The sequence below is a fragment of the Pseudocercospora fijiensis genome (genome assembly GCF_000340215.1).
Source record: "Pseudocercospora fijiensis CIRAD86 unplaced genomic scaffold MYCFIscaffold_4, whole genome shotgun sequence".
Taxonomy (NCBI): Eukaryota; Fungi; Ascomycota; class Dothideomycetes; order Mycosphaerellales; family Mycosphaerellaceae; genus Pseudocercospora; species Pseudocercospora fijiensis.
In genome coordinates, this window is record NW_006921535.1 from 13,257 (window position 1) to 85,345 (window position 72,089).

Here is a 72,089-nt window from a genome sequence, read left to right on the forward strand (position 1 = left end):
GGTAACCTATAGGACCTAACGCCTAGGATACGCGTACTTACTAGTCGTTCTATAGAGGCCTACTTAAGGAGATCTATATTACTATCTACTCTCTATATATAGGGCCTATACGAGTATACCTACGCCTTACTCGGCTTCCTCGGCGTCGCTACTCTTAACTAGTACTATAGACGAGGCGCTAGCCGCTAGCTTAACGCGCTTAGTATAAGCTAATATATCGTCGGCTAGGCGAGGATATAGAGCGACTAGTAGAGTAAGAGATCGCTTAGTTAAGTAACGAGCGCGTAGGGTTAGCTCGTCTATAGCGCTAGTATCTCCGATAGAGTCGCTAGAGTTAGGGCGAATAGGAGAGCCGGCCTAACTGCCTAGTAAGTATAGCTATATACCTATATAGTTAGGTTCGTAGTTAGATAGCGTTCTAAGGGAGAGAGTAGTAACTCTATAGTTACTATTATTATTATAATTATCGAAGGGACTAGTAAAACTCCGAAATCTTTAAATAAGGGGCGCGAGAGTAGGAGCGTAGTAGCCGATATTTTATACGGCCTAAGTAAAATCGGCGTCGCAGTTAGGAGTACGCCGCTAAACGTACTTAAGATATACTATAAAGGGTATTAGCAATTCGACCGGTAACGGAGGTAATAACTACTATACTAGACGGCGAAATAGATAATAACGTATAGTACGACTTACTATACTAATTAGGAATAATAGTAGAGTCGTATTAATCTATAGCGAGGGCCTCGGTAGCGAAATAGTAAAGGTACTATATAAGTCGAATTAGACGGATATCCTCGGTAATATCGTCGTAATATAGATATTACGCTATAGTATACTTAAGATACTCGTAGTCGCATCCTCCCGTATAGTTTAGGTTACGCTTATCGGCCTAAAAGAAGTTATCTAGCGCGGGCTACTAGCAGTCGACGATAGTAGCGACTTCTCCCGCTATTATACCGCTAAGTAATAGGTAAAAGATAGCTTCGACTAGGACGAGATTCTTATAAATTAGGTTAGAGATATAGCCCTACGTAGTATCTAATATCTAGTAGCGAATACTATAGGACTTACGTATATAAGCGTCGGCTATACGCTATCTAATATTAGTATTAGCATATTTACGGAATCGGGTTATAGGGGGCGTACCGGTAGTACTATAGGCTCGTATAATCTCGTCTAACTAGATATAGTAGATCTCTTTATCTATAAGCCGGTCGGGCGGTAAGACTACTATAGTAAGCCGCTCCTAAATATCGAGATAGAAGGTCTACTAGTAGCGCGAGTCGATAGTATCGACGAGGCTTAATTTAAATACTATAATAGCGTAAGTCTATCCTACGCGAGTATAACGATTAACAATCGAGTTCTTTTTACTAAAGTCGACGATATCTATAATATACTATACGTATATACCGTAATATAGATTAATAGACTCCGTATTAGTACGCGAGGATAGGATAATAGCCTAGGTTCGGAGATTATTATTAAAGGCATCCTCGGCGGTAGCGCGCTCGGTATACGTTATACCGGTATAGATAGTAGAGTATCGGATTTAATATAACTCTAATACGAGGTCGAGGAGTTAGTAATTAAGTAGCTCTTCGACCTAGAATACTACCTTAGACGAAAGCTAGATAATATATATATAGACGAGCTATAGTATCGCTAGGTACTTCGGAGATAGGCGGACTAGATAGACGAGTCGATCTATACGATAGCTTAGGGCGGAAAGGGGCGTAGAGCCCTTTATATAGAACTAGAAGAAGTCCTATATTATTATCTAATATAAGGCGCTAGAGTTATATTAGCGAGAAAGTAGCGGCGGACGGTTAGACTATAAACTACTTTACCGGCTAGCGAAATAGTCGTATACGTCTACTAGTTTTCGCTAGCCGGTAAAATAGTCTACGGCGTAATAGACTTATAGGGATTAAAGAGTTAGCGTAGAGGAGGTTAGCCTTCGGTCGGCGATAGTAGCGAGGAGAGGATAGGCGGTACGGAGACTAAGCTAGCGAAATAGTACCTAGTAAGTTAGCGTAGTAGAGGGGCGCTTAATATTACGGTCTAGCTTATCGATACGCTTAGCGAAGCGATAGTAAGCGGCGCGGTATTCTACCTAGGAAATAGGAGTGTATTATACCTCGACATTAACGACTTACTATAAAGGAATATCGTTCCCTAAGGTTATAGTATAGTCGCGGATCTTAAGTTAGTTTCCCTTAAAGCGTCGGAGGACGTAGAGGCTAAAGGCGAATATCGTTAGATATATCTAGTTATCGTCGTCGAGGGGCCTACGTAGGGCTTTAAGATTAAGTATTTAGAGGACGATATCGCGAAAGTATATAGCGCCGGTATAGACGTAGCGAGATAGTAGAGCTATACGATAGATTCGTAAGTCTTCGGGAATAGCGCTCTATCGGAGGCTATAGTCGCGTTAGAAACAGCTATAGTATATAACGGTATCGGTAACGTCCGAAAATCTAAAGATAAGGTCGGTCCGATCTCGGGCGTCTTATAGTTTAAGAATACGATAGAATAGAAACCGAGTAAGTATAGCGAAGTCGTTAAAATCGGTAGCTAATAGAGTCGCTATAGCAAATACGGCTACCGTATACGCGTTATTAAAGAGATTCTATATAGCGTCCGTTTAGAGAGAGAACTACGCTCGGAAGTAGTATACCTCGTTATATATAACGATAGACAGATACGCGGCGCGTAAGTTAGCGAGACGAAACGTATTATCGGATCGATACTTATCGTATAATTAAGTATTACGGGCAATCTAGAGTTCTCTAATAGTATTATTAGTACGGTCTCTACGCTCTATTCGATAATCGACTGCCTCGAGATTCTATAGTTACAATTCGTCCTTCTACTAATATAGCTATAGCCGATCCTAAAACTAAGCTAGGCGGTTATATCGCTTACGGTACGCTAGGCCGGATATAAGTGTCTTCTAAATAAAGGCCTCGCGAGTAGAGATAATAAGCGTATAAGTAGTCTATAGATCGCGGTCCGAAAGGGATACGATATATTCGATAAGTCCTAGGCCGTCGGATACATTTAAGTAACGCCGGATAATATAGATAGGATAGCGAGACTCGCTATTAAGCGCGACGAGAGTAGCAATATAGATATAGCGAGTATAGTTAGGATTAGGACTAAAGTACCGGTTATAGGCATCGCGCTAGGTATTAATCGTCGCGGCGGTCCCGATTTAGTAAATAGGAGCGTAGCGGTAAGGCGTCGTATAAGTCTTATCTAGCTCGGTACGCAATTTAGCGATAGTCGACTTCTACGCGTTAATATCCTCTTTAAGAGGGCCTAGGCAAATACCGTCGGCTTTGTACTCTAAGCAATCGAGTATCTTACGCTAGAGCGTCTAGCGGCTACTAACGCCGAATCGCTAGTCGAGGAAAGTATCGACTACTATTATAAGTAGGTCGCGCGGGTCGTCGTCGGGAATAGTCGGTATATTATAGAACGGGATATAATAGCCGAAGATAGAGTCTAGTACGATACCTCGCTCTATATAGGCGTAGTCGAGTATAGCTACGACGATAGTTAGTAGGAGATAAGTATATATATAGACTATTTTACCGGCCGGCAAATAGATATCTAGACGTATATTTACTAGCTAGTAAAATAATCTATACGTTAGGATTAACATTTCTTACCTTAATATACGATACGCTATTCTTCGATATACTCGGACTAAGCTATAGCAGCGTAGAGGATAGAGATAGTCTTACTAGTACCGGTATCGTCGGCGAGAATAGCGCCCTATATAGGTAATTTCTATATTTCGACGATCTATATAATAGCCTATAGTTACTATATCGTAAGACGGAGTCCGCGAAACGTAATACGGTATAGGTATTTACTAACTTTATCGATCTCGCCGTCTAGGAGTATAGTAACGTCGATATTTATTGCCGTATAGGCTTCGTTAAATAATAGAGGCGTAGCCGTATACCTAGAGCGATAGTACTATAGGGTATCGAGTATACTAGCGTATAATATATACTAGGCGTCGGTAATAGGGAACGGGGCATTAGGCTAGGGCGCAAGCTATAGCTAGTTAGTATTAGCCTAGATAGTACTCTTACGCTTACTCGGGAGATATTTTATATTAGCGGGATTAATAGTATCCGAAGTCGAAAAAGTTATATCGATACCGTTACTAATATCTCGTAGGAAGGCTCGCTATAGTACCGGATCCTAATCGTTAATCTTATATACGTCGTACGTCTTATACTACTTATAAAGGACATTTGTTAGGTCGTCTATTATACGTATTATTCGCTAGTAGTTATAAGTGTTATCTACTCGGGTCGACCTAGCCTCGCCGAGAAAGGCCTTTTCGTCGTACGCGAATTTATATACGTCGCTAGGTATAAGAGGACTAATAACCGGAGAGGGTAGACGCCTAGACAAACGTAGAGAGCCTAAAGCTAGCACTTCGGGGTCGTCCGCTATATTTAACTTAGAAACGTCCTTAGGTATCGCCTAGGTAGTACTAATTCGATTATAGACTACTTTACTAGCTAGAAAATAACGACGGACGGTAGAAGTAGTAGTAGTAGTAGTTAAAGTAGTAGTAGTAGTAGTAGATAGAAAAGTAGGGAAGATACGGAGGAAGAGAAATATAAATAGATAGCGCATAGGCGCTCGGACTAATATACGGGCCGTAGGCGCGCACGCGTTAAATAGTAACGTAGTCGACCTAACTAAAGGCTATATAAAAGAGTTATCCCGAGCGACGTAGCTAATTTATATAGATAGGCCGGGATTGTATTTCGTTCGCCGCCTTAGTTAAAGCCGAGAAGTAAAGTCTACCGAAAACGGGGCAGTATACGATTAAACTTAATATAAGTAGGGTAGGAGGTAAGGTAAAGTAAAGTAGTATAAGATATACTAGGCTAATAGATATAGAATATAGGCGCGTCTATTTTACTATACGGGATTACGGTTAGTATTAGTAAAAAATAGCGGGTAATAGAGGGCGAGGCGTTACGAGAACGCGATAATTTCCTAGTAGGCAATACTATTAGTAGCTAAGTACCGTAGGCTAGCGTATTACGTAGCGTAAGACGAGTATTAAGGCGGATTAGTCGAACGAAGGTAGGGAATAGGGCACGTAGGAATTCGTAGATAGTATAGTTAAATATAGTTATTCGCGTAATATACGATATAATATACTATAGGACTAATAATATCTAAGCGTATCGTCTGTCTACTAAGAGGAATAGAGGTACGCCGATAAGGAACTTATATATCGATCTTACGGAAACTATATTAAAGCCCGGGACGCGCGAGTAGAGCCCTCTAAGATATTAATTAGTACTTTATTTAGGCCTAGATAGACTATATCTCGGCAGATTGCGGTTTAAAGGTACGACCGCGAATACGCTTAATCTCGTCGTTACTAAAGATACGCTCTAGTATAAAAGCTATAGATAGACGAGTAGAGAGTAGATAGGGCAAGTCTAGCTCGAGATAATAGTAGGCGGGATCGATACGATATAGATAGTATACTAGACGCTAAGTCCTAGGCGCCGACGGCTAGTTCTATAAGCGTTTCTAGGCGATAGCGGAGATATCGGTTATAGTAGTAACGTCAAATATAGCTAGGCGAGCGCGGCTATAAGAGTAATAGATAATCGCCTTTACGTCCGAATCGTCTTTAAAGGATCTATAGGCGACGGTACTCTAATATATAAATATATAGTCTAGGGTAACGTACGGGATCCGATATATACCTAGTAGTAGATAGAGCGCGTCGTAGGCGAATAGGTCTATATCGATAGTAAACCTAACTTTAGAAGACTATAGGATAATATATATATAGATAAGCGATAAGACTACCGTAAACCGATAGGACGGGGCGACTAGTTATATAAGCTAGTAGACGCAATACTCTAGTATAGGAATAGATATAGTAACTTTAGGGTACCGCTAGATAGAGTCCTATATATTCGCTAATAATCGAGTACTATACGCTAGTTAGTTAGGTAGTATATAGTTTCGTCGACTATAGACTACTTTACTAGCTAGTAAAGGTAATAGATATCGCTAACTATTTACTAGCCGGTAAAGTAGTCTATAGCGTAGCTAACTTATAGTAGGGCACTATCGAAGGGAGAATATACGTAGGGGCGGGATAAGAAATAAATACTACGGGATATATTATATACGGTCCTAACGAGCTTATAGCGTATAGTAGTATAATAGGGGCGAGCGCTTACCTAGGATACGAATTAGACTAGGTCGATAAAGTAATTACATATAATATTAAAGTGTTTATAGTAGCGATTATAGAAGATAGCTACGGCTTATTAATCTACGCGGGATCGGCCTAGCGTACTATCTATAGTATTATCGTCGGCGACCTTTACTATAGTAGTAATCGGAAGCAACGATATATATAGTTTATAGTATATATACGGATATAGTAGTAGTATAACTATAGACTAATTTGCTAGGCGGAAAAGTTACTAGGCGAGTAGAGTAGGCGGTAGTAGAAGTAGGTAGTAAGATAGAAAAGAAGTCGAGGAGTAGAAGGAGATATAAATTAGCGCGATATAGGCGCTCGGGCTAAGACTAGTAGACTAGCGGTTTACTTTACTAAGGCGTATATAAAAAGGTCGTCCTAAGCGATATAGCGAATTTATATAGCGAGGTTAGGATTGCGCTTCGTTCGCCGCTTTAGTCGAGGCTAAGAGGTAAAGTCTACCGAAACACGCTAGTATAGTATTAAACTTAATCTAAGTAAAGAGTGTAAAGTCGGGTAACGACTAGCATACCGAGCTAATAGATACCTAAGGCATAGTCGACCGTTCTACCGGCGGAGGCAATAGTAGATACGTATAGCTAGATAGAATATAAGGCAACTATAGCGGCTATAGGGACGATAGACTTTACTAGCTAGTAAAATAGTCGACGATTGCGAGAGATATCGGTACGTATAGTATAGGAAAGGATAAGATAGTAGATATATAAATTAAATTATTATATAAGGATAAGAGTAACGAGAGTATAGTATAATAGGTAACCTAGGGGCGTATATAGGCTTCTCTACGCCTAGTTCTATATAGAGTAACTAAATAAATGCTAATTATCGTAATAGAGCTATATAGAGACGATTCCGACCTTAACTTCTATAGCTCTATCGCTAGTATACGAGGCTAATGTCTCTAAATATACCGAGTATAGTCCTTTTAAAATCTAGTATAGCCGATACTAACTAGGAAGATCGCGAGCTTATATAGTCGGAGTTAGTAGAGCTTTTCGGAATAGCCGTCGAGATCGAGCTAAGAGAAGCTTAATATTCGACTACGGTAGTATTCGATCTCTTTATTAATTAAGTAGGCGTAGAAAAACAGCTAGTAGTTTTTATTAATATAGAGACGACGGAGTTCGGCCTTAAAGGGCGCGACGGCGGCACTATCGGTATAGTCTACTATAGCGATAATCGGACGTAGTAGGGAGCTTAGTAGGTAGTCGTAGCGTAGTATAGTATAGTAGCGTAGGATGTACGTATAGGGCTATAGACTAGTTTGCCGGCTAGAGGAATAGATAGACGAGTATAGGTCGCTAGTAGTAGAAGTAGATTATAAAGTAGAGAGAGTTAGCGGCCGAGAAGAGACCTATATTAGTACGTTAATAGCGCTCGGGGCAAGACCGGTAGACTAGCGGTTTACTCTACTAATATACGTATAAAAGAGTCCTTCTAGGCGACGAAGCTAATTTATATAATAAGGTTAGGACTACGCTTCGTTCGCCGCCTTAGTTAATACTATAAAGTAAAGTCCGCCGAAATACGCTAATATACGGTTAAACTTAGCCTAAGTAAAGAGTAGACGTAAAGGCGATATCGAGCTACGTAGGCGCGGTAGCGGATACCTAAGGCAATACTAGCCGTTTTACTAGGTAGAATAATAGTTAGTATTATTAATTACGAGATTATAGGGCGCGTTAGTAGGTATAGGACGGTCGGCGCAATAGTACGTAATAGTACCGGCCGTATTGTTAGTTAATGTATACGATAAGCTATAGGAGATATACTACGTAGAAACGGGCGAAATAGAATAAAGGTAAAAGAGAGGGTCGAGTCTTCGACTAAGTATTATACGCGCGAGATAGATATATATATAGGATATAGTAATCTCCTATAATAGGTAGTTTAGGTAAGGATGTATCTATTAGGGCGGATAGTAGCGTAGATATATAGATACGGTATAAGTTACGCGCTATAGAAGGGAAAGGGGATATAACTAGTCTTTAAGTTTAATAGCGAGGCCGATTCCGTTTATAGGGGAGGGATAGAGTTTCCCCTTAGCCGAGTAAGTATTAGATACGGTAGTATAGATCGTCTATACCGTATAGTAGTTATATACGATAATCGGGCAGTTGCGCTAGAAGCGACAATAAGTCTATCGTAGTTCCTATTATAGAGTATAACTAACGACTACTTTACGCTACTCGATATCGAATACGCCGTTCGCGAATAGGATCGTTAGCGCTTAGGCGGAGGCGTAAGAGGGCGAGAGAAGTTATTAAAGGAGATATATCGCGAGAGGAGCGCCGCTATCTAGCGATATCTAATAATTGCAAGATTGCCCGGCGCTCTAGTACGAGTTCGCGGTAAGGATAGTAGGATAGATAATACTAGGGCGCGATACGAGCGTCTAATAAGGGCATATAGGCTACTAGATCGGATCTACGGGTATTAATTCCCGTTATTCTAGGCGGCCGAATAGTTTATATATAAATAGGCGAAGCGGAGGGGATTTAGTATTATAAAAAGCAAGTGCGATATTAATATATTAGGTTAATAAACTCGTATAATATACCGGTATAGCGACGGTAGAGATAGAGAAGATACGTATCTATAGCGAGGGATTATAGAAATAATAGAGGCCGAGGGGAGGTACAAATAGATCCTAGGCAAGTAGATAATAGACTAATCTAATATGCGTTATAACTATAGCGAGAGCGACCGAGTAGACCTAGAGTAGTATAGTACGTAGGAGGCGTACTAGCGAATTAGGATGCAGTTTATAATAATGTATACCTAGGGTCGTTCGATAGAAGTATATAAAGCAGTAGCTAGGTTAGTATATCGGTGCGCGGGATTAAATAAAAAACAAGCGGATAAGGTTATCGAGGATATCTCGTAGCTACCGGAGATAAAGAAAATTAAACGGCCGGACTATTCGACCGCAGGTATAGAACTAAATATACTAAGATACGCGGGCTTTTATATATAACCGGAGACGGTAAAGGATAGGTTTAAGTACCTAGTCGTCGCCTATCCCGAGCTTTTAGAGCTATATACTAAGGGCGATAGGACGTTAATCGTAGATAATATATTCGTAAAACCGGATAGTAGTAGGCACCGTATATATCTAGTAGGCTTTATTATCGATAGGATAGCGGTTACGATAGCGGTAATACGAATAGACTACCCGACCGTAAATAGGTATTATCTAGCCGCGTAGTATATAAAGTTAATACTACTAGATACGTATCTAGACGATCCGCTATTAATACTCTATACGACGACGACAATATTAATTAAAAGCGTATAGTAGGAGTACTTTCCCGACGCGATCCTATACTAGGCGAAATAGTACCTAGACTACTTATTAATAGTAAATAGTATCCGATTACTACGCCGAGTAGTAGGGCTACCTATATAATAGGATTTAGTAGATCTTACTATTAAGGTAATTCCGGTTCTAGAGGCGGCATACTGTAAGCTACTAGACGCATATAGTATAGCTAACCTCGATAAAGTATTAGGGGAGGTAAAGGAGGTCCTAGAACTTAAGTTTAGGGATAAAGATTTAATCGACTACATTCGCGACGAGTATATACCTTTATTATTAGACGGGATATCTAACGCTAATCGAATAGTAAGTATAGTATAGGAGGAAGGCTAGAGAATACGAGACAGTATACGCATCGGAGTAGCCGTATAGCTCGAGGCTACGCGGGGCAGTATCTCGGAAATGCTAGAGACGATAGATCTATTCTAGGCGGGGCAACTATAATATATCGATAGGCTAGAGCATATATAAGCCTATACTAAGCAAGGCATACGTAATACATTCGATATATGTATACTACCGTCTCTAAGTAGATATAGTAGTTAAGCAATATAGACCGCCTCGTATTTCCCTAACCCGTTAAACTATAGGATAATAAATGCGACTATATAAGAGTGCTAACCGTTTTACCGGCTAGGAAAATAGACGATAGCCCGGCAGTTTGCTAGGCGGCAAAACAGTTAGCATTATACTATTAATAATTTACTATATAATATATAGTAGTAGAAGGAGGTAACCTATAAAACCTGCCTTAGAAAACGCCGTTAGTATACGGAGCGTAATACGTAAGTAAGCTAGACCCGAGGGTTAGCAACGATTAGGGTAAATCTTAGCGGCAGTAAGGTTACTAATTTGCTCGGACTATCTCGGTTATAGTAGGTTTATATTCGGGTAGATAAATAATAAAAGATATCGTTAGATTAGGGCGTTGTTATCTAATCGATCGGGGGAGAAATTAGTTTTCGAGAATTGTAGTTGTTCGAAAATATACTATAATTTCGGACGTATATCCCGGATAGACGAACTAACCGCTATCTATTCTACGATATTACGAGTTAATAGTTTTAAGAACCGAATACTAACCGAGTTAATCGTAGTATTTTATTGCGTATATAATAACTATATATAAACTAGTATATAGCCTAATAAGTCCGTATACGGGTCCGTTAGTATTATAACGTAAGGATATATCGGATTGCCTCGACAATAGCCGGATTAGATAATAGTAGACTACTAAGTAAGCAAGAATATACTAGACTAAGATAGCTAAGGCTGCGATAACGGTATAGATAGCATACCGGACGTCCTAATAGACGATATACGATAAAAGCTAGTCGGCGAGGTATAATAGTCGAGCTATATCTAGGGATAGATAGCGCAATTAGGGTTCGAGCCTTAGTAGCGTTGCTATACTACGACCTATAGCTAGTAGACGTATCTGCTATAACCGCAATTATAATACGAGAGTACTAACTATTTTGCTAGCTAGTAAAAGTAATATAGACAATATAGTTTGCCGCCTAGTAAACTAGTTCGTATCTAATCGTCGTTTAGTAGATTAGCCCTAGGTTATATAACGCCTAAGTCTTATACGATAGAAGTACTAGATATAGAAATTCGGGTAGCACTATAACTATATATATTTACCTCCTATACGTAGCTAGCGATGTTTAGCGGCACTGCGGCGCAGTATCGACTATACTATATATATAAGCAGGTTAACGTATAAGATCTCTATAAATAGCTTATATCTAATAATACTCGATCTAGCCGACTCCTTTACCGACAGGTTCTAGTATTTTAATACGGATATCGCGAGATAGGGAAAAACCGGTAGATTGTCTAGTAAGTATACCTACGTTAAGTTATACGGGGTATAATCCGACTTAACCGAGTATATCCTCTACTAGCGAGATCTAACCTAACTACTAGAGGAGGCCTATAGTTAGTACGATAGTATAGAAACTAAGCTAGTACGTCGATCGGTCGGGGTATTAGCGCACTCGCTAGGATAATAGGTATAAAGCAGATCCCGGTAGTAAGAAATAACCCGGGTAAGCAGTACTTTATTAGCTACCGTCGATAGTACGTATAAATACGAGGCGAGAGAGCTATAGTATTAGCGCTCGACCCCTAAGTAATAGTAAGGGCTAGAGGGAATATAAGAGATTACAATAGATAATATACGACGACGTATAAGAAGACATTAAATCAAACCTAACTTATATACGCGGATTTCAAATGCGACGCCTAGATCGAAATGCGGTATAGTATAACCGCGCTATTCGAGTATACTAGAGAGAGTGTATAGGCGAACAGTATATTATAAAAGAAATAGTATACGATAAGTAGAGGCGGACGCGTAGATACGAGCGGTACGGTAAAATTTAATCGAGTTTGCGTACGGTTCTAGTAGGACGTAAGGTAGGATCGGCTATAATAACAAACAAAGTAGCGATACGGTAGGTAGTCTAATATATATAGCGAGGAAAGATATAAGAGGACGTCGGTTCTAGAGGTTATCCGTATCCTACCTTTATCCGATTTCGCCTACTAAACTACTTAAGTACGTCGCTATTCTAAAACTTCTCTCTACGGCTAGCCGTCGCGTAGATACGAGTAAGACTACCGAGATAGCCGACTACTAAATGTTAGCGAGTTATACCGAGCCGGCGCTAGCGACCGGTAATATAGCCGAGTATTGCGATAGAATATTAATACGACGATAGTTATACGAGCGACTGCTACTACTTCTATAGTATAACTAGGCGAGCTTCTTAGCGGAGGAGAAATAGTTATATTACGTAGAATATATAGCGTTTTCATTTATATAGGAAATATACTATTATAGGATAGAAATAGAGGAATAGCGACTAGATAAGTTAGCGACGTAGGCGCGGGTTAATAGGCCTAGCGATTAGGTAGATAGTATACCGGTAGGTAGTAATATAATAGTAGGTAAGGGTATAATAGAAGTTAACGAGAGAGTAATAGGTAGATTAAGTAAGGGTATAATAGAGGTTAATAGGGGAGGAATAGGCGGACTAGGCGAAGGCTACGATAAATAGGGGGTAAGCGGAAGGAGGAGCGTAGAGGAAGATTTATCGGCCGGCTAGATAGTATACGGGCGAACAATAAATAAGAAGTAGCTAAGTATAGAGGTACTAGAGGAACAGATCGTAGAGATAGTAGTAGAGATAATAAGTCTACGGGCGGAAATACTTCGACGAAGGGCGACGATACTATTAGTATATTATCGTCGGTAGGTTAATATACGACGTAGGTAAAAGGCGACGAGGAGGTAGTTAGGGTAAGGATAGAGAGAGTAGAATATATCGAGTAATAGTAGTTCGGTTTATAGATAGTTTATATTTTAGATCTCGACTAAATACGCTCTATCCGTATTTAACTTAAACGGTCTAGCGATATAGGTAAATGCTAGCTATAACTATTCGGTTATATACTCTGCTTCTAACGTCGGTAGACATCTTATACTATAGCGTACGAGCGTAGCGACGCTATAGCGTTATTAATTTAATAAGAATACTAGTATAATAATATCGTTAGTAGATTAGAGACTATTACTCCCGCCTAACTGCCGAGTTAATATAGCGATAATATAGCTACGTACCGACTATTTCGCTAGACGGAAAAGTAAATAGCACGACCGGTATATTATTGTTTTTTTTTCCGGCTAGCGAAATAGTTAGCGTCTAGAATTCCTACTCTATATAGTTGTTAGCAGGTACCGGATCTAGTTTAACGTTCCTAGCTAGAACGTGCTCGATAGCGATAGCGTAGAGACGAACACCTTAGATAGCCTTTTCTCTATCCTATATAGTGCTCTAAGTTATCTACTAGAGGTATTCCTCTAGCGTTTTAAATTAGTGCTAGAATTTATCCCGGATCTAAGTAGGACCTATCTATAGCGACTAGAACACGCCGATAGCGACTAGCTATATAACGTCTAGCCGTTAACAACTCCGTATTTGCTTACTATATTCCTAGTATATAGTAAAAGGGAAATAGTAGTAGAAGTAGGTATAGTACCTCTCGATCGGCTTAGTCTAGAGCGCTTGCCTCTTCTTTATAACTACGAAGTTAGCGCGTAGGCATTAAGAGAATTAGTATATAGGGAGGCAGGGATTAACGAAGCGGTAGATAGTATATAGTTATTAGATAATAGCGAGGTTGCGGTCGAACTATATTATACTACTAGCTTCGTTTTGCTAGATACGCTAGAAATAGGCAGTCTACCGACGGATCGCCTAAGCCTACGGCGTTTCGGGCTAGGTTAGAGGCAGTACTAGTCGGTATATATATCGTTAGTAGAGCTCGTTACTATTGTCTAGGTTAGATATATACGTTAAGCGGAATTAGGGACTATCGAGGTAATTAGATATAATTAGACGTAAACATTTACCTACGCGAGTATATTGCTATATAGCTTACCTCTCGCGCTGCTATATATAGCTAACGTTATCTACGTAAGGGTATTAATCGAAGCTAAGCTTACTCTAGTCGACCGTTACTAGTATAGTTAGTTCGGTTAGTAGTAGGAGGTAAGATAGTACTAGCTTTCTATCTCGCCTAGCGCGACTAGACTATTATACGAATAATGTTAGTAAGGGTAGGAGGCCGACGTAGACAATAACCCGGATACGTAGTACGTCGAATCCTTCGCCGAGCGTAGGAGTAGCAATAAGAAATAGATTGTCGGTACTATTAAGCTAGGCATCGAGTAGCTGTTCTTTCTCGCTAGTAGTTCTACTAGCGGCGGTAAAGTACGGGCAATTAATTTCCCTCGCTAGCTACTTAGCGTAGTCGAGACTATATACGAATACTAGGACGCGATCGCCGGATACGAATATACTCGCCTTAGGTTGCTTCCTAATAAGTTATATAGCTATAAGTAGTAACTATACCTACTAGTATAAGGAAACACGATATACAATATTAGCGCGATTAGTACTCCGCTATACCGTTATAGGCTAGGCGATAACGTTACGCTATAGGAATTTAGGTTCTATTAATAGTAGTAGAGTAGTAGTTAGGTAGACGACCTAGGCACTAATCGACCTAAGATAGCTAAATTAGCGAAAGATAGAGCGGTATAGTAACGCGGTTACGGTTAAATAGCACTCGTCGATAAAGATACGATCGAGCTAGTTCTAGACCCCGAGGCGCCGTATATATATAATAAATTAGGTAGAGTAGGCGGCCTTAGCGCTAACTAGAACAAGGGAAGCAGGGCGCTCTATTCCTAGTTACTATACTACGTAGGACACTTTAGCGGCTTTAAGTCGGGTAAGTATATTAACTCGTAGAGTAACTAGAGGAAGGATAAGTACGGTAGTCCGCGTACCTTTTATATAGTAAGGAACTATAAAGAGGAGACTCTTACCGGCGCTAGTACTAAGGACGACGAGTAGTCGGGCCTCGAGGGAGAGGATCTATCGTATAGTAGTCGCTTAACCCTCGCTCTTCTACTATAGCCGCGGGTTTTGTATAATTTCGCGTACGTACTATAGGGCTTTATCGAGGGTAAAGATAGGGACGAGACTACTATTCTCGAGTACTAAGAGGTTACTAATAGAGCTACCTAGCGACGGCTAGGTCCCCTAGTAGCGAGTAATAGCGGTAGGAAGCTAGAGGAAGTTCGACTAGATACGAGACGCGCGGTACCCGCCTTAGATTAAGCTATCCTATAAGTTAGACGACGCGGCGAATAGATTAGCGTTAGTATATAAAATATTAGTAGTATAGAGACTATAGTTGCGCTACCTAGCTATAGCTACCTCTATATCGTCGATCTCGTCGTCTTCGTCGTCTACGTCCGATTAATCGAAGCCTACGAACTTACTAAAGAATTTCTTAATAATAGCGACGGAGAAGTAATACTACTCGCTAATACCGAAGGCGGGCAGGCTAGCGGCTACGGTCTATCGACGAAGGTATCGGGTTATAGTATTATCCGACTAGACGAGGTTGTCCTTAGACTAGAGGAAAGGACTAAGTACCTACCCGGGGTTAGATTAATACTAGTAGAGCTCGCGAAATAGTTAAATATATATAAGGTAATCGATAAGTAGGCGGCCGAGCTTAAATAGGAAGCGGACGTTTTATTTATTGTTTAGCTTCTAGCGGAGCTTAGTATAGGTTAGGTAAATTATAACGCATCTATCTCGGATAGTAATAGAGCGGACCGACTAAGTATTACGCTATATCGCTAAGAAGAATTCGGGTTCGCGGGCGGGCTAACTACTACTAATAAATATAAGGACGCTAAGCAGCTAAAGGAACTCTTAGATGCAATGCTTATACGCGCCGACTGCCGAGCTAAGGCGGAGTGTATCTAAACTAGCCTCTAAGTATAAATATAATAGAGCCGGATTACTAGCGATAGCGTTAATAACGAACGTCCGAGCTAGGTCGACGACAGTAGTATTACGCTTATCCTAGAGGAAGCTAAAGTAGACGGTAGTTTCTTTAGGACGGTTATAAAGGTCGGTAAGGGGGATAGAGTTATATAGGAGTCCGAAAAGGAGGTCGCGCCGTAGGATCTTATACGCCTATCGATAGTAATACTCGAGTAAGGTAGTTAGGTCTATAACTCGTAGTACGACGTCCCTAAATTAAATAGATTTACCATCGGCAGCCTAGATAGCCTAATTAGTCGATATATAGTTGCTAGTAAAGGCGAAGAGGGTACTACGCTAGCGGACAATTTCTCGGATAGCGGTCTCTCGCGTAAAGAGTAACTCTATCTTATACTTAATAGCCTCTAAAACTTCGTTATCGCGGTCGAAGCCCTAGTTATAATGCTAAAAGTAGTTAAATATAAGGAGTTGCCCTATCTAAATAATAGCGGAGAGATAGTAATTAAAGTCGTTCGGCTCCTACTATATACCCGAATACGGTTATACCGTATAAAGGGCGAGGTAGCTAAGGAGCGGGGAGCAGAACCGACGACTACTAATTAGGTACTAGAATAGAGAGAGTAATAACTAGGAAATAAGAGGATATAGTTCTAGTTCTTCCGTCTCGGTAATACCGCTTCGGACGCGGTCGCTAAGTTTATTCTAGAGTTCGCGCTATTCGTCGGTCGGTATTACTTAGGCGGGGCTATAGTCGACTTTTTTATCGACTTTATCGCTTACTTAACTAGCGACTTCGGCGTCGACGTCGTCGTTAAGTTTATCGGTAGGCGATATTATAGAAGGGAAAAATAGAACTTTAGGGGAGATATAACGAATAAAATATGCTAGCGCGTATAGTATAGCGTTAGCGTATTTAAGTTCGCTCGAGCGGGTCTTATAGCGCCGAAAGCGAAAATGTTTATAATAGTCGGACTTCTATATTATATTATAAAAGTTAGCGAGGGCTTACTTACGGGAATTAGTAAGGTTGAAATAGGGGCTACTTTTACTATAATACCTTATCGTATAAGAGAACGCTCGGTAAGCGATAGCGATAACTTCTACGGTATAGGGCTTATTATCTTCTTTAGGGAGGCGGATAGCGGCCTATATTTCGTTTTTATAGAGTAAGACGACGTAAAGGTCGATAAAGAGTTACTAAATCTAGGGGGAAAGGGTAGATACGTAGGCTAAGCTATTGTAAACGACATTTCGATCCTCGTCTAGTTTCTCCTAGATATCGGCCTAGGCTTTAATTAGGGCAGACGCAAACTAGTCGTTATATAATAAGGAGGGAATAGGCACTATACGAGCGCGACGACAGACCTAGAATAGGCGATTCTATCTAGGTTCGTACCTAGCTTTAGGATAGAAGAATTGCTATACGTAGATATTACTCTCCTATAGGCGATTAGGTATCTCTTATAGGCGGGCTTTTCTACTACCGCCCCGAGTCTAAGTATTAGTCTACTTATGTCGCGTTTTATAATACTCTTATATCGAGGTACGCGAGTAAAAGACAGCCGTATATTATTCGCCCTATTCGTCGATAGTAGTATATCGGAAACAATCGAAGTAGAGCGGGAACTCCGGGGCTTAATTATCGGTTAGCTAGGGCTAAATTACCTAGTCGGGTATTATAGCAATATCGGGGAACGGCTTAAATTCTTCGATAAGAAGGCGACGGATAGCAATAGGAATAGTATATCGGTATTTAGACCCTGTAGTAGTTCGGTTTCCGAACTACTAAACGTATATAGTTTAGTTTCTTAGCGGCGAACTAGCTCCCTAGTTCCGGTTTAGTTTTTTCGAACTATATAGATTCCTAGTTTAAACTAGAGACTATATTAGTTTTACTACAAGGACACTCTTATTCGACTGCCGGCTACGATTGCCGGCTATAATAGTAACTCTGTTATATTTACTAGGCGTAGTTGCCGTTGCTAGGGCGTAGTTGCCGTTGCTAGGGCGTGGTTTTGCTATAAGGACACTCTTATTCGACTACCGGCTACGATTGCCGGCTATAATAGTTACTAGGTTGTATTTACTACGCTTTATTACCGTTGCTAGGGCGTAGTTGCCGTTGCTAGGGCGTAGTTGCCGTTGCTAGGGCGTAGTTACTATTGCTAGGGCGTAGTTGCCGTAGTTGCGAAAGCTTACCTGTATAACGTTACGTAGGCGGCAACAATTAGGGCTTCGCGATATTCTTACACTTTTAACTTCTTCCTCTATATCTATACCGACAATAACTACTATACGCTACGCCTCCGCCCCTTTCCCTTACAATAGTAAGAGAGAAGCGCGCCGCGCGCTAAACAGAAGATAGAACTAAAGACCGCGAGTTTGTTTTGCCTAAGCGTCCAACTAAAAAGCGCAAGACTAAAGAGGAGTACTCTACGAAGAAGAATTCCGTACGAGACCGCGAGAGAAAGGACAAGATAGATAAGGATAAAAGAGCTAAGGATAAGAGAAGAAAGGCGCGGAATAAGGCATTCTATCGATAGCTAGCGCCTATAGAAAAAAGTAAAGGTTGGAATAAGAAGATAACCTAAGAGAAGGCTAAGAGGAGGAAAGAATTGCGGCTAGTTTTCGAGCGTGAAGTTCTAGTAGCGTAAGTCAATCTAGCTAGCGGCCGTAGCTAGCAGCTATAGCCGGCAGCCGTAGCCGGTAGCTATAGCCGGCATATTTTTCTTTAACACGTTAACTAATAGTATTTAGACCTATAGTCGCTACCTCTATCGATACGACCGATAGTAACGGAGATGTTTAGATAGCCGAGAACAATAATGCTAGAGTTTAGGATGCCGCGACAGAGCTTAATACTGCGAATAAAGGAACTAAAAAAAGCGAGGAGATACTATACGTCGATCTAGTAATAGGTACAGTCTTAGGGCCTAACGCTATAGACGATAAGCGCTAGGAGTAGATCGAGTACAGTTAAAGAGACGAGATACTAGTAAAGGGCTAAGGTATAAGTCCTATTAATCTAGAAAATTATAGTTAAAGCTACTACGAAAAGCTAGCAAGGATTAGAATCGAGACTAGTCGTCTTTATATCCTCGATATAGAGTAGAAGTTTCTTTATTAGTATTAGAGCGAAGCCTTTGCGTCTATAAAGGCAAAGTGGCTTGCGATTAATGCGATCGGGGCTAGGTATCTAGGGACGGTAGAAGTGTTACTATAGGAGGAAGGGGTATAGGTAATTATTCTATGCTCGGTATATATAGCCGGCGTTCGTAGCCGGCAGATACTAATAGTTAAACAGAAAGCGTTTCTCGAAGGCAGAGTGCTACTACTATATGAAATCTTTACTAAGGCAGAGAGGGCTTGTATCCGGAATCTAAGCTACTAGTAGGATAGGTTAGCGTTAGAATTCTCTAAATCTCTATATAAGCCTCCGAAGGATTACCTATTTTAGCGATACGGCTTTATCTCGACTACTCCGTAGGTACCCGAAGAAGCTCGAGCGCTCTTTAAGGTCTTTACTAAGAAGCGGAAGGAGTTCGAGGATTAGGATTAGTTAATAGAGCTATTAGTTAGTCTTAGGTTTCGTAGTTAGATTCGGCCTAAGCATTTGCTTATCGAGTGTCTTATACCGAAAGAGGATAGATTGAGACTAAAAACGAGCTTGGATTCGTTAGGTATAGTAGCTCGGTTCCGTTAGTAGGAGAGAGCCGCCGTATAGAAGGCAAAATTTAGGTAGTTAGGGTAGCTAGGAAAGAAATTCTAGTAGTTAGGCTAGCTAGGGTAGCTAGGAAAAAAAATCTAGTAGTTAGGTAGCTAGGAAACAAAAAAAAAAGGTAGCTAGCTATTTACTACCTAGCTATTCCTAACGATACGATGCTATAAAAGAAAGGGTGTTTCTCTACAGCTACTAGTACACATCTACTACTCCTAAGTCCTTACCTTACCGTACGAAACCTTAAAATATGCCGACCGACATTGTATATACACTAGGCGCTATACTAGGAAGGGTAACAACGAGACGATAGTCGAAACAGTCTAGTATACGAGCGAGATTGCGACAACGTCGAGAGGAGGTCGTATACTTACCTTCGAGCCTATCGAGTCCTAGACTACGATTAGGGCTAGATTCATCCTCTCCGAATCCTAGTAGTAGGAATTCATTATAGGGTACTACTACCTAGTCCTTACCTTTACGGAGTCTAAGTAGAAGGTTATTCGGAGATATAAGAACATCGAGTATCAACCCGGAAATCTTCGAAAAGGCTAGCTAGGCGTATCTTTAGAAACCCGAGTATATAGAGCAGTTCAATTAATAGGTCTATAAGATATAGTTCCCTTTATACTTACGTTCGAAGGAGTGTAAACTCCGGAAGTACTCGATGCGATAGGGGAGTAAGGAGCGAACGGACATATTCTAGAAGTTCTTTATAGAGGGGGCATTGCACCGTTATACGACTTCTCGACTTAAAGGTTAACTAGTAATTGTCTATAACTTCTGCGGTTCAATCTTAAAACACCCGAAACTAGGGGATAGGAACTTATCGCCTACGAACTATCTCTATTCTAAACGGTATCGGGAATCTTAAGGAGAGAGGAGAGTTAATGTAGATACAGCGTTCTAGAAAGAGGTATATCTTCTAAAATGCCGGCTATAGCTGCCGGCTATAGCTGCCGGCTACAGATTCCGGCTACCTAAATCAACCGTAGAGATCTAGCTAATTATTATAGGCTACGCTTAAGGAAGCTCTAGGATTAAAGGCTACCGATTTCTCCCCCGAAGACTTTAAGCAACTAGCAAACGAAATGCTAGCTATAAACGGTCTTCCGGAAGACTTCTACGAAAGGGAGTCTATATAGAAGACATATCTATATCTTATAAACTACCCTCCCCTATTTCTCGGCGCGACAACCTAGCGTATTATATTCGAAAAGAACAAAGAGGCTGCGTTAGACGATATTCGGGAGATCCTCCGTAATACTCGCCGAGTAGCTATTACTATCGATAGCTAGTTAAGCCGGACTATAAGAGCCTCCTTCCTCTCGATTATGCTATACTTTATCAATTCGGATTAGAAACTCTAGGAACTAATAATCGGATTCCCTAAAATTCTAGGTTCCTATACTAGTAAGGATATAGCGAAGCTTGTCTATACGGCAATAGATAGGGTTAGCGTAATAACGAAACTAATCTCGATTACTACGGACAACGCTAGTAATAATCGAACATTATATAAGGCGTTGTATATACAATTCACTCGTATATATCTTTAAAATCACTAATTGTATCGATAGGGTCGAGTACGTAGAGGAGATTACAAGGTCTACAATCTAGCTTAATCTTCCGAATGTTAAGCTCGCTACGATTCCGGATACGCACGATAATACGTACGATAATAACGATAAAGAGGAGCCTATTAATAGCCCTAGCCCTATTAAATCGGAGCCGACGTCGTTGCTAGTTGCATCCCTATAGAAGTTTCCCTACCTCGCTTATATAGTTCAAATCGCGATCCGAGCCCTCTTTAAGACGCTTAAAATTGCACTATTAAACGACGACTAATAGAAGATCCTAGATAAGGATAAAGTAAAGTCGAAAGTCGAGAAACTTATTATAGCAATAAGACGGGATAAGGCAGAGAGCCTCGCTCTCGTTTTGTATAAGGTATAACTTTTGTCCGTAGCCGGCACCTATAGCCGGCAACCTAGTATAGTTCTAACTCTTTTTCTCTAGCTTCGTCGTCTAGCAATATATACGAACTCGAGCTTATAGAGATATAACCGATTCGAGGCTATTTAAAAGAACCTAATCGAGCGCCCTAAAACCGATACCTAGAATATCGCATAGAATAAGCGATAGCAAAAGCGGCCTCCTTAGCGCCTACTCCGTTTTACCTAAGACGTTAAGACCCGGTTCGATTCGACTTTCTATATAGTTACGAGGGGATGTACTTTACGTACCGCTCTCGAGATCTATTAGAGTTCCGAGGGTATTAAGTAGCTCGGCCTTACCGCCGCCGAATAGCGCTAAGTAGAGTATCTCGTCGATATTAGTAAGTATTACGCGAAGGTTACTACTACGATTAGAAGAACCCGAGGACCGACGATCTACCTTATCTTTACGTACTACAACTAGCTCTTTAACGAGCTCGAGGAAACCGTAGCTAAGCTAGCTAGGAAGAGCGTTCCCTAGAAAGTAGCTATAACGAAAGCTATAGACACCTCCTATACTAAGTTGCATAAATATTACAGTGCTACCTTTAACTCGTTCGGGGATATCTATAGCGTTGCGTACTTGCTCAACCTAGTAGAAAAGGATATATACTAGTAGAGGCCGGAATAGAAGGCGGACGAGATGTAGCCGAAGCATTACTAGACTATTCTAGAAAAGATGTTCTACGAGCGTCGGAAAGAAACTAGTCCAAATGCAGCTCCTACAAAGAAAAAGAAGGTTTAGAAGGCTCCGACATTATACCTATTTCGTAGGTAGGAAGTAGAGGCAGAAGAGGAAGCAACTACTAAAGTAAATAAAGAAGAGTTCGATCTCTATCGGCGCGCGAGTAAGTACAAACCCGTAGGCTCGGAAAGAGGGCTAATAATCTCTAGATCTTACCGGTCTTCTAGACGAATTCGGAGACGATATTCTCGCTATATAGCAGCGGTTAGAGCCTAAGTTTCTAACGATAGCGTCGGTCGCTCGGGACGTCCTCGCTATCCCGAGCGTAGGCATAGGCTATAAGAGGTCTTTTAGTATCGCTCGTTACTAGGGCCGCTTTAATCGAATATACTCGCCTACTACCTTCGAATCTATTATAGTATTCCGATACTATCTCCTCTACTAGAATCGCTAAGGCAAGTTACTAAAGATTATACTAAAGGAGTTAATCGAGGAATTAGAAAACCTTAAGATCGAAGAAACCTAGGAGCGCGAAGAGAATGCGAAATTTAGTCTAAGCGAAACCCTAATTAGCGATAACGAAGAGGAGGAGGGCGGAGGTAGAAGGCGATACCGGGTCGAGAAGCGGAAACGTGTATAGGCTTAGAGCAGCTTTAAGGAGACGAAGCGTTTACGTATAAGGTAATATAGCCGGCGTATGTAGCCGGTATATATCCGAAATGTGTTTCGAATTCCTAGGACCTAAACAGACTAGTTGCTATAGCAACCGACCCCGCTTACCTGCGGACTATTTCTAATTCTCTATTCGCTCTTCCTCTCCTTCTTCCCTTTCCCTATATTCTTAAAGACAAACATGCCTTAAGGATTCGGCTCTTTAGGCCTTCCTAAGCCGGCTACCTCCCCTTCCTTAAGCTACTATCCTTTATTCGAATCTAACGATAACCTAATAAGGCGGTTTAATAGAAGACCATTTGTTCTAGAAGGCAAGAAGTATTAATGTCTCCTTACGATTATATGCTTATTAATTTTCTAGGTCCTACCGATATGCCCTCGTCGCCTAAACGCGCAGATAAATATCTTTAGAGGCTAAAGGGTAAGGGTAAAGTAAGCTAAGTATAGGGAGACCGTAGCGAGAACGAGATATCGGAAGAGTAAGGCTCTCCGTAGTATATACGAAGGAAGGGGGTTCCTCGGAAAACAGTACCGAAAAACAAGAAGGCTGTAGGTAGACAGGAGAAGGCTAAAAAGAGTAGGCGGACGAAGACTATCGCGAAGAAAAGTTATCTTTCTATTAAAAGAAAGGGAACAAGGCAGGACTCGACGACAAAGAAGCGGCGCTTCAAACTAGGTACTATTGCCCTTCGCTAGATCCGGCTTTTCTAAAACAAAAGAGGGACCGAGCTTTTAATCCCTAAGACTCCCTTCTAGCGACTCGTCCGAGAAATTATATTAGATTTTCGGTCTAGTATACGATTTACGGCTAAGGCGATTAGTGCTCTTTAGGAAGCTACGGAGGCATTTCTCGTAACCGAGCTTAAGCTTTTAAACCTCCTTGCTATCTATACGAAGCGGGTTACTCTTTAAAATAAAGATATACAGCTTCTAGCTAAAATTCGGCGTCGGTTTATAGCGGATTAGTTGGAAATTGTATTTAGTCGTTAGATTAACCTAGGAGGAGGCCTATTTTCGCATCCTTTTGCCGGCTATAGGTACCGGCTATATTTCTAATTTTATCTCCGCGCCGTCCCTAAATCTAAGGTACGAAGTAGAAACCTAGCGCTCTATATTCACCCGGCTCTTATAGAGACGAGCTACATTTAGATTAGTTTCTTCGTATATCGCGACCTAGCGGGTAGTAAGCGAAAGGGCGATAGAACGTTTATAATACGTCTCTATTTAGACCTAAAACACAAAGGTCCTAAGGAGCCCTAGCATCCTAACTATAAGGAGATTCTTTAGCATTAGCACTTTGATCCTCTATACTGCGAGGCAGATAGTAAGCCTGCGAGAGAGAAACTTTAACGAGAAATTCTCTATAATACGTAGCGCTATTGTATAGCTATAGATGCGCACTAAGTCCGGCAACTCGAAGAAGAATTAAGATAGCGTATTAGCGACCGAGGAGGAGATCGATAGTATACTAGTAGAGTCGAGGTCTTATAAGCGAAGTATAAGATAATATAGGCTCTTAGTCGTATAGAGTAACGTACTATATAAATAACTAGGCGTGCTACTCTTATTCACTTACGACCTATATCCTAGGATGCTCTTGTCGTACTTTTTATACTCTTTTCTAATACCTTACCTATAATCGCTCCGCGATAACCGAGTGAATATAAGCTATAGGATTTCCGCTCGGTACCTTAGCCTTCGAGATACGGCGGAGTTGATTCTCTATAATACGTAGCGCTATTGCATAGCTATAGATACGTACTAAGTCCGGCAACTCGAAGAAGATTTAAGACAGCGACCGAGTAGGAGAATAATAGTATATTAGTAGAGTCGAGGTCTTATAAGCGAAGCACGAGATAATATAGGCTCTTAGTCGTATAGAGTAACGTACTATATAAATAACTAGGCGTGCTACTCTTATTCACTTACGACCTATATCCTAGGATACTCTTCTCGTACTTTTTATACTCTTTTCTAATACCTCACCTATAAGCGCTCCGCGACAACCGAGTAAATATAAGCTATAGGGTTTCCGCTCGGTACCTTAGCCTCCGAGATAGGGCGGAGTTGAATTTAGAGCGATAGCCGGCACTCGTAGCCGGCACTCGTAGCCGGTATATAGAGACGGTAGTAGGCCTTTTCCTACTAAATAACTAGCTTGTTTAGTATAGCCTACCTAATATTTCTTATATTTACTAGCAATAGGCCTAGGTTACTTATAAGATTACTATAGCTAGTAAAGGCATTACTAAAGAATATCTATACTATAGTAGGATACTATTATCACGCCGGCTATTCATTAAAAGGAGGCTTTCGCCTATTACTATGCCGGCTATATATACCGGCTATATTTCAAAGTCTGCCGTACCTGCCTTTTTTAGCCGTGCTTACCTTTTTCAGCCGTACCTGCCTTCTTTCCTTGCTCTAACGTTACTATAATATAGGCTTGCGCGAAGCTTACTCTATTGCCTAGCGATACCGCGATACTACCGCTATATTCAACCTTCGTATCGATACCTATACCTCTACGCTCTATATCTACTACCTCCGTAATACCCTCGCTCCGCGCGCGCCTTCGTATACCTTCGTAACGCACTTTTTTCCTCAATTCGACGACTTTTACAATAGCGAGTCTACTTAACTAAGTTACGACGCCTCGCAAGAAGGGACCTAGTACTTCTACGGGTCGTAACAAGATCGGAAATAATAGAACGAGTATAGTATATTAACGCAAGATAGCTGCTACTGCTACCGCTAGCTCCGGTGCTAGAAAGGGCGTCGCGAGTAAGGCTCCGCGTAAGACAACGGCGGGCAAGGCTCCGCGTAAGACAACGGCGGGCAAGGCTCTACGCAAGACGATAACTAGCGCTTCTACTACTAGTAGCAATCGTGCGAAGCGTCGATAGCGCTTAGGAAGTAAGTCCTATTTGTAGCCGGTAGCGTAGCCGGTAGCGTAGCCGGCATTCTTACTATCTTTTTACTAATCCTTCTTTAGCCGTAGCCCTCCGTAAGATTCGGTAGTATTAGAAGAGTTCTAAGCTCCTAATCCGCAAAACTCCTTTCTAACGACTTGTTCGCGAAATTGCCTAGGATTACAGAATAGACCTTCGCTTCTAAGCCTCCGCGATAGGCGCCCTTTAAGAGGCTACAGAAGCCTACCTAGTTCGTATCTTCGAATGTATGTTTCTCTTCTACCTCTTTTCGGACTATACTAATACTATTTTAGCGGTCAACCTTATAGCTATCTACGCGAAGCGTATAACGATTATAGACAAGGATTTCAAAGCACTCGATTAGATTCTAAAAGGCTAGAATGTCTACATTCGAGATAGTGCTAGATAGGATGGATATACTAGTAGGAAGGATGTTCGTAGTGTCGTCTGTAAGCTTTTCTGTATACGAAATGAGCCGCTATTATACGGCGCTGCATACCGCGCTCTAAATACTCTCTAAGCATATGTATATAGTATAGTATACTTTATTAGCCGTACGGAATGGAAGTCTCCCAAAATCCCGTTAGTACTAAGGAGTAAAAAGGCCGGCTACGCTGCCGGCTACGCTGCCGGCTACGCTGCTAGCTACGCTGCTAGGTTTTTCAAAGAACTAAAAGAAGATAGACATTCCGGTTGATTTGTATTAGTTTAGATTTTTATAAAAAGAAAACAGGGAAAAATAAGGAAGGTTGAAGAGCCTAATAGTTATAGTTATAGGCACTATCCCTGTTTTCTAGAGCATATTATATACCTGCCTTCGCAACTCTACCTAATACTCCCTCTAAATATCCTTATACTCTACCTACTAGAAATTCAACTAGGTACCTAGACCTGCAGCTGCCTCTATATCTTTTACTATCTTCTATAGGTTGAAGGCCTCTTCTATAGCAGCCTCTACCTCCTTATACAATACGAAGTTACTACCTACCCTACCCTTTATATCTCCTAAATAACTAAGAGTTCTAAGGAACGAACTAGCATTCGGCCTTAGTATAGCGAGTGACTAGTAGAACGTTCTACAGAGCTGCCTTATAGCTCTTTTATATACTATACCGATACCGAGGGAGGAGCTATCCTAGTACTTAATGTTGTCGAATGGTTCGGTAGGAAAGTGTATAAACTTCTTAAGGAGGAGGACTTCTAGGGAAATCGATGAGTTCTACCTAGATCTGGATAAAGACATTCTACTAAGCAGTTAGGGAATTAAACCGTAAACGAAAGGATAAAGTTTATACCTAAGGAGTGCAGTTTCCGAACTAAACTATAATGCCTTGTGTGTATGTATGCTTTTAATTGGTTAGTGCCCTTAGCTAATTGTCTATAGATTTGAGGTCATATAAGTACCTTTATACAACTACGTAGCCTAAGTAGGATTCGAAAATTCTATAAGTACTAAGGACTAAAAATGCCGGCTACGCTGCCGGCTACACTACTAAGTCTTACAAAGGGCTTGCTTGAAGCTACGTATACATTCGTACACTTCTTAAAAACCGATAAATTATATAGTTCGAACCAGCTACTTATATAGTTGCTTAGCAAACTAACCCAAACCAAACCAGAGTTTCGGCTTAGCAAACCAAACCAAACTAACCCGAACTACTGCGGGGTCTATCGGTATTAGCGGCTAAGGTAAGCGTAAAAATAGTAAGGGGGCACGGCGTATCGGCAAGTTACGTACTTAATAATGCGATATTAAGGAAGATAATAGAAGTAATCCTCGAAACGGTGTCTTTCCGGTATATAGGTCCCTAGGTATTAGGAGTAGTTCTTATAACCCTAATAATCTCGATCGTAATAATATATTAATCGCAAGAGCGCGTTAACGGACGTGTATCTATCGCCTCCTTTATAGACTAAAGTAGTTAAGGCGCGGATTGTCTAACCTAAACCTTAATAGCATCTCTATATAGGCCGTATCTACTATAAATAGTATATAGGAAGATAATAAGGCGAAGGTCGTATAGAACATAACTTAGTATAGCGTAGGTGTAAACTAGTTAGAAATCCGGGCAGGCGGTTAGAATAGATAGCATGCAGCTACGAGCTAATCTGCCTCGGGATAGTAGGGAGCTATATACGTATAGGTTACGGGCTTCTAAGCGAGGCGGTCGTAAGATTAAGTAAAAGGTATAAGATATAGACTACTTTGCTAGCTAGAAAACGGGTAGATCTTTCGCTATATAGCAAAATAGTTAGCATTTATATATATTAGGTATAGGGACGGTACGTAGTAGGAACGGAGTAATTAAAGTTTATATATACGGTAGCTAGCCTAACGTAGCGAGACGCTCTCTAATATTCGGTAGTAAAGTATAGGTAAAGTCTATCTACTATTTGCGGTAGTAAGTATAGTAGGCTTCTATCCCTTCTCTACGGCTAAGCCGGCGATATTGTAAACGGAGCTCTAATCTATCGCATATATTAAGAAAATTAGAAGCCGTATCTCTATCTACGTTAAGAGGATTGTCCTAGGTACCTTTCCCTCCTTCGTCGTCTAATACCGGCATATCGGGTTCTACGCTATCGTCTTCTAGCTATAAATCTAGTACTAGTGTATTACTACCCGCTTTAACCCTAGGTTTCCTTAGATGTTTTTTACGTAAGGCGCGTAATAGGTGTTTTTTCGGCGCTAGTAAATTGCGCCCTGTCTTAAAGCCTTAGAGAACGATATAGTCTTTAGGAATGTTAGGTAGGTAGGCCTATATCGTGCGTTCCTTGCTAGGTTTCGGTTTGTAAGCGTCTCTTATAGCGGTAATATTACTACCGGTAATAAAATCGTAAAGAGCGCTCTTCCTCTTATTAACGCGACTATTCTAGGCTTCCGCGAGCCTCTTCCGTTTGCCTTATATCTAGAAGCGATAGGCTTCTTCGAGACTAAGTCTAATCCGAGTAGTAGCTATAATATCGGCGAGAATGCGTTTAGGTACTAAAAGTAGAGCGCTAAACGGAAGCCGGATAAGCTCCGAGGCTTAAGTAAACCAATCTTCGCCCTAGGCGGCTTCGATAATATAGTTACTTACTCGGTAGGAGGCGTCTATAGATATTCCGAGGACGACGGCGCAATAGATTAGGCCGTACTAGTCGAGGCTTCGAACGAAGGCTTAGGATATACAGAGTAAAGGATTAGTACTAGTCTCCTAGATCTTATACTATAGAGCGTACCGCTAGAGTATAGTCGCCCTAACCGAGTTACTCTCGATAGAATTACCGATCTGTTCGAATATACGCCTAAGTGTATCTGCCTTCGTAGTTCTAGGTTCGTTAGGTCCGCGTAGGACTTTAAGAGCTATTACGTTCTCGTCGGTTAGTTTCTATACTACGAGGAAATCTTTATACTACGCGGGGGTAATAAGATTAAGTCGGGTCGAGACATCTCTATTAGACGCGCGTTATACTTATAAAGAAGAAACCTATACTTATATATAATAAAGGGGCTAGTAATCTACTATAATAGTAAGGTAATAGTATAAAGTAATAAGCTACTAATAAAAAGAATAGATTGTCTAGTAGCTATATTTACGCTAGGATAGATTAGCGAGACTTAGGACGCGAAGGTAGATTATCTAAACTTTGCGTAGAAGCGACGTAAAGGGAGTCGTATATAAACAATACGTAGGCATATAACCGACTCTTAGGGGCAACGAGAAGAAACGGCTACGGGCGAATTCTGCGGCTATAGGCGAGGTCTACTAATAGAAAGCAAACGTTTTAGTGCAAACATTCTAATATCCCTATTTAGTGTTTAGAGGACGCACGGCCGCGCCTGCGCTATATGCTCGAATATTGTAACACTAGAATGTTTAGCTCTAGGATCTAGTCCGAAATTAACCGAGTCGGAGCCGGACCTAAGATATATCCGAGAGCGGGCTAAATACTAAGGTAAGCCCTACTTTCCGATATCCGAAAGCGAGCCGCTTCCCGAAATCCGAGGGCGAGCTATATCCCGAAAGTAAGCCGTATTCTAAAGGCGAAAGCGAGCTATATCCCGAAGGCGAAAGCGAGCTATATCCCGAAAGCGAAAGCGAGCTATATCTTAAAGGCGAAAGCGAGCTATATCTCGAAAGCGAAAGTAAGCTATATTCTAAAGGCGAAAGCGAGCTATATCCCGAAGGTAAAAGCGAGCTATATCCTAAATATAATATCTTATTAACGAAAGTATAAGGGTTAGTAGCTAAGTAGTAAGAATATATATAAAACTTTAAACTAAACTAAAGGGAGTACTAAATTAATATAGCTACTATCTATATAAGACAAACTATAAAGAAAGGAAGAAGGATACTTTAGAAGAAGAGCCTCTTCCTTAGTATTCCGCCCTATAGCTATCTAGTATATCCGATATATAAGCGTAAGTACGTATATCCTACTTACTAGCTTCTTAGTAAATCTCTACCTTTAGGTCCTTCCTTACGCGCTAAGCGCGCGCGCGTATCCCGCTTATCCGCTATCTCGTAGCGCTTTTATCTCCTAGCCGACTTACGCGGTACGTATATACGAACTCGTTTAACCGCTTTTAAGTAAATATATTTCTTCTAGCTTTTCCCTACTTTCCGGTTCCTTCCTACTACTTAGATCTATTCTACGACTCTATATATCTCGCTTACTATCGTCCGTATATATATATACGTAGTTTAGTATAGTCCCGTCGTTTATATATTAATATATAACGTATTATTCTACTATATACGGCCTCCGCGGGAGTTCCTAAGATATTACGTTATATAGCTAAATAGGCGGCTAACTAGGCGACCTAGGCGTCCTAAGTAACCTAGGCGTACTAGGCGTCCTAGATATACTAGACGTCCTAGGTATACTAGGCGTCCTAGGCGACTTAGGTATACTAGGCGTTCTAGGCGTACTAGGCGTCCTAGGCGACCTAGGCGACCTACTACTAAGGTAACTTAAATCCGATATTACTTTATAATATAGCGGCTAGCTTATAGGACTTATTAGTACTTTCTAGATAGCTACTATAATAGAAGGGGGCGATAGCGAGCTATATCTCGAATATAATATCTTAAAGGCGTAGCCCTATCTTAAATATAATATCTAAAATACGATATCTAAAATACGATATCTCGAACTACGATAGCGAGCCGTATCTCGAACGCGATATCTTAAAGGCGATAGTAAGCGATATCTCGAATACGATATCTAAAATACGATATCTTAAACGCGATAGCGAGCGATATCTTAAACGCGATATCTTAAACGTAATAGCGAGTAATATCTCGAATATAATATCTCGAACGTAATAGCGAGCGATATCTCGAATATAATATCTCGGATATAATATCTCGAACGCGACGTCTTATAAGCGAGAGCGGAAATCTCGAGCGCGACGTCTCGTAAGTAATAGTAGATATCTCGAACGCGATATCTCGAAGGCGATAGTAAGCTATATCTCGAACGCGATATCTCGCTATATCTCGAACGCGACGTTTCGTAAGCGATAGCGAGCTATATCTCGAACGCGAGCTATATACTAAACGTATTCGCGTATAGCTATAGATAATTTTTAACTAACTAGCTATTATATATATATATTAGATACTTTAATACTATATTAGTAGAGAGAGAAACTTTTAGTATATACCTAAACCTTCGCCGATATAGATAATATATATATTTTTTAAAATAGATACTTTAATACTACGTTAGTATAGGAAGAGACTTTAGGTATATACCTAAACTTTTATTACTATAGACGCATTTCCGCTCTAAGCTACTAACTAGTAGATATATATATATATAATATAGGAGAGAAGAGATATCTACTACTACGAACTAGCTTTAACTATATTACCGATAACTATATTACCGAATGCTCTACTACTTATTAAATAGGTTCTTGCCTTACTTCTAGTAACTACCGCCCGATAGATTTTATAAGTAATCGTACGCCCGAACTCGCTTCTATATACTTAACCGATCGAATCTAGCTATAAACGCTATTTCGCTAGCCGCCTAAGTACTATTAAGTACGGGTAGCGAACTAGGTAGGTTTATAATAATAAACTTATTACATAGACCTCTAGTATTCGAGATAGTAGTAGCGATCTCCTAAGCGGTTAGCTCTAGGAATCCGGGTAAGGGAGTAGGTAGAGGAGTAGGTAGTATATCTAAGCAATTAGTAAGTTTGCTATTACTTAAAGACAGCGAAGGATTACGTAGTAAATTATCGTTAATACTTAGAGACGGCGAAGGATTATATAGTAGATTATTATTAACCGTAGCTAGCCGCGGGCTCGGAGATAGAGAAAGTAGTAGATCGCCGTTTACCGTATTTAGGGATAGGGGAGGTAGAGGTAGCGATAGAGATAGTAGAGGACTATCTAGCGGCGGTAGTAATATATAAGCTTTCTTCTACGCTACGGCTACCTTCTCCGCCTAGCGCTTTTTAAATACTATTAGTTAATCCTCGTAGTCCTCCTATATCCTAATAAGGCTCTAAAGCTCGCGTAGTAACTTTTAAACCTAGGCGTAGGCTAGATCGGTCGCCTTTATAGCGTTTAGTTTCTAGTTTACCGTAGTAACTAATTCGTACTACTTACTATTAATAATACTATTTTCGACTTTCTTACTAAGGGATAATATATTAGGCTTCTAAGGCGGCTACTCTTTATCCTCTTCTAAGGGAGAGGTAGTCTATATTAGGGAGAATAGAGGTCTCTCTTATCGAAGCTATAGAGGGACTACTATACCCTTTTACTCTACTATATAAGTAAGGCCGTTAAGGATATAGTCGGATAGCGAGTCGACCTAGTTATAGAACTAGAATACGATATCTATAATCGTTATTAGTATTAACTTAGAAACATTTAGAAGAAACTTTAGGTATATATCTAAAGTATATAATAATAGGTATATATCTAAAGTTTAAATAGGAGAATATACCGGTTCTACTTAAGTACGCTAGCTTTACGGCATCTTCGTATATAAGCTAGTCGGCGTAGTACTATACGATACGATTAACCTTATCTTATTTAATAGTTAGGGGCCTAGTCTTACGCTAGATATACTAACGGTCCTTAATATACTTAGCGACTAGCTTAATATAGAGCTTATCTACTTAGTCCGGTTCTAGGTCGTCGTTACCGAGCTAGTCGTCGTAGTTTCCTTTAGCCTTTTCCTAGACCTAACCGATAACTTTACGAGTAACCGTACCGCTATATACTAAACGGAATAGCGTCTCGTTCGGTAATAGGTTCTTTACGGTAGGATCTATAATATTAGCCTATATATTACTAGTACGAGGGGAGCGTACGCTATATATAGTACGTAGTAGAGCGTCGGCTATAACCGTATAGATACGCGTCTCGATAGACTCTTAAATAAGGCCGGTCGGCTCCTCTATAGCGTCGTTTTCGCGTCGCTTAGTATTATTATTTTAGAAAGGGTAGTCTCGTATAATAACCTCTATATCTTCTAAGCTAAGGATATAGGTAGAGCGAATCTACTTAAGGAACTGTACTTTATACTTATACTATAAGGCCTAATCGATACTCTTATCGATATTTAAAGTATAAACCGTTATATCGTATTCTTAGCCTATACGGTAAAGTCGACTACTAGCTTAGTACTTAATATAGAACGAAACGGCGTCGAGTATAACTATAAAGAAAGCTACCTTCTAGTAGTTAGCGGACTCGGCTCCTATACGCGAAGAGATAATTATAATTTTAACGCTAGGGTCGTTTAGGAAGGCGCGCTCGGCTAGGACGCGGCTACGATTACTAATACTAGCGCGGATTATAATATATAGGATCTAGAGTAGGCCGTAAATAGCCTCGATAATTAGGAGCGAGATAGGTTCGTAGGCCTAGACTACGAGCTTTAGTAACTCGATAAGTACGATATTTCGGACGATCTCTAGGAAAGTATAATACTTCGAGGATACGCGGTAGAGAAAGTTAAGGTAGCTAAATCGATCTAAGGGCGGTAGTATCTAGAGGTCGCCCTTAAGGGATATATAAAGATACGTAAAAGGGTCGATAGACCTATTAGTCCTATAATAAAAGGTTAGCAATATCTAAAATATAGAAACTTTAGGTATATACCTAAATCGTAGCTAAAAAAGGTATATACCTAAAGTTTTAGAAAACTTATAATAAGTTAATAAGCTTAGTACTTATATCTAAGTAGCGCCTTAGTATAACCGAGCTAATAGGGTTATTAGAGGTTAGTATAAGCTAATAGTATAGGCTAGTACTATAACCGGTCTTATCGTCTTTGTCTATAGTATATAGACGCTTACTATCTACCGTATTAGTAAACTACCTATAGGCTCTATTATAGATCGTATAGCTAGTATCGTCTATACGAATCTCGATATTATAGAAGTATATAGGTAGGATATTAGTACCGATACGATAGTCGACGCTATTCGCGACGATCGTTTAGCCCTTAATATAGCGGATTTAGACTAGACTTAGAAGTAGTAGTATTACGAAGCCGATATTTATTATACTATCTATCGCCTTATAGATCGCTTTAGGATAGAGCGCGGCTAGGTAGTACTAGTTAAGTAGGAGATCCGAGTAGCTCGTAAGCCTATATAGGGTATCTAGAATCTTACTCTAGTTATAGTCGTAGAGTATCTCGAACTTATAAGATAGACGTCTATATTTATCGACGTCTATACCGTTTTTCTTAAGGTTAGAACCTAAATCTAGGAGGTTCTTAATTTAGCGCTAACTAAAGTAGACAATCGACGCTATATTATATACGTAGTTACGAATAACTATAGTAGTAATAATAGCTATACTATTCTACGGTCGTAACTTATATAATACGTCGGTTTAATTAGCCTTAGGGTTGCCTACTATATAACCCTCGTCGGCCGCGATAAAAGAGAAGGAGTCCTCGGGGATAAGTAGAACGTTTAATATTATAAAGTCTACCTACTAGAGGTTAGTAAGCGTAGTACCTCTATCCTCGTCGTTTAAGATATCGCCCGTAAGGCCGTCGACGTCCTCGTTATCTTCGTTAATAGCTATAGTTCGCTTCTTAGAGATCCTAACGGTCGATCCGACCTTAAGGATCTATTTAGGTAGTACTTAGTAGGTAGTAAGTACTAGATTGCGCGATATCTGTTCGTTATCGCCGTTCTAGGTAGCTAACTAACTCTTTAGAGCCTCGAGGTTCGTAGAGATAGGCGTAGACTTAGTAAACTAATTATCTTGCTAATTCTTCTTAATACCGAGTAAATAGAACGTATATATATAGATATACTTAGAACGGTTACCCTCTAGATCGTAGAAGTATATACCGGTATTAGTAAGCTAAGCCGTAAGACTATTTAGTAGGTAGACGATAATCGGTAGGCGGTATTTAAGGCGTAGACTAAGCTCCGCTCTAGCCTTATTTATAGAGGTATTACGATTAAATGCCTCGTCGCTAGCTTATATCTTCTCGATAATATTACGCTTCTTAGGCGTTTAGTCGAGAGGGAACTAGTCGGGATAGTCTACTAGGTACTTCGTAGTAGTATTAGTTATTACGACGCTTACGCGGGAACGGACTTTATCTAGATAAGAAAAGTTAGTAAAGGTTTCGTTAGTAGGAAGGAACTTTAGGCGTATACCTAAAAATTATAATAATCGGAAATAATAAAACTTTAGGCGCGTACCTAAATCTTATAAGAATAGGTACGTATCTAAAGTTTTATAATAAATCGTAGGGAAAGCTTACTATCGTAGACCTTAATCTAGCGGGTAGTCTCTTTCGCTATCTCGTAGATTGTAACGAGGACCTAAATAGTCTTACCGAGGCTAACGTTATCGCCTATAATAGCGAACCGAGTAGGAGAGAGTATTATACGCTTAAGGTACGCTATACTAGTTACCTACTAAGGCTATAAGCTTAGCCCGTAGTATATAGCCTTAAACCCTAACTTAGTAAAGCTATCTAGTACGCTTAATATTTCGGGTATAATATCGAGCGAAGTATAGGCGTTCTTAAACGTAGGTACCTTAGCGCTTTTCTAGTTTATAGCGGAGTTAATAAGCGTAAATATCTTACTATCGATAACTAGGGTACTATCGGTATTATAGGCGCTAGTACGCTTATTATTAGTATCTTCGGCGTAACGCTATTAGAAGGCTTATACTTCGCCTATATTAACCTTAGGTATTATAGTATCGAACCCTAAGCGCTCGATCTTAGTAGGATCGCTAAAAAGCTATAGATATAGACGCGCGCTACCGGTAGTAAGGATAATATTATTAATATAGGCGATACGCGCCTTATTATTAGTAAAGTTGTCTAGGCGTAGGCTAGTCCCTAGATTTATATTACCGCGCTTAGACAAAATATCGAACGTCTTAAGTATAGTATCCGGATCGGTATTACCTTATATACGCTATATCTCTATAGTAGTAGATCTATCGTATAGACCCTTCTTAACGAGGTTTAGTAATATCTCTATAATATTGCCTATACGCTCTTCCTACTCTTTAGTATTTACTCGGCTAGCCTTTAGGTCGATATAGACCGGAGTAGTAGTAGTAGCGACGCGGGAGATCCTTATTAGCTCGAGTAATAGGTTAACTAAGGCGTTATTATTCTTGTTCTTTATCTTGTTATATAGATATAAGAGTAGTAGTCCTTAATAGAGGTCTTCTCTATATATCTCTAGTTCTAGGACTAGGTAGACTAGCTAGAGAGTAGGTCTATAAAGCGTAGTAAGAGTACCTACGAAGAATATAGGAATATATACTAGATCTAGCCGATCGATTATAGGATCGAGGGAGTCTAGAATAACCTTTATCTTCTATACGGCGCGGATATAGATAAAGGCTATACGCTTTAGGTTGCTCTTAACGGTATCGGGATAGCGTAGGCCTATAAGAGCGCGATCTACCTCGTCGTCGTCCTCTGCTGTTATACTTTTAACCTTAATCTAGCCTTTAGTAAAGCTAGAGATAGTCTTAAGGATCTTATTCGGCGTAAGCTAGAGTCGGTAGCTCTACTAGTTACCGCTATCTTTCTCGTCGATATCTATCTTATCGACGTCGTTATTAGAGTCTTACTCTACTATATCGTCTAAACCTTAGGCGTTTTCGCTATCGCTAATATATTCTAATAAAACGGGCTGTTTGCCCTTACGCTTAGTCGGTCTAGCTTTGCGCTAAGTGCCCGCTAGAGGTCTAGCGTACTTAGCCGACGCGCTCTCGTATTTACTAAATATTCGCTATAATAACTTAGTACTATTCTAGAGAGGAGAATTAAGAATATAGAAACTTTAGGCGTATACCTAAATTATAAACCTTCGAAGAAACTTTAGATACGTACCTATTTAATATATAGAATAGGTATATACCTAAAGTTTCATCTTTAGAGTTAACTTAAGGCGTATACCTAAATCGTAGTGTTTTAAGGAAACTTTAGGTACGTATCTATTTAACGTATAGAATAGGTATATATCTAAAGTTTTATCTTTTAAGTAGAATCGATATAACGGTAAAGGAAAAAAAGAATAAAAAAAGGGGGTATACTTAGGCCTATTATACTTATAACGCGATATAAGTAGAAATACTTAAACGCTAGCTCGAGCTTCGCTATTATACGTACGAACTAGTCGCCGACTAGGATCTCTATAGCTCCTACGGTAGTCTCGTTCTTAATAGATCTAGCGGAGTAGGCGGCTATATAGACACCTTAACTATAGAATAGGGCCGTTACTACGCCGCGGGTCTTGTCTATAATGTCTTTAAAGCTGTTAACGCGACTTTCCTTAAACCTCTACTCGGCTAGGTTAAGCTTATCTTAGTCTATCTCTATACCGATAGTCTTATCCTACTTAGCTTTAGTTAACTTCTTAGGCGTATTAGCGGTCTTAGCCTTCTTTACTAGCGACTCTTTCGGGGAAGGATCGCCGAGGCTAAGTAGTAGGGTATACTACTTCTTAGTAGTAGACGTTGGGGTTTAGGGCGGGTCGCTTAGCGGACTAGTACCTAATTTACGCTTACGCGCGCTAGGGATAAGTAGGGAACTTATAGCTACAGTTTTTTCGCAATTATAGTAATATATTTCTTTCGAAAATAGTTTAACTATTAGTATTTTTAAAGAAACTTTAGGTATATACCTATTCTAGTGCTAGTAATAGTAAGTGCTATAGAAGGTTAATGTTAATATTTAAGTTAAGAAGAGGGAGCAGGTTTATAAAAGAAGAAAAGTTATATTACGTACGGACTACGTGTTTGCCGCTAGCGGTATATCCCGCGTCTAATAGCGATATTTGCTTTTAACGCTTACCCGTACTAGTGTTAGGTAATAGCCTATAAGGTTATATAAGGTTATATAAGGTATAACGTAAGGAAATTTTAGGTACGTACCTAAAGTTCTATTAAACGCTTATTATTACTACTTACTATAACAACCTTATACTACTATCTAATTAAGGCGAGGATATTATTCTCCGAACTATCGATCGAGCTAAAGGATTAAATCCTACGCTACCTAGTAAACGTTAGGTATAGAGACTATAAAGTCTAGGTTGCTTATAACTATAGTATAGATAGGGAGTAGTAGATACAATATAAGCGCTAGCCGGCGGGGTTTAGTATCGATAGTTAGACTCGAACTATCGCGTAGGATTAGATATATACGGCGGTCCTAGTCGCTCTCTATATTAACGGTAGTCCCGAATTGCGACCCTTATTATATATACCTATACTTACTAACTACGGCGACGAAGCGGTTCGGATAGCAATAGCGAGTATACGGCCTAGTCTCCGGTTTAGCGAGATCGTAATTAAGACGAAGTCGGATCCTCCTTTGCCTATTAAGAAGCGTAAACGCTACTTCTCGTTATTACCGGTACGGAGTTTAACGATATATATCCGTATACTCTCGATTATATAGGGTAGTTACTTGCTACCTTATTATCCTTAGCGGCTAGCGCTAACGCCCGAGAATATACTATAGGAGACGTCTTATAAGGTATTAATTAATACGAGTAGCTATAATAATAGTAGGCCTAGTATAATAGTACAATTGTTAGCCGTATTTAGACCGCTATATAGTCTCGGGAATAACCTTTATCTATACGATAAAGAACGTAGTTAAAAGAGGCTCGACGAATATATTAACTTAAGCTCGGAGAGTATACTAAGGCAGTAGTCGCGGTCTATATACGACTAATTACTATTCGTTAAGCACCTCGTAGACAACCTCTACTTAAGTTATTATAATGCATTCTTCGGGTATCGTAGCTCGGCGTTAGTACCTCTATAACTCTACGACGTCGCCCTCGTATATTTCCGGTTTATATAGACCTTATATTCTAGACTCTAGGATATACGAGATAAGGATCGGCGGTAGTTAAAAGACGCATAGTAAAGTACGGATAGATTAGCGGTATATACTAGATTTTACTTAATATCGGTCGTACTCGTATACGGCGGTTTTATATATAATATTCTAGTTTCTCGCGCGGCGTAGCTACGGTCGCCGGATTATAGGAAGTACTAGTATTTATATTAGATTATTACCGATCTAGGTAATAAGACTAAAGGTATATTTAGCCTTAAGCGTTATACTCGGTATAGACTCGATAAGAAAACTTAGCTATTAATATAGTATCGCTTCTTAGTTTATTACTATCTACCGAACTTTAACGTTACGATAGCAGATATTAAGGCGCTTCGCTATAACCTTAAACTACTATATAGCGAGATAGAGTACGAGATCGGAATCGGGGTATTTAACCTCGAAGGTAACGTTAAAGTCTTAGGAACGATTATATATTAGTAGCGCTATAGCATCGCCTACCTAGCGAACGGTATAGTAGATATAACTCTAATCGAACTTCTAAAGGGGGAGGAGGCATACGATAACGATATTACGCTCGTCGTACTATAGCGACTAAGTATAGCGAAGGAACGCGAGCTACTAGTAATAGAAGAGGGTACGGCTACTCTACGTAAAGTATCGATAGAGGAAGAGAACCCTACGCTACTTAAAGGTAATATTCTTAGATTAGGTATATAATACTACGATTATAGAAACAGTCTCTATAATATTAAATTATATAAATAATTATATAAGTATATAAATAAGTAACAACGTCTTTATTCAATCAATTATAGTCCTTCTAGCTTATATAACTACGTAATAATTTCGTTCCTTAAGTAGTTAACTATATAAAGAATTTAGGGCCTATTAAGTAAAGTTAGTCTACCTCGTTATCGTCCTCGATAACCCTATAGTATATATAAGGGTTAAGAGCTATAGTAATCTATATATTAAGTAGATAGTATAATAGAATATCTAGCGGTGTTCTATAGCTCCGAGTGAATATAGATCGCTATATATAGTAGTAGAGAACGTCTCTTCCGAGATGCTAATTTCCGACTTTATAGGTCGAGATTTCTACCTATACTACGAGGCTCTATCTCTAATAGTATAGTATAGCTTCCGGATAAAGAGAGGTTAGTACTATATAGCAATTTTGTTATTCTAAGCATATAGAACAATAATAGTATAATAGAATCCTATTATTCTCGACGCTAGTCTAGTAAAGTCGATAAAGTAATAAACCTAGATTATACGCTATTATATATAATAGGCTATCTGTTTATTTAGTAGTGCGCTAGTCGCTCGCTATTTAATCTTATTTAAGCGCTATCTACTTAGTTAACCGGCCTATATCTACTTCTTTAACTATACGATTAAATATTATAGAGACTATACGTAAATAAAGGAACTTTAGGTATATACCTATTCTACGTATTAAATAGGTACGCACCTAAAGTTTCTTTATTAGTATACACTTATTATATAACTACGGTTTTAGGCGTATGCCCGAAGTTTTTGCTATTATCGGCGCTATCTAGTAGCCGTATTAAGCAGTAGCTATACCTAGTGTTCGGCTAGCCTTGCCTTACTATTTTGCGACGGAATCTACTCGTCGTTATCGTCGTCGTCGGCAGACGTAGAGTTACTATTATCTAGCCCTCTTAGTCGCTAAAGCTATCGCATCGCTATAAAGTAGTTAATAAGATCTTCGCTAATTATCTACTATCCTTAATTACGGAGCAGATTAGGAGTATAGCGGTATATTATATAAAGTTAGTTCTTCTTTTTTACGGTACTAACAAGCGACTAATACTACGGGATAGTACTATTCTAGATAAGGTTACTTGCGCTAACTAGGACGGCGGCTACCTACTTTACCTAGTATTAAGCGGTAGTACCGGGTATTTTCTTCTATCGAATAGCTTAATAGATTTTACTTTTATCGTAAGTAGGGAGGATGCGTATCTAATTTATTATATAACGCCCTATACTGCACTTAAACTATTGCGTAATATCTAGGTAATCCCGACTAAGTAAGGCGAGTACGTCGAAACAGTACCTTGCCTACCTACGCTATAGTCGGCGTTCCTAGCCGTTATAGCGAAAACCGTCGTCCTAGTTAAAGAGTAGCTAAAGGCGGGTTTGCTAGATAGCGGTAAATAAAGTAAAGCCGCCTTCTATAGCGTTACTACTACTATCCCGGGCGACGATAATATTAGGTCTCCCGCCTATTATTCGATATATAAGGTCGTACAAAAAGCTATAGAGACTAGCTCTCTCTTTATTAGTAACTTCCTCTAAGAAGAAGTAGCGTAACTATATCTAATCCCCTAGGCGCTTATCGGGCTTTAAGAGTATATAGAGTATATAGCTAGTATAGCGGTATCTATATACCTAGCCTAATCGCTAAAGCGTCCGTTTAACGATACCTAGGTACTAATCCGAGTTATTATCCTCTTCTAAGTCGTTACCCTTACGCTTCCTATACGCTACTCGATACGTTTAGTAGGCGGTAACAAATTAGTCGATCGTCTTCTTTACGTAGTTATAGAAAGCTTACTCTAGCCTTCTCGAACTAGTAGCCTAGAGCTAGCTACGGAGGAAGTCGGTAGTATAGGCAGTCTACTAGAGCGCAGTAGTATAGAAGCGTAGTTAAACCTAGTTAAAGAGATCGGCTAGGAGCTAGGCGGCGTATATAGTACGGAGGCTTACTATAATATTTAAACCCCGACGACTTCCTTCCTACTCTCTATCGCCTACGCCTAACTAGTCGTAACGATTACGAGAGAGTCTATACTTTATACTAAAGGAACTACTATTATAGGTCGTCGTTAGTAAGTTAAATAGTATATTAAGTATTACCGACGTAGAGGCTTCCTTAACGGCGCGGATTATATAATCGAGTTAGGCGGTATTTACGCCTACGTTAATAGACCTTTACGAAAGGACTATATATATTATAAAGAGCTAGCAGTTTAACTATAAACGTATAAAGTCGACGACGTACTTACTCTCGAGTACGAAGAAAGGCTAGTAAGTACGACGCCTATCTACTCCCTCGGTTAGGCTTAGGCGAGTTATAAGTAGATTAGGCTAATAGAGTAGGTCCTAGTAAGTACGAACCTCTCCTCGTACGCTAAAGGGAATAGTGCTCGAGGCGTAGCTATCTAGCGTATTATACGCCTATATAATTTCCGCTTTAAAGGCGTCTAAGATACGAGCTTAGCGAAATGTAGTATCTTAGGTAATAAGGGAAGTAACGGCGGCTACCTAGTCGATAGTAGACTAGGAGAATGTAAGAAGCGGTAGTATTAACTAACTAAAAATAGGTTCTACTATTCGGTTAATAGACGCAAAGAGATCCTTCGATATATTATATCCTTAAAAGAAGCTAATACTACTAAGCCGCTCTACGGACTTACGGAGTAGTTTGCCTTAGATACTATAAGCCTCTTATATACCGAACTACTAGTATACTTAAGAATACTCGATATTAAGGCCGCTAGTCTTCGTAACGCTATAGGCTATCCGGTAAAGGGCGATAAGCGGAGATACTACTACGTCTTCGGCTACTAGTCTAGTAGGGATATCTTCCTACGTAAGGTCGAACTAAGCGCGGTCTATATTACGATATATAGAGTTAAACTAGCGCTCGAGGGACTAATCGAGGAGTTCTTTAAGCTTTAGGGGAGTCTATACCTCTAGACGGATTTTAGTCCTATACTATATAATAACTAGTTCTATACGCCGCTAATATATATCTAAGTCTCGACGTAACCGACGTTCGATACCCTACTATAAACAATATAGTCGTAGTATAGCTACGTCGACTATAGGGTCTTAATTTGCTAGTAGCGGATCTATAATATTATAAGAGATTTTACTAACGTTATAATTGTTACCTTCTACGCCTTATTTCTATCGAGCGTATACGCGATTATATACTTACTAGAAGGATAGGGGATAATATACGAGTACTCGAGAAGGATAAGTATCGCGAAGCGTAGGAATAAGGATAGTATTAATAAAGTAAGCCTATTTACGCTTGTTTATATAATAGCGACGTTGCCGGTCGATCTTCCGATTTCGATTCGCTTTAGGGAGTAGAAGGTTAGGGAAGAAGAGGTATATATTAAATCTAGAAGTATCGAGTCTAGTCGCGATCCGTATATACTTATAGCGTTTAGGTCGTATCGGAGAGCGGCCTACTAGTATATACTACTCGTAAGTAATAGTCTTTATAAAGCGAGGTATATAGAATAACCGAATACCGGCTCTATAGGTCGTAAGTAAGGTTATAGAAAGGAGAAGTACGTTAATATCCTAGTATCGAGTAATATAAAATAGCTAATTAGTAGATATAAGGTACGACTTCTCGAGTAATAGAACTATAGAAAGTATCCCGTTAACCTATCCGGCGAGGAGTCTATACTAGTCGACGCCTCGGAGCTACTCGTATATATACGTTAGGAGCTTACTATACTCTACGACGTACGTAAGTACATCCGGGAGCTAGTAAAGTTAACTTTAGGCGAAGGTAGTAGTAGTACCCTTAGTAACAAATTCTACGAGTATAACTTTAGGCGGTATCGGCTCCTCTTCTTCCGCGTCTATATCCTAGTCTTAGGAATACTTATAAAAGTAACTATCTACGGCGAGCGCTTAGTAAAGTACTATCTAACTATAAGGGGTCGATATAATAGGTAGGTTATCTAGTTCCTCGTCGGAATTAACCCTAGCGTCGCTACTTAAAGGACTACTTAAATCCGATTAGATTAAACTACTAGTTACCGAAGGTACTCGCGAGCTTTCGAGTATAACGTCGCTATTATTGTCTCGACCCTACTAACCTCGCGGTAGCGTAGGTCGTAGTAGTAGTAGGGGTTCTAGTAAGGTAAGGCGTAGGTTACGCCCTCTAGGATTTAGCCGGATACGTAGTAGGAGCCCGCGTTATAGCTACGATAGGTAAGCTCTAGGACGAGGCCTTTATAAGCTCTCTTTTAAATTAGACCTAGTAATACTATCTCTTAATCTAGACGGGCTTCGCCTTAAGCTAGGGCTAGGAATACTATCTCTAGAATTAGACTTAGATATACTCGCGCTTACGATCGGTCGACTACGCTATACCGAGGCTAGTAGTTAATTCGTTCTATCTCTTAAAGTAGGTAATAAGGGGCTCTCTAGAATAGGAGGGAAGGAGAGACTTCTTCGAGAAGTTAGCGAAGTAAGTTAAGTAGCGGACTTCGAAGCTAGTAATAGGGGAGAATAAGCTACGCTTACTTAGGAGTCTAGCTTAGGCGGCGTCGTAGGTAACGAGAGGCTCTCTAGAATAGGAGGGAAAAAGAGACTTCTTCGAGGAGTCGGCGAAGTAGATTAAGTAGCAGACTTCGAAGCTAGTAATAGAGAAGAATAAGCTACGCTTCCTTAGGAGTTAGGCTTAGGCGGCGTCGCTAGTATAAAAGCTAGCGAGGAAGGCGTCGCTAGTATAGAAGCTAGCTAGGAAGGCGTCGCTAGTATAGAAGCTAGCGTAGGAGGTATCGCTAGTATAGAAGCTAGCTAGGGAGGTATCGCTAGTATAGAAGCTAGCGCGGGAGATATCGCTAGTATAGAAGCTAGCGCGGGAGGTATCGCTAGTATAGAAGCTAGCGTAGGAGGTATCGCTAGTATAGAAGCTAGCGCGGGAGGTATCGCTAGTATAGAAGCTAGCGCGGGAGATATCGCTAGTATAGAAGCTAACGCGGAAGGTATCGCTAGTATAGAAGCTAGCGTAAAAGGTATCGCTAGTATAGAAGCTAGCGCTAGTAGGGATTATACTATAGCGGACGAAGGGGGTCTAGTAGCTATTAAAGCGGGGCGGTTAGACCCCGCAGTGGTTCGGGTTGGTTTAGTTTAGTTTGCTAAGCCGAAACTCTAGTTTAGTTTGGGTTAGTTTGCCAAGCAACTACATAAGTAGCTGGTTCGAACTATATAATTTATCGGTTTTTAAGAAGTGTACGAATGTATACGTAGCTTCAAGCAAGCCCTTTGTAAGACTTAGCAGTGTAGCCGGCAGCGTAGCCGGCATTTTTAGTCCTTAGTACTTATAGAATTTTCGAATCCTACTTAGGCTACGTAGTTATATAAAGGTACTTATATAACCTCAAATCTATAGACAATCAGCTAAGGGCACTAACCAATTAAAAGCACACACATATATAAGGCATTATAGTTCAGTTCGGAAACTGCACTCCTTAGGTATGAATTTTATCCTTTCGTTTACGGTTCAATTCCCTAACTGCTTAGTAGAATGTCTTTATCTAGATCTAGGCAGAACTTATCGATTTCCCTAGAAGTCCTCCTCCTTAAGAAGTTTATACACTTTCCTACCGAACTATTCGACAATATTAAGTACTAGGATAGCTCCTCCCTCGGTATCGGTATAGTATATAAAAGAGCTATAAGGCAGCTCTATAGAACGTTCTACTAGTTACTCGCTATACTAAGGCCGAATGCTAGTTCGTTCCTTAGAACTCTTAGTTATTTAGGAGATATAAAGGGTAGGGTAGGTAGTAACTTCGTATTATATAAGGAGGTAGAGGCTGCTATAGAAGAGGCCTTCAACCTATAGAAGATAGTGAAAGATATAGAGGCAGCTACAGGTCTAGGTACCTAGTTGAATTTCTAGTAGGTAGAGTATAAGGATATTTAGAGGGAGTATTAGGTAGAGTTGCGAAGGCAGGTGTATAATATACTCTAGAAAATAGGGATAGTGCCTATAACTATAACTATTAGGCTCTTCAACCTTCCTTATTTTTCCCTGTTTTCTTTTTATAAAAATCTAAACTAATACAAATCAACCGGAATGTCTATCTTCTTTTAGTTCTTTGAAAAACCTAGCAGCGTAGCTAGCAGCGTAGCCGGCAGCGTAGCCGGCAGCGTAGCCGGCCTTTTTACTCCTTAGTACTAACGGGATTTTAGGAGACTTCCATTCCGTACGGCTAATAAAGCATACTATACTATATATATATGCTTAGAGAGTATTTAGAGCGCGGTATGTAGCGCCGTATAATAGCGGCTCATTTCGTATATAGAAAAGCTTATAGACGATACTACGAACATCCTTCCTACTAATATATCTATCCTATCTAGCACTATCTCGAATATAGACATTCTAGCCTTTCAGAATCTAATCGAGTGCTTTGAAATCCTTGTCTATAATCGTTATACGCTTCGCGTAGATAGCTATAAGGTTGACCGCTAAAATAGTATTAGTATAGTCCGAAAAGAGGTAGAAGAGAAACATACATTCGAAGATACGAACCAGGTAGGCTTCTATAGCCTCTTAAAGGGCGCCTATCGCGGAGGCTTAGAAGCGAAGGTCTATTCTATAATCCTAGGCAATTTCGCGAATAAGTCGTTAGAAAGGAGTTTTGCGGATTAGGAGCTTAGAACTCTTCTAATACTACCGAATCTCACGGAGGGCTACGGCTAAAGAAGGATTAGTAAAAAGACAGTAAGAATGCCGGCTACGCTGCCGGCTACGCTGCCGGCTATAAATAGGACTTACTTCCTAGGCGCTATCGACGCTTCGTACGATTACTACTAGCAGTAGAAGCGCTAGTTGTCGTCTTACGTAGAGCCTTACCCGCCGTTGTCTTACGCGGAGCCTTGCCCGCCGTTGTCTTACGCGGAGCCTTACTCGCGACGCCCTTTCTAGTACCGGAGCTAGCGGCAGCAGTAGCAGCTATCTTACGTTAATGTACTGTGCTCGTTCTATTATTTCCGATCTTGTTACGACCCGTAGAAGCACTAGGTCCCTTCTTACGAGGCGTCGTAACTTAGTTAAGTAGACTCGCTATTATAAAAGTCGTCGAATTAAGGAAAAAAGTGCGTTACGAAGGTATACGAAGGCGCGCGCGGAGCGAGGATATTACGGAGGTAGTAGATATAGAGCGTAGAGGTATAGGTATCGATGCGAAGGTTGAATATAGCGGTAGTATCGCGGTGTCGCTAGGCAATAGAGTGAGCTTCGCGCAAGCCTATATTATAGTAACGTTAGAGTAAGGAAAGAAGGCAGGTACGGCTGAAAAAGGCAGGTACGGCTAAAAAAGGCAGGTACGGCAGACTTTAAAATATGGCCGGTATATATAGCCGGCATAGTAATAGGCGAAAGCCTCCTTTTAATAAATAGCCGGCGTAATAATAGTATCCTACTATAGTATAGATATTCTTTAGTAATGCCTTTACTAGCTATAGTAATCTTATAAGTAACCTAGGCCTATTGCTAGTAAATATAAGAAATATCAGGTAGGCTATACTAAACAAGCTAGTTATTTAGCAGGAAAAGGCCTACTACCGTCTCTATATGCCGGCTACGAGTGCCGGCTACGAGTGCCGGCTATCGCTCTAAATTCAACTCCGCCCTATCTCGGAGGCTAAGGTACCGAGCGGAAACCCTACAGCTTATATTCACTCGGTTATCGCGGAGCGCTTATAGGTAAGGTATTAGAAAAGAGTATAAAAAGTACGAGAAGAGTATCCTAGGATATAGGTCGTAAGTGAATAAGAGTAGCACGCCTAGTTATTTATATAGTACGTTACTCTATACGACTAAGAGCCTATATTATCTCGTGCTTCGCTTATAAGACCTCGACTCTACTAATATACTGTTATTCTCCTACTCGGTCGCTGTCTCAAATCTTCTTCGAGTTGCCGGACTTAGTGCGTATCTGTAGCTATATAATAGCGCTACGTATTATAGAGAATCAACTCCGCCGTATCTCGAAGGCTAAGGTACCGAGCGGAAATCCTATAGCTTATATTTACTCGGTTATCGCGGAGCGATTATAGGTAAGGTATTAGAAAAGAGTATAAAAAGTACGATAAGAGCATCCTAGGATATAGGTCGTAAGTGAATAAGAGTAGCACGCCTAGTTATTTATATAGTACGTTACTCTATACGACTAAGAGCCTATATTATCTTATGCTTCGCTTATAAGACCTCGACTCTACTAGTATACTATCGATCTCCTCCTCGGTCGCTAATACGCTGTCTTAATTCTTCTTCGAGTTGCCGGACTTGGTACGTATCTATAGCTATGTAATAGCGCTATGCATTATAGAGAATTTCTCGTTAAAGTTTCTCTCTCGCAGGCTTGCTATCTGCCTCGTAGTATAGAGGATCAAAGTACTAATGCTAAAGAATCTCCTTATAGTTAGGATGCTAGGGCTCCTTAGGACCTTTGTGTTTTAGGTCTAAATAGAGACGTATTATAAACGTTCTATCGCCCTTTCGCTTACTACCCGCTAGGTCGCGATATGCGAAGAAACTAATCTAAATGTAGCTCGTCTCTGTAAGAGCCGGGTGAATATAGAGCGCTAGGTTTCTACTTCGTACCTTAGATTTAGGGACGGCGCGGAGATAAAATTAGAAATGTGGCCGGCACCTGTAGCCGGCAAAAGGATGCGAAAATAGGCCTCCTCCTAGGTTAATCTAACGACTAAATACAATTTCCAACTAATCCGCTATAAACCGACGCCGAATTTTAGCTAGAAGCTGTATATCTTTATTTTAAAGAGTAACCCGCTTCGTATAGATAGTAAGGAGGTTTAAAAGCTTAAGCTCGGTTACGAGAAATGCCTCCGTAGCTTCCTAAAGAGCACTAATCGCCTTAGCCGTAAATCGTATACTAGACCGAAAATCTAATGTAATTTCTCGGACGAGTCGCTAGAAGGGAGTCTTAGGGATTAAAAGCTCGGTCCCTCTTTTGTTTTAGAAAAGCCGGATCTAGCGAAGGGTAATAGTACCTAGTTTAAAGCGCCGCTTCTTTATCGTCGAGTCCTACCTTGTTCCCTTTCTTTTAATAGAAAGATAACTTTTCTTCGCGATAGTCTTCGTCCGCCTACTCTTTTTAGCCTTCTCCTATCTACCTATAGCCTTCTTGTTTTTCGGTACTGTTTTCCGAGGAACCCCCTTCCTTCGTATATACTATAGAGAGCCTTGCTCTTCCGATATCTCGTTCTCGCTACGGTCTCCCTATACTTAGCTTGCTTTACCCTTGCCCTTTAGCCTCTAAAGATATTTATCTACGCGTTTAGGCGACGAGGGTATATCGGTAGGACCTAGAAAATTAATAAGTATATAATCGTAAGGAGACATTAATGCTTCTTACCTTCTAGAACAAATAGTCTTCTATTAAACCGCCTTATTAGGTTATCGTTAGATTCGAATAAAGGATAGTAGCTTAAGGAAGGGGAGGTAGCCGGCTTAGGAAGGCCCGAAGAGCCGAATCCTTAAGGTATGTTTGTCTTTAAGAATATAGGGAAAGGGAAGAAGGAGAGGAAGAGCGAATAGAGAATTAGAAATAGTCCGTAGGTAAGCGGGGTCGGTTGCTATAGCAACTAGTCTATTTAGGTCCTAGGAATTCGAAACACATTTCGGATATATGCCGGCTATATACGCCGGCTATATTACCTTATACGTAAACGCTTCGTCTCCTTAAAGCTGCTCTAAGCCTATATACGTTTCCGCTTCTCGACCCGGTATCGCCTTCTGCCTCCGCCCTCCTCCTCTTCGTTATCGCTAATTAGGGTTTCGCTTAGACTAAATTTCGCATTCTCTTCGCGCTCCTAGGTTTCTTTAATCTTAAGGTTTTCTAATTCCTCGATTAACTCCTTTAGTATAATCTTTAGTAACCTACCTTAGCGATTCTAGTAGAGGAGATAGTATCGGAATACTATAATAGATTCGAAGGTAGTAGGCGAGTATATTCGATTAAAGCGGCCCTAGTAACGAGCGATACTAAAAGACCTCTTATAGCCTATACCTACGCTCGGGATAGCGAGGACGTCCCGAGCGACCGACGCTATTGTTAGAAACTTAGGCTCTAACCGCTACTATATAGCGAGAATATCGTCTCCGAATTCGTCTAGAAGACCGGTAAGATCTAGAGATTATTAGCCCTCTTTCCGAGCCTACGGGTTTATACTTACTCGCGCGCCGATAGAGATCGAACTCTTCTTTATTTACTTTAGTAGTTGCTTCCTCTTCTGCCTCTACTTCCTGCCTACGAAACAGGTATAATATCGGAGCCTTCTAAACCTTCTTTTTCTTTATAGGAGCTGCATTTAGACTAGTTTCTTTCCGACGCTCGTAGAACATCTTTTCTAGAATAGTCTAGTAATGCTTCGGCTATACCTCGTCCGCCTTCTATTCCGGCCTCTGCTAGTATATATCCTTTTCTACCGGGTTAAGCAAGTACGCAACGCTATAGATATCCCCGAACGAGTTAAAGGTAGCACTATAATATTTATACAACTTAGTATAGGAGGTGTCTATAGCTTTCGTTATAGCTACTTTCTAGGGAACGCTCTTCCTAGCTAGCTTAGCTACGGTTTCCTCGAGCTCGTTAAAGAGCTAGTTGTAGTACGTAAAGACAAGGTAGATCGTCGGTCCTCGGGTTCTTCTAATCGTAGCAGTAACCTTCGCGTAATACTTACTAATATCGACGAGATACTCTACTTAGCGCTATTCGGCGGCGGTAAGGCTAAGCTACTTAATACCCTCGGAACTCTAATAGATCTCGAGAGCGGTACGTAAAGTATATCCCCTCGTAACTATATAGAAAGTCGAATCGAACCGGGTCTTAACGTCTTAGGTAAAACGGAGTAGGCGCTAAGGAGGCCGCTTTTGCTATCGCTTATTCTATGCGATATTCTAGGCATCGGTTTTAGGGCGCTCGATTAGGTTCTTTTAAATAGCCTCGAATCGGTTATATCTCTGTAAGCTCGAGTTCGTATATATTGCTAGACGACGAAGCTAGAGAAAAAGAGTTAGAACTATACTAGGTTGCCGGCTATAGGTACCGGCTACGGATAAAAGTTATACCTTATACAAAACGAGAGCGAGGCTCTCTGCCTTATCCCGTCTTATTACTATAATAAGTTTCTCGACTTTCGACTTTGCTTTATCCTTATCTAGGATCTTCTATTAGTCGTCGTTTAATAGTGCAATTTTAAGCGTCTTAAAGAGGGCTCGGATCGCGATTTAAACTATATAAGCGAGGTAGGGAAACTTCTATAGGGATACAACTAGCAACGACGTCGGCTCCGATTTAATAGGGCTAGGGCTATTAATAGGCTCCTCTTTATCGTTATTATCGTACGTATTGTCGTACGTATCCGGAATCGTAGCGAGCTTAATATTCGGAAGATTAAGCTAGATTGTAGACCTTATAATCTCCTCTATATACTCGACCCTATCGATACAATTAGTAATTTTAAAGACATATACGAGTGAATTATATATATAACGCCTTATACAATGTTCGATTATTACTAGCGTTGTCCGTAGTAATCGAGATCAGTTTCGTTATTACGCTAACCCTATCTATTGCCGTATAGACAAGCTTCGCTATATCCTTACTAGTATAGGAACCTAGAATTTTAGGGAATCCGATTATTAGTTCCTAGAGTTTCTAATCCGAATTGATAAAGTATAGTATAATCGAGAGGAAGGAGGCTCTTATAGTCCGGCTTAACTAGCTATCGATAGTAATAGCTACTCGGCGAGTATTACGGAGGATCTCCCGAATATCGTTTAACGCAGCCTCTTTGTTCTTTTCGAACATAATACGCTAGGTTATCGCGCCGAGAAATAGGGGAGGGTAGTTTATAAGATATAGGTATGTCTTCTATATAGACTCCCTTTCGTAGAAGTCTTCCGGAAGACCGTTTATAGCTAGCATTTCGTTTGCTAGTTGCTTAAAGTCTTTAGGGGAGAAATCGGTAGCCTTTAATCCTAGAGCTTCCTTAAGCGCAGCCTATAATAATTAGCTAGATCTCTACGGTTGATTTAGGTAGCCGGAATCTATAGCCGGCAGCTATAGCCGGCAGCTATAGCCGGCATTTTAGAAGATATACCTCTTTCTAGAACGCTATATCTATATTAACTCTCCTCTCTCCTTGAGATTCCTAATACCGTTTAGAATAGAGATAGTTCGTAGGCGATAAGTTCCTATCCCCTAGTTTCGGGTGTTTTAAGATTGAACCGCAGAAGTTATAGACAATTACTAGTTAACCTTTAAGTCGAGAAGTCGTATAACGGTATAATGCCCCCTCTATAAAGAACTTCTAGAATATGTCCGTTCGCTCCTTACTCCCCTATCGTATCGAGTACTTCCGGAGTTTATACTCCTTCGAACGTAAGTATAAAGGGAACTATATCTTATAGACCTATTAATTAAACTGCTCTATATACTCGGGTTTCTAAAGATACGCCTAGCTAGCCTTTTCGAAGATTTCCGGGTTAATACTCGATGTTCTTATATCTCCGAATAACCTTCTACTTAGACTCCGTAAAGGTAAGGACTAGGTAGTAGTACCCTATAATAAATTCCTACTACTAGGATTCGGAGAGGATGAATCTAGCCCTAATCGTAGTCTAGGACTCGATAGGCTCGAAGGTAAGTATACGACCTCCTCTCGACGTTATCGCAATCTCGCTCGTATACTAGACTGTTTCGACTGTCGTCTCGTTATTACCCTTCCTAGTATAGCGCCTAGTATATATACAATGTCGGTCGGCATGTTTTGAGGTTTCGTACGGTAAGGTAAGGACTTAGGAGTAGTAGATATATACTAGTAGCTGTAGAGAAACACCCTTTCTTTTATAGTATCGTATCGTTAGGAACAGCTAGGCAGTAAATAGCTAGCTACCTTTTTTTTTTGTTTCCTAGCTACCTAACTACCAGATTTTTTTTCCTAGCTACCCTAGCTAGCCTAACTACTAGAATTTCTTTCCTAGCTACCCTAACTACCTGAATTTTGCCTTCTATACGGCGGCTCTCTCCTACTAACGGAACCGAGCTACTATACCTAACGAATCTAAGCTCGTTTTTAGTCTTAATCTATCCTCTTTCGGTATAAGACACTCGATAAGTAAATGCTTAGGCCGAGTCTAACTACGAAACCTAAGACTAACTAATAGCTCTATTAACTAATCCTAATCCTCGAACTCCTTCCGCTTCTTAGTAAAGACCTTAAAGAGCGCTCGAGCTTCTTCGGGTACCTACGGAGTAGTCGAGATAAAGCCGTATCGCTGAAATAGGTAATCCTTCGGAGGCTTATATAGAGATTCAGAGAATTCTAACGCTAACCTATCCTACTAGTAGCTTAGATTCCGGATATAAGCCCTCTCTACCTTAGTAAAGATTTCATATAGTAGTAGCACTCTGCCTTCGAGAAACGCTTTCTGTTTAACTGTTAGTATCTGCCGGCTACGAACGCCGGCTATATATACCGAGTATAGAATAATTACCTATACCCCTTCCTCCTATAGTAATACTTCTGCCGTCCCTAGATACCTAGCCCCGATCGTATTAATCGCAAGCTACTTTGCCTTTATAGACGTAAAGGCTTCGCTCTAATACTAATAAAGAAACTTCTACTCTATATCGAGGATATAAAGACGACTAGTCTCGATTCTAATCCTTGCTAGCTTTTCGTAGTAGCTTTAACTATGATTTTCTAGATTAATAGGACTTATACCTTGGCCCTTTACTAGTATCTCGTCTCTTTAACTATACTCGATCTACTCCTAGCGCTTATCGTCTATAGCGTTAGGCCCTAAGACTATACCTGTTACTAGATCGACGTATAGTATCTCCTCGCTTTTTTTAGTTCCTTTATTCGTAGTATTAAGCTCTATCGCGGTATCCTAAACTCTAGTATTGTTATTCTCGGCTATCTGAATATCTCCGTTACTATCGGTCGTATCGATAGAGATAGCGACTATAGGTCTAAATGCTATTAGTTAACGTATTAAAGAAAAATATACCGGCTATAGCTGCCGGCTACGGCTGCCGGCTATAGCTGCTAGCTACGGCCGCTAGCTAGATTGACTTACGCTACTAGAACTTTACGCTCGAAAACTAGCCGCAATTCTTTCCTCCTCTTAGCCTTCTCTTAGGTTGTCTTCTTATTCTAACCTTTACTTTTTTCTATAGGCGCTAGCTATCGATAGAATGCCTTATTCCGCGCCTTTCTTCTCTTATCCTTAGCTCTTTTATCCTTATCTATCTTGTCCTTTCTCTCGCGGTCTCGTACGGAATTCTTCTTCGTAGAGTACTCCTCTTTAGTTTTGCGCTTTTTAGTTAGACGCTTAGGCAAAACAAACTCGCGGTCTTTAGTTCTATCTTCTATTTAGCGCGCGGCGCGCTTCTCTCTTACTATTATAAGGGAAAGGGGCGGGGGCGCAGCGTATAGTAGTTATTATCGGTATAGGTATAGAGGAAGAAGTTGAAAGTATAAGAATATCGCGAAGCCCTAATTGTTGCCGCCTACGTAACGTTATATAGGTAAGCTTTCGCAACTACGGCAACTACGCCCCGGCAATAGCAACTACGCCCTAGTAACGGCAACTACGCCCTAGCAACGGCAACCACGCCCTAGTAACGGTAATAAAGCGTAGTAAATATAACCTAGTAACTATTATAGCCGGCAATCGTAGCCGATAGTCGAATAAGAGTGTCCTTGTAGCAAAACTACGCCCTAGCAACGGCAACTACGCCCTAGCAACGGCAACTACGCCTAGTAAATATAATAGAGTTACTATTATAGCCGGCAATCGTAGCCGGTAGTCGAATAAGAGTGTCCTTATAGTAAAACCAATATAGTCTCTAGTTCAAACTAGGAATCTATATAGTTCGAAAAAACTAAACCGGAACTAGGGAGCTAGTTCGCCGCTAAGAAACCAAACTATATACGTTTAGTAGTTCGGAAACCGAACTACTGCGGGGTCTAGGGGCGGTAAACTATTCTACGTAGGGTAAGAGGACCTATATACGAAGGGAGAGTATTAGATAGGTATACTAGTTAAGTACTATCTATTTTAGGGAGAAGGGGACGTAGAGGAGCCCGCCGAATAGCTAACTAAGGCTAGTCGTAGGTAGGGATAGCCTATACGATCGATTATTAAACGATAGACGTAGAAGTACTATCCCTTAGAGTAGAGCTAGCGGCGTTAGCTCTAGTAAATTAATCGACTACCGCGATAATATCGTCGATCTCGAGCTAGTTAATATAGGTAGCGAGGAGCTATAGCCTATCTCTAGTATTTATACGCGGCGCTATCTATAAAGAGAGCGATAGTAGTCGTAGTACTAGGAGAAGTAGCTGTCTCTAACTAGCCGAATAGTGCTAACTCTAGAGTGTTTAACTACCTACTACGCCTATTTAGCTATAAAGTAGAGGGTTAATATAGGGGATAGGTTAGGTAGCCGAGGAGGTAGACGATATAGCGGCTAGATATAGTAGTAGCGTAGACGAAGAAGATACTACGCCTAGGTCTTACTCGGCTTGCTATACTTTCTTCTAGGCTCGTTATAGAGCTATACTCGCTAACTTCCTCGCGGTACGTTCGGCCTTCTTCTTCCGCTCTTCCTCTTTAGTACCGAGTAGCTTACGCTATCCTTTAGGCGGCATCGTATTAATTCCGTTAATAGCGGAGGGCAAAGCTTATATATAAGCCGCGCTAATAAGTATAGAATTCGAGGAGGTAGTAGTTCTATCTCGCGGAAACTACTAATACTAGAAAGGGCTACCCCTTTCTAGCGATATATTTTATATATAAGAGAGCAAGGAATAGTAGCGCAGTATATTTTACGTATAAAGTAGTATATATAAGCAGGTTCGTATACTACCTACGGCCTTCCCGTAGACGTTACAAAACCTAAAGTCTAGCAATTAAAGGATACCGTAAACAACTTAAAACTTTAGGTATATACCTAAAACTAGGCGTTTTAGGTACGTACTAAAAGTTTTAAATTGTTCCTCTATCGGACCGTAGGATAAGTAAACCTAAAGAGTATTACTAGTAGGTCTATTATTAAAGGTAAAAGTCCTTACTAGGCGATAGGCGGAGTAATACGAGATACGGGGTAAGGTTCGTAGTAGCCTTCTATAATAGCGAAGGAAGGCTATTTAATTAGATAGTTAGCTAGGTTCTAATAATATTTAATTAATATCGGGTAGATAGGTTAGCTAGATTTCGGGAAAGGGTACCTCGTATACTTAATATAAGACTAAAAGTATAGCTAAGAAGATAGGTAAATCTAGACCCCGCAGTGGTTCGGTTTCCGAACTACTAAACGTATATAGTTTAGTTTCTTAGCGGCGAACTAGCTCCCTAGTTCCGGTTTGGTTTTTTCGAACTATATAGATTCCTAGTTTGAACTAGAGACTGTATTAGTTTTACTATAAGGATACTCTTATTCGACTGCCGGCTACGATTGCCGGCTATAATAGTAACTCTATTATATTTACTACGCTCTTTTGCCGTTGCTAGGGCGTAGTTACCGTTGCTAGGGCGTGGTTTTGCTATAAGGACACTCTTATTCGACTGCCGGCTACGATTGCCGGCTATAATAGTTACTAGGTTGTATCTACTACGCTTTATTACCGTTACTAGGGCGTAGTTGCCGTTGCTAGGGCGTAGTTGCCGTTACTAGGGCGTAGTTGCTATTGCCGGGGCGTAGTTGCCGTAGTTGCGAAAGCTTACCTATATAACGTTACGTAGGCGGTAATAATTAGGGCTTCGCGATATTCTTATACTTTCAACTTCTTCCTTTATACCTATACCGATAATAACTACTATACGCTACGCCCCCGCCCCTTTCCCTTATAATAGTAAGAGAGAAGCGCGCCGCGCGCTAAATAGAAGATAGAACTGAAGACCGCGAGTTTGTTTTGCCTAAGCGTCTAACTAAAAAGCGCAAGACTAAAGAGGAGTACTCTACGAAGAAGAATTCCGTACGAGACCGCGAGAGAAAGGATAAGATAGATAAGGATAAAAGAGCTAAGGATAAGAGAAGAAAGGCGCGGAATAAGGCATTCTATCGATAGCTAGCGCCTATAGAAAAAAGTGAAGGTTAGAATAAGAAGACAACCTAAGAGAAGGCTAAGAGGAGGAAAGAATTGCGGCTAGTTTTCGAGCGTAAAGTTCTAGTAGCGTAAGTCAATCTAGCTAGCGGCCGTAGCTAGTAGCTATAGCTAGCAGCTATAGCCGGCAGCCGTAGCCGGCAGCTATAGCCGGCATATTTTTCTTTAACACGTTAACTAATAGCATTCAGACCTGTAGTCGCTACCTCTATCGATACGACCGATAGTAACGGAGATGTTTAGATAGCCGAGAACAACAATGCTAGAGTTTAGGATACCGCGATAGAGCTTAATACTACGAATAAAGGAACTGAAAAAAGCGAGGAGATACTATACGTCGATCTAGTAATAGGTGCAGTCTTAGGGCCTAACGCTATAGACGATAAGCGCTAGGAGTAGATCGAGCACAGTTAAAGAGACGAGATACTAGTAAAGGGCTAAGGCATAAGTCCTATTAATCTAGAAAATTATAGTTAAAGCTACTACGAAAAGCTAGTAAGGATTGGAATCGAGACTAGTCGTCTTTATATCCTCGATATAGAGTAGAAGTTTCTTTATTAGTATTAGAGCGAAGCCTTTGCGTCTATAAAGGTAAAGTAGCTTACGATTAATACGATCGGGGCTAGGTATCTAGGGACGGCAGAAGTGTTACTATAGGAGGAAGGGGTATAGGTAATTATTCTATACTCGGTATATATAGCCGGCGTTCGTAGCCGGCAGATACTAATAGTTAAACAGAAAGCGTTTCTCGAAGGCAGAGTGCTACTACTATATAAAATCTTTACTAAGGTAGAGAGGGCTTGTATCCGGAATCTAAGCTGCTAGTAGGATGGGTTAGCGTTAGAATTCTCTAAATCTCTATATAAGCCTCCGAAGGATTACCTATTTTAGCGATACGGCTTTATCTCGACTACTCCGTAGGTACCCGAAGAAGCTCGAGCGCTCTTTAAGGTCTTTACTAAGAAGCGGAAGGAGTTCGAGGATCAGGATTAGTTAATAGAGCTGTTAGTTAGTCTTAGGTTTCGTAGTTAGACTCGGCCTAAGTATTTGCTTATCGAGTGTCTTATACCGAAAGAGGATAGATTGAGACTAAAAACGAGCTTAGATTCGTTAGGTATAGTAGCTCGGTTCCGTTAGTAGGAGAGAGCCGCCGTATAGAAGGCAAAATTCAGGTAGTTAGGGTAGCTAGGAAAGAAATTCTAGTAGTTAGGCTAGCTAGGGTAGCTAGGAAAAAAAATCTAGTAGTTAGGTAGCTAGGAAACAAAAAAAAAAGGTAGCTAGCTATTTACTACCTAGCTGTTCCTAACGATACGATGCTATAAAAGAAAGGGTGTTTCTCTACAGCTACTAGTATATATCTACTACTCCTAAGTCCTTACCTTACCGTACGAAACCTTAAAACATACCGACCGACATTGTCTATATACTAGGCGCTATACTAGGAAGGGTAATAACGAGACGATAGTCGAAACAGTCTAGTATACGAGCGAGATTGCGACAACGTCGAGAGGAGGTCGTATACTTACCTTCGAGCCTATCGAGTCCTAGACGACGATTAGGGCTAGATTCATCCTCTCCGAATCCTAGTAGTAGGAATTTATTATAGGGTACTACTACCTAGTCCTTACCTTTACGGAGTCTAAGTAGAAGGTTGTTCGGAGATATAAGAACATCGAGTATTAACCCGGAAATCTTCGAAAAGGCTAGCTAGGCGTATCTTTAGAAACCCGAGTATATAGAGCAGTTCAATTAATAGGTCTATAAGATATAGTTCCCTTTATACTTACGTTCGAAGGAGTGTAAACTCCGGAAGTACTCGATGCGATAGGGGAGTAAGGAGCGAACGGACACATTCTAGAAGTTCTTTATAGAGGGGGCATTGCACCGTTATACGACTTCTCGACTTAAAGGTTAACTAGTAATTGTCTACAACTTCTACGGTTTAATCTTAAAATACCCGAAACTAGGGGATAGGAACTCATCGCCTACGAACTATCTCTATTCTAAACAGTGTCGGGAATCTTAAGGAGAGAGGAGAGTTAATATAGATATAGCGTTCTAGAAAGAGGTATATCTTCTAAAATGCCGGCTATAGCTACCGGCTATAGCTGCCGGCTATAGATTCCGGCTACCTAAATCAACCGTAGAGATCTAGCTAATTATTATAGGCTACGCTTAAGGAAGCTCTAGGATTGAAGGCTACCGATTTCTCCCCCGAAGACTTTAAGTAACTAGCAAACGAAATGCTAGCTACAAACGGTCTTCCGGAAGACTTCTACGAAAGGGAGTCTATATAGAAGACATACCTATATCTTATAAACTACCCTCCCCTATTTCTCGGCGCGACAACCTAGCGTATTATATTCGAAAAGAATAAAGAGGCTGCGTTAGACGATATTCGGGAGATCCTCCGTAATACTCGCCGAGTAGCTATTGCTATCGATAGCTAGTTAAGCCGGACTATAAGAGCCTCCTTCCTCTCGATTATGCTATACTTTATTAATTCGGATTAGAAACTCTAGGAACTTATAATCGGATTCCCTAAAATTCTAGGTTCCTATACTAGTAAGGATATAGCGAAGCTTGTCTATACGGCAATAGACAGGGTTAGCGTAATAACGAAACTAATCTCGATTACTACGGACAACGCTAGTAATAATCGAATATTATATAAGGCGTTATATATACAATTCACTCGTATATGTCTTTAAAATTACTAATTGTATCGATAGGGTCGAGTACGTAGAGGAGATTATAAGGTCTACAATCTAGCTTAATCTTCCGAATGTTAAGCTCGCTACGATTCCGGATACGCACGACAATACGCACGATAATAACGATAAAGAGGAGCCTATTAATAGCCCTAGCCCTATTAAATCGGAGCCGACGTCGTTGCTAGTTGTATCCCTATAGAAGTTTCCCTACCTCGCTTATATAGTTTAAATCGCGATCCGAGCCCTCTTTAAGACGCTTAAAATTGTACTATTAAACGACGACTAATAGAAGATCCTAGATAAGGATAAAGCAAAGTCGAAAGTCGAGAAACTTATTATAGCAATAAGACGGGATAAGGCAGAGAGCCTCGCTCTCGTTTTATATAAGGTATAACTTTTGTCCGTAGCCGGCACCTATAGCCGGCAACCTAGTATAGTTCTAACTCTTTTTCTCTAGCTTCGTCGTCTAGCAATATATACGAACTCGAGCTTATAGAGATATAACCGATTCGAGGCTATTTAAAAGAACCTAATCGAGCGCCCTAAAACCGATACCTAGAATATCGTATAGAATAAGCGATAGCAAAAGCGGCCTCCTTAGCGCCTACTCCGTTTTACCTAAGACGTTAAGACCCGGTTCGATTCGACTTTCTATATAGTTACGAGGGGATATACTTTACGTACCGCTCTCGAGATCTATTAGAGTTCCGAGGGTATTAAGTAGCTCGGCCTTACCGCCGCCGAATAGCGCTAAGCAGAGTATCTCGTCGATATTAGTAAGCATTACGCGAAGGTTACTGCTACGATTAGAAGAACCCGAGGACCGACGATCTACCTTGTCTTTACGTACTATAACTAGCTCTTTAACGAGCTCGAGGAAACCGCAGCTAAGCTAGCTAAGAAGAGCGTTCCCTAGAAAGTAGCTATAACGAAAGCTATAGACACCTCCTATACTAAGTTGCATAAATATTATAGTGCTACCTTTAACTCGTTCGGGGATATCTATAGCGTTGCGTACTTGCTTAACCCGGTAGAAAAGGATATATACTAGCAGAGGCCGGAATAGAAGGCGGACGAGGTATAGCCGAAGCATTACTAGACTATTCTAGAAAAGATATTCTACGAGCGTCGGAAAGAAACTAGTCTAAATATAGCTCCTATAAAGAAAAAGAAGGTTTAGAAAGCTCCGACATTATACCTGTTTCGTAGGCAGGAAGTAGAGGTAGAAGAGGAAGCAACTACTAAAGTAAATAAGGAAGAGTTCGATCTCTATCGGCGCGCGAGTAAGTATAAACCCGTAGGCTCGGAAAGAGGGCTAATAATCTCTAGATCTTACCGGTCTTCTAGACGAATTCGGAGACGATATTCTCGCTATATAGCAGCGGTTAGAGCCTAAGTTTCTAACGATAGCGTCGGTCGCTCGGGACGTCCTCGCTATCCTAAGCGTAGGTATAGGCTATAAGAGGTCTTTTAGTATCGCTCGTTACTAGGGCCGCTTTAATCGAACATACTCGCCTACTACCTTCGAATCTATTATAGTATTCCGATACTATCTCCTCTACTAGAATCGCTAAGGTAGGTTACTAAAGATTATACTAAAGGAGTTAATCGAGGAATTGGAAAACCTTAAGATCGAAGAAACCTAGGAGCGCGAAGAGAATGCGAAATTTAGTCTAAGCGAAACCCTAATTAGCGATAACGAAGAGGAGGAGGGCGGAGGTAGAAGGCGATACCGGGTCGAGAAGCGGAAACGTATATAGGCTTAGAGTAGCTTTAAGGAGACGAAGCGTTTACGTATAAGGTAATATAGCCGGCGTATATAGCCGGTATATGTCCGAAATGTGTTTCGAATTCCTAGGACCTAAACAGACTAGTTGCTATAGCAACCGACCCCGCTTACTTACGGACTATTTCTAATTCTCTGTTCGCTCTTCCTCTCCTTCTTCCCTTTCCCTATATTCTTAAAGACAAATATGCCTTAAGGATTCGGCTCTTCGGGCCTTCCTAAGCCGGCTACCTCCCCTTCCTTAAGCTACTATCCTTTATTCGAATCTAACGATAACCTAATAAGGCGGTTTAATAGAAGACTATTTGTTTTAGAAGGCAAGAAGTATTAATGTCTCCCTACGATTATATGCTTATTAATTTTCTAGGTCCTACCGATATGCCCTCGTCGCCTAAACGCGTAGATGAATATCTTTAAAGGCTAAAGGGTAAGGGTAAAGTAAGCTAAGCATAGGGAGACCGTAGCGAGAACGAGATATCGGAAGAGTAAGGCTCTCCGTAGTATATACGAAGGAAGGGGGTTCCTCGGAAAACAGTACCGAAAAACAAGAAGGCTATAGGTAGATAGGAGAAGGCTAAAAAGAGTAGGCGGACGAAGACTGTCGCGAAGAAAAGTTATCTTTCTATTAAAAGAAAGGGAACAAGGTAGGACTCGACGACAAAGAAGCGGCGCTTTAAACTAGGTACTATTACCCTTCGCTAGATCCGGCTTTTCTAAAACAAAAGAGGGACCGAGCTTTTAATCCCTAAGACTCCCTTCTAGCGACTCGTCCGAGAAATTACATTAGATTTTCGGTCTAGTATACGATTTACGGCTAAGGCGATTAGTGCTCTTTAGGAAGCTACGGAGGCATTTCTCGTAACCGAGCTTGAGCTTTTAAACCTCCTTGCTATCTATACGAAGCGGGTTACTCTTTAAAATAAAGATATATAGCTTCTAGCTAAAATTCGGCGTCGGTTTATAGCGGATTAGTTGGAAATTGTATTTAGTCGTTAGATTAACCTAGGAGGAGGCCCATTTTCGCATCCTTTTACCGGCTATAGGTGCCGGCTATATTTCTGATTTTATCTCCGCGCCGTCCCTAAATCTAAGGTACGAAGTAGAAACCTAGCGCTCTATATTCACCCGGCTCTTATAGAGACGAGCTACATTTAGATTAGTTTCTTCGTATATCGCGACCTAGCGGGTAGTAAGCGAAAGGGCGATAGAACGTTTATAATACGTCTCTATTTAGACCCAAAATATAAAGGTCCTAAGGAGCCCTAGTATCCTAACTACAAGGAGATTCTTTAGCATTAGCACTTTGATCCTCTATACTACGAGGCAGATAGTAAGCCTGCGAGAGAGAAACTTTAACGAGAAATTCTCTATAATGCGTAGCGCTATTATATAGCTATAGATGCGCACTAAGTCCGGCAACTCGAAGAAGAATTAAGATAGCGTATTAGCGACCGAGGAGGAGATCGATAGTATACTAGTAGAGTCGAGGTCTTATAAGCGAAGTATAAGATAATATAGGCTCTTAGTCGTATAGAGTAACGTACTATATAAATAACTAGGCGTGCTACTCTTATTCACTTACGACCTATATCCTAGAATGCTCTTGTCGTACTTTTTATACTCTTTTCTAATACCTTACCTATAATCGCTCCGCGACAACCGAGTGAATATAAGCTATAGGATTTCCGCTCGGTACCTTAGCCTTCGAGATACGGCGGAGTTGATTCTCTATAATACGTAGCGCTATTGCATAGCTACAGATGCGTACTAAGTCCGGCAACTCGAAGAAGATTTAAGATAGCGACCGAGCAGGAGAATAATAGTATATTAGTAGAGTCGAGGTCTTATAAGCGAAGCACGAGATAATATAGGCTCTTAGTCGTATAGAGTAACGTACTATATAAATAACTAGGCGTGCTACTCTTATTTACTTACGACCTATATCCTAGGATACTCTTCTCGTACTTTTTATACTCTTTTCTAATACCTTACCTATAAGCGCTCCGCGACAACCGAGTGAATATAAGCTATAGGGTTTCCGCTCGGTACCTTAGCCTCCGAGATAGGGCGGAGTTGAATTTAGAGCGATAGCCGGCACTCGTAGCCGGCACTCGTAGCCGGCATATAGAGACGGTAGTAGGCCTTTTCCTGCTAAATGACTAGCTTGTTTAGTATAGCCTACCTAATATTTCTTATATTTACTAGCAATAGGCCTAGGTTACTTATAAGATTACTATAGCTAGTAAAGGCATTACTAAAGAATATCTATACTATAGTAGGATACTATTATTACGCCGGCTATTCATTAAAAGGAGGCTTTCGCCTATTACTATACCGGCTATATATGCCGGCTATATTTCAAAGTCTGCCGTACCTGCCTTTTTTAGCCGTGCCTGCCTTTTTTAGCCGTGCCTACCTTCTTTCCTTGCTCTAACGTTACTATAATATAGGCTTGCGTGAAGCTTACTCTGTTGCCTAGCGACACCGCGACACTACCGCTATATTTAACCTTCGTATCGATACCTATACCTCTACGCTCTATATCTACTACCTCCGTAATACCCTCGCTCCGCGCGCGCCTTCGTATACCTTTGTAACGCACTTTTTTCCTTAATTCGACGACTTTTATAATAGCGAGTCCACTTAACTAAGTTACGACGCCTCGTAAGAAGGGACCTGCTGCTTCTACGGGTCGTAACAAGATCGGAAATAGTAGAACGAGCATAGTACATTAACGCAAGATAGCTGCTACTGCTACCGCTAGCTCCGGTGCTAGAAAGGGCGTCGCGAGTAAGGCTCCGCGTAAGACAACGGCGGGCAAGGCTCCGCGTAAGACAACGGCGGGTAAGGCTCTACGTAAGACGACAACTAGCGCTTCTACTACTAGTAGCAATCGTGCGAAGCGTCGATAGCGCCTAGGAAGTAAGTCCTATTTGTAGCCGGTAGCGTAGCCGGTAGCGTAGCCGGCAGCGTAGCCGGCATTCTTACTGTCTTTTTACTAATCCTTCTTTAGCCGTAGCCCTCCGTAAGATTCGGCAGTATTAGAAGAGTTCTTAGCTCCTAATCCGCAAAACTCCTTTCTAACGACTTGTTCGCGAAATTGCCTAGGATTATAGAACGGACCTTCGCTTCTAAGCCTCCGCGATAGGCGCCCTTTAAGAGGCTATAGAAGCCTACCTAGTTCGTATCTTCGAATGTATGTTTCTCTTCTACCTCTTTTCGGACTATGCTAATACTATTTTAGCGGTCAACCTTATAGCTATCTACGCGAAGCGTATAACGATTATAGATAAGGATTTCAAAGCACTCGATTAGATTCTAAAAGGCTAGAATATCTATATTCGAGACGGTGCTAGGTAGGATAGATGTTCTAGTAGAAAGGATGTTCGTAGTGTTATCTGCAAGCTTTTCTATATGCGAAATGAGCCGCTATTATACGGCGCTATATACCGCGCTCTAAATACTCTCTAAGTATATATACATAGTACAGTATGCTTTATTGGCCGTACGGAATAGAAGTCTCCTAAAATCCCGTTAGTACTAAGGAGTAAAAAGGCCGGCTACGCTGCCGGCTACGCTGCCGGCTACGCTACTAGCTACGCTGCTAGGTTTTTTAAGGAACTAAAAGAAGATAGACATTCCGGTTGATTTGTATTAGTTTAGATTTTTATAAAAAGAAAACAGGGAAAAATAAGGAAGGTTGAAGAGCCTAATAGTTATAGTTATAGGCACTATCCCTGTTTTCTAGAGCATATTATATACCTGCCTTCGCAACTCTACCTAATACTCCCTCTAAATATCCTTATACTCTACCTACTGAAAATTCAACTAGGTACCTGGACCTACAGCTGCCTCTATATCTTTTACTATCTTCTATAGGTTAAAGGCCTCTTCTATAGTAGCCTCTACCTCCTTATACAATACGAAGTTACTACCTGCCCTACCCTTTATATCTCTTAAATAACTAAGAGTTCTAAGGAACGAACTAGCATTCGGCCTTAGTATAGCGAGTAACTAGTGGAACGTTCTATAGAGCTGCCTTATAGCTCTTTTATATACTGTGCCGATACCGAGGGAGGAGCTATCCTAGTACTTAATGTTGTCGAATAGTTCGGTAGGAAAGTGTATAAACTTCTTAAGGAGGAGGACTTCTAAGGAAATCGATGAGTTCTACCTAGATCTAGATAAAGACATTCTGCTAAGCAGTTAGGGAATTAAACCGTAAACGAAAGGATGAAATTCATACCTAAGGAGTGCAGTTTCCGAACTGAACTATAATGCCTTATATGTGTGTGTGTATGCTTTTGATTGGTTAGTGCCCTTAGCTAATTGTCTATAGATTTGAGGTCATATAAGTACCTTCATACAACTACGTAGCCTAAGTAGGATTCGAAAATTCTATGAGTACTAAGGACTAAAAATGCCGGCCACGCTGCCGGCCATACTGCTAAGTCTTACAAAGGGCTTGCTTGAAGCTACGTATACATTCGTACACTTCTTAAAAACCGATAAATTATATGGTTCGAACTAGCTACTTATATAGTTGCTTAGCAAACCAACCCAAACTAAACTAGAGTTTCGGCTTAGCAAACCAAACCAAACCAACCCGAACTACTGCGGGGTCTAGGTAAATCCCTACTTATAGAACCGGAGGGTAAGGGGTAGGGAAATACGTACCCCGTATATTTCTTAACCGGAAGCGCTCTATCGCGTTCTAATAGAGCGAGGGCCGTATCGCTAGTTATAGCTAATTAGCTAGACGCGGGCGCGGTCGAGATACGACTTAGAATACGAACGCCTTCTTACTTTAATGTTTCTTAAGCGCTTCGTCGTATCCTAGCGAAGCGGCTTACTAACTAGAAGCGCTTCGTTATATTCTAACGAAGCAGCTTAACGATATCCTTGTCCTTACTACGACTACCGAGACGTATAAATTCTTCCTCGAATATAGCGATATAACGTAAAAACTAGTCGATAGCGTAGTTAGTCTAATAAGCGATAATTATTAGTAGATCTCCCTTATTCTAGTTCTCGAGCATTACTTTAATAGCTTATATAGAGATATAGGTCTTACTAGTACCGGGTAGGCCTTAAATAATAGCAAGACGCGCCGTTAGAATACGACGGAGCGCTTCTAGTTAGGAGGCGTCTAGAGCACTATTAGGCTTAGAAGGCTAGTGCTTAACTATATTAATATTCTCGAAGCTCTCGTTAGAGTTATTAACTAGGATAGAGCTTAGATCTCGCTTCGGCTATACTTTAAAATACTTAGGCGCCGAAATGTAAGGCTATATACTAACGAGGTGCTCTAATAAGGGGAAACCCTTACGTATTATATGCTAAAGGCTAAGTAAGGTATGCCGATTAGCTTCGAAAAGTCCGCTACGGTCCTCTACTATAAGATATTCTATAGTAGGATCTAGCTCTAACTCCTCGGAATAGGCAAAGGCGAGATTAAGCTTAGGTAGAAATTAGCTAGACGCGGGCGCGGTCGAGATACGACTTAGAATACGAACGCCTTCTTACTTTAATGTTTCTTAAGCGCTTCGTCGTATCCTAGCGAAGCGGCTTACTAACTAGAAGCGCTTCGTTATATTCTAACGAAGCAGCTTAACGATATCCTTATCCTTACTACGACTACCGAGACGTATAAATTCTTCCTCGAATATAGCGATATAACGTAAAAACTAGTCGATAGCGTAGTTAGTCTAATAAGCGATAATTATTAGTAGATCTCCCTTATTCTAGTTCTCGAGCATTACTTTAATAGCTTATATAGAGACATAGGTCTTACTAGTACCGGGTAGGCCTTAAATAATAGCAAGACGCGCCGTTAGAATACGACGGAGCGCTTCTAGTTAGGAGGCGTCTAGAGCACTATTAGGCTTAGAAGGCTAGTGCTTAACTATATTAATATTCTCGAAGCTCTCGTTAGAGTTATTAACTAGGATAGAGCTTAGATCTCGCTTCGGCTATACTTTAAAATACTTAGGCGCCGAAATGTAAGGCTATATACTAACGAGGTGCTCTAATAAGGGGAAACCCTTACGTATTATATGCTAAAGGCTAAGTAAGGTATGCCGATTAGCTTCGAAAAGTCCGCTACGGTCCTCTACTATAAGATATTCTATAGTAGGATCTAGCTCTAACTCCTCGGAATAGGCAAAGGCGAGATTAAGCTTAGGTAGATTCTACTAAAGTCCCTCTAGTAGTCGAGCGGCAATAGTAGCGACAATAGCGCGAGATACGAACTTATTATTTATTAGTATAAGAACGACTAAGCTGCCGGCGATAAGGCGCTTTGTCTATTCCTATAGAACTTTCTTACTAGTACGGAGGAGACTAAAAGTAACGCAGACGGCGAAGCTACGTATAGACAAAGTCGCGCCGTAGATATAAACCTACTTAGGTTAGTATATAACGGGCGGCGCGTTAAAGGGGTAAAGGCGAGACTAACCTTCGTATAGATACCGACTTTACTATTAAATACGTCCTTAGCGGTATATAGAGTATAGCGAGTTATTAAGACTGCTTCGCGAAAGCTACGAAGGGTATCTTCGCGGTTCCTATAGAACTTTCTTACTAGTACGGAGGAGACTAAAAGTAACGTAGACGGCGAAGCTATATATAGACAAAGTCGCGCTATAGATATAAACCTACTTAGGTTAGTATATAACGGGCGGCGCGTTAAAGGGGTAAAGGCGAGACTTACTTTAGTATAGATACCGACTTTGCTATTAAATACGTCCTTAGCGGTATATAGAGTATAGCGAGTTATTAAGACTACTTCGCGAAGGCCGCGGAGGGTATCTTCGCGGTATAGCTCGTAGAGAGTACTCTAAGAGAATAGTTCTATAAGGGAGGCGATAAATAGTAAATAGGGCTAGTCGACGTCGCGCGCGAGAGCGAGCGTTCCTATCGCTAGTTATAGCTAATTAGCCCGCGGCCCTTACCGTATCGCTAGTTATAGCTAATTAGCCCGACGCGGGCGTAGTCGAAATACGACTAAGAATACGACTGCCTTCTTATTTAGCTCGTAATATACGTAGGCGGCCTACGAGTAGGTACGAGAATATATTCTTTTATACCTTCGATATTATAATATCGAATAAATAGAGAATAGTTCTATAAGGGAGGCGATAAATAGTAAATAGAGCTCGTCGACGTCGCGCGCGAGGGCGAGCGTTCCTATTGCTAGTTATAGCTAATTAGCCTACGGCCCTTACTATATCGCTAGTTATAGCTAATTAGCCTAACGCGGGCGTAGTCGAGATACGACTAAGAATGCGACCGCCTTCTTATTTAGCTCGTAATATACGTAGGCGGCCTATAAGTAGGCGCGAGAATATATTCTTTTATACCTTCGATATTATAATATCGAATAAATAGAGAATAGTTCTATAAGGGAGGCGATAAATAGTAAATAGGGCTCGTCGACGTCGCGCGTAAGGGCGAGCGTTCCTATCGCTAGTTATAGCTAATTAGCCCGCGGCCCTTACTATATCGCTAGTTATAGCTAATTAGCCTAACGCCGGCGCCCTACTATACGCCCGCTATACGCCTAACCCTAACCCTAAAGTACCCTATAGTATAGAGATAGAGGCCTCTCGCCGATCCTATTAACTAAGAATATCTATAGTTCCTATAAGGGCGACTCTATTACGTATCTTATTACCGAAATCGATATAGTTCCTAAGGCCTCTATAGGTAAAGCTCCTACCGCTCTATCTATCTATTAATAGCTCGACGACCTTAGTAAGCTAGGTAAAGAGCAGTTCTCTATATATACTAACTATATTAAGAAGGCTACTAAGGTCTATAGTCTCTATACTAGTACTAAGGCGAGTGTCCTCGTCGGTCGCCTATTAAAGATTAGTCGTAAGGTTACTAATTAGGATGCCTTTACTACCCTTAAGACTAGTTATACTAACTAGTTTCCTAGACGTTCTACTACCGCCCCGACTTCCCTAAGACTCTACGTATTTAACCCTACTAGTACTATTACTCGCGATCTTACGCTAACTAAGCGTTAGTATAAGTTAGTCGCTAGTATTCTCGGCTAAAGTACCTCCTTCGACCGCTTTCGTTAGACTAGTAATACTATCTTCCTTCGAGTCTTCGGTTAGATATAGTCGCCTTATAGAGCGTATCTTCCTCTTATCGTCGACCTAATATAGGAGGAGTTTCGTATATTCTTTTAGTATATACGTAAACTACCTAAGTCTAAGTAGGAAGGCCGCAATACCCTTTAAACCTATAGAGTAAGTAACTAAATCGTCCGTTAGTATCCTACCTTATAGCTCTTAGCCGTTACCCTTCGACCTAATTATATATATAAGCTTATCTCCGTTCCTAAGCCTACTAAGTACTTTAAGGTAGGTAATAGCGGTTATAAGAACTGCCCTACTAAGGAGACTTCTTATCTCGGATAAGATATAGTTAAGCTCGTAGCTAGTAAGGATGCTAGCTATCTATATATTAAGGTTTCTCTTATATCTAAAGATAAGACTGCCTATTTAACTATTATCGAGGGTATATACGAACTAGAGGTCTTCGAGAACTAGGTTAAGAAGCTTAATACCCGTAGCCTAGTTCTACTAAATAAGATTAGTAAGCTTACTAATAAGTACCTTACTAACGACGACCTCGGCTATATATTCGATAGTTAGCCTAACGAAGGCGAGGTAGCTTAGTAGATCCTTAACCCTCTAAAGGAATACGAAGTCTCTATTTAGATACTATACCTTCCGTATAGTAATCTAAAGCCCGAGAGCGACTATATATTAATCGACCTAGGCTACTCTCGTATTATTAATAGTACTAAGATTAAGGGCTACGATAACTTAACTATCGCTAAGGTTACTAAGGTATACTATAATCTAACCGCCCTTCTAGGTTCGAATACCTTCGTACCGTTCGCCTTCTCTACCGCTATCTTAGTCGAAGGCCTTAGTTATATTTCTAATACCCTAGTCGGTAGAATTCCTTAGTTAAGTTACGTTATTTAGAACGAAGTTAAACAAATCCTCTAGTTTAGTAAGGAGGAGCTTAAGGACTATCTATACGAGTAGGAGAAGGCTATATAGGATACGGCTACTAACCTCCTTATTAATTAAGCTTACTACGAGGCTAAGTACTTTAGTACTAATAGCTTCTATACCTACGGAGCAGTTTAGGAGAACCGCCTAGCTAATAAGGTTATTACTAGTAAGGATTACGGTATATTAAAGCAGTAGTAAGTGTTTACTTAGGAAGTTATTTTTATATATTAATAGAATCTAGGAATAATACTACCCTAGGGGTATTATTACGGAGTTTCTAAAAAATAGCCTTAGCTAAAGTACCTAAGGCTATATAACTATTTGTTTGTTTTTAGCGCGTAATATAAAACGTATCTAGTTAGATACGAAGAAAGGGAGAGATATTAGCTAGTAACCGGCCCTATATACCTAGGCTAAGTTTTAAGCCTATATAAGAGGCCTCCTTCTATATTATAGATAGGGTACTAACCTTATATAGTATATTATTTACATTACACTTCTATAATGCCTATATTGTAGGGCTCTAGTTATTAGCCTAAGTAACGGTCTTATTATCCTATTATACTAAACATAGCTACCTATATTACTATAGGTTATATTACCCTCGGTAGCCTATACTATTACTAGTAGTAGTAGTAGTAGTATTAGTTTCCGTCCTTTAGTAGTATTAGAATTTAGCCTCCTAGGGGTCGCCTAACTACCTCTAGGAGCTTAGTTTAGTAAATTTAAACGAAAGCCGCTTAGAGGGAGAGACTATAATCTCTATTTATACCTAGATCCTAGAAACTAGCTCGTATCTCCTTTAGCTAAGTAGGGGGGCGGTAGCCTTCTTTTTCTAGTAGAAGGCTAAGTACTATCTATACGAGGCTACGAATCTAGGAACGCCCTACCCGATTAATAGGGGACTCCCTAGCTATCCGACCTATAATCCGTATTTACTATCGATTAATAGTCTTAGTATACTAAGTAAGGCCGATAGGTAATTAATCTATCTCCTCCTTAGGCGGGGCTTATCTCGAGTAAGCGGTACTAAATAGGTCTTCGACCTAGAGCCGAGTCCTTAGAAGCTAGCTATAGTTATAGACTAGGCCCTAAGCTATAATAGTCCTAAGGGTTTATAGCTTTTCGGGGTTAAAGAGATACCCTCGTTAAGAGGTTTCTTCGCTTATCGTAATAGCCCCTTAAGATACTTCTATATCGTTTATATCGTAGGCTCTTATCGTACCCTTACTCTAGTTATAGCTATTCGTACCCTAGGACTACCTTCGATATAC